The 71339-nt window shown below is 44.9% G+C and overlaps 6 protein-coding genes and 1 pseudogene across 6 annotated transcripts in view; 3 read left to right on the forward strand and 4 right to left on the reverse strand.

Annotated features, from left to right (window-relative positions):
- The window catches only part of LOC127332477 (uncharacterized), a 4740-nt gene extending 1152 nt beyond the window's left edge, over positions 1–3588 (reverse strand). Inside the window, exons 1-9 of the mRNA XM_051358782.1 lie at positions 3367–3588; positions 2775–2834; positions 2564–2671; positions 2403–2477; positions 2134–2196; positions 1534–1930; positions 743–855; positions 609–639; positions 1–375 (exon numbers count right to left, since the gene is read on the reverse strand). The exon at positions 1–375 is cut by the window's left edge and continues 1152 nt beyond it. Of these exons, the coding sequence (XP_051214742.1) occupies positions 1–375; positions 609–639; positions 743–855; positions 1534–1930; positions 2134–2196; positions 2403–2477; positions 2564–2671; positions 2775–2834; positions 3367–3573 (1429 nt within the window). The 5' untranslated portion in view covers positions 3574–3588. The remainder of the gene's footprint in view (positions 376–608; positions 640–742; positions 856–1533; positions 1931–2133; positions 2197–2402; positions 2478–2563; positions 2672–2774; positions 2835–3366) is intronic.
- A 21751-nt stretch (positions 3589–25339) lies between these two features.
- LOC127332476 (glucose-6-phosphate 1-dehydrogenase, chloroplastic) lies at positions 25340–28306 on the reverse strand. The gene is made up of 8 exons (XM_051358781.2): positions 27995–28306; positions 27744–27901; positions 27539–27633; positions 27111–27225; positions 26750–26955; positions 26520–26669; positions 26307–26427; positions 25340–26215 (listed from the first exon to the last, which is right to left on the reverse strand). The coding sequence occupies exons 1-8, from the start codon at positions 28179–28181 to the stop codon at positions 25529–25531; spliced, it is 1719 nt and encodes a 572-aa protein (XP_051214741.1). The 5' UTR covers positions 28182–28306; the 3' UTR covers positions 25340–25528.
- Positions 28307–32447: 4141 nt separating this feature from the next.
- Positions 32448–33445, forward strand: LOC127332475 (uncharacterized). Its single transcript, XM_051358780.2, has one exon. The coding sequence runs from the start codon at positions 32572–32574 to the stop codon at positions 33343–33345; it is 774 nt and encodes a 257-aa protein (XP_051214740.1). The 5' UTR covers positions 32448–32571; the 3' UTR covers positions 33346–33445.
- Positions 33446–44256: 10811 nt separating this feature from the next.
- On the reverse strand, positions 44257–51078 carry LOC127332474 (F-box protein At5g07610-like; annotated as a pseudogene).
- Positions 51079–61045: 9967 nt separating this feature from the next.
- LOC127332473 (putative ripening-related protein 5) lies at positions 61046–61674 on the forward strand. Its single transcript, XM_051358779.2, has one exon. It carries the CDS (start codon positions 61056–61058, stop codon positions 61623–61625), a length of 570 nt encoding a protein of 189 aa, XP_051214739.2. The 5' UTR covers positions 61046–61055; the 3' UTR covers positions 61626–61674.
- Positions 61675–65991: 4317 nt separating this feature from the next.
- LOC139830617 (putative ripening-related protein 5) lies at positions 65992–66633 on the forward strand. Its single transcript, XM_071819109.1, has one exon. The coding sequence runs from the start codon at positions 66031–66033 to the stop codon at positions 66598–66600; it is 570 nt and encodes a 189-aa protein (XP_071675210.1). The 5' UTR covers positions 65992–66030; the 3' UTR covers positions 66601–66633.
- A 2576-nt stretch (positions 66634–69209) lies between these two features.
- LOC127332472 (uncharacterized) overlaps positions 69210–71339 on the reverse strand; it is a 2258-nt gene continuing 128 nt past the window's right edge. The window contains exons 1-3 of the mRNA XM_051358778.2: positions 71311–71339; positions 70462–70543; positions 69210–70358 (exon numbers count right to left, since the gene is read on the reverse strand). The exon at positions 71311–71339 is cut by the window's right edge and continues 128 nt beyond it. Coding sequence (XP_051214738.1) covers positions 69448–70358; positions 70462–70543 — 993 coding nt within the window. The 5' untranslated portion in view covers positions 71311–71339 and the 3' untranslated portion in view covers positions 69210–69447. The remainder of the gene's footprint in view (positions 70359–70461; positions 70544–71310) is intronic.

The raw sequence follows: 71339 nt of genomic DNA on the forward strand, positions 1-71339 counted from the left end.
CTGTCTCAACTTCACCTTTGCCATCTTGTGAACTTTCAGCAGCATCATCGCTACTTCTGTTATCGACAGCCTTCACAGAAGTCCCATTTCCAGCGCCTTTTTCAATATTGTTATCGCTTCTGTAACTCTTTTCAGCATACTTAGATTTACCATTTTGACCAGCTTGAAGTCCATTTTCCTTTACTATATCTGATCCCACTCTTACATCTTTTATGCTCGCCTTGGCAGCTTGTTCAGCTCTAGCCTTTGTTCCCATTGCTTCCTCCTCTTCCAGTTCCTTCTTCTCAGCCTCCTCTGCTAGCCTAAAGAGCTCCTCCTCTATCAAGGCCCTTATCAGTGGCTTTCTCTCGAATAAATCCTTGCCGAAGTATTTGTCTAAGGATATGGAATCCAATCAGAAAGCATTTGCAGGTAGTTGTAACAATAATATTCAGGCTTCAGACATGCATATAATTACAAAATAGTACTTCCTCCGTCCCATGATATAAGATGTTATTACAACCAATATAAGAGTATGTTGGTTGTAATAGCATCTTATATTATGGGAACGAGTGAGTACCAAACACATCTCGAAGAAGACATTAAAAGGGGAGAAAGCAAATACTTACCAACTGCTTTTACAACTTCTCCAAAAGTCATCTGAAATGGGTAAAAACAAACGGAACAGATCAAGGTTAACTGATGCTCAAGACTTGATGGTTAAAGAATCTGTTAAAGATCAATGATTTATAATGTAACTCACCGTGGCAAAATTCGCAGTATCCAAGATGCAGAAGACTGCTTGTCTCAGCTCATCCTTAGTTGGTCTCACTGCCTGTTTTCGAGGTTTCACATCTCCTCTAGACGAATTGTTATCTTAAATATGAAAGAAAGGAAGGTTTGTGAATATATTAGGGACTAGAGTCACAGTTCAAGGTGTTTCTCTTGCATAGTAACATGAAAAATACAATTTATTAATCCCAATCTAAAGTTAAATACTGAAGATGCACAAACATAAGAAAGAGAGTAATGCAGGTTGTGGCACATGAACTCGGAACAACGAAAATTCATGCAATGCTTGTAACAAACATGAGTAGAAGCTTTGTGCATCTCATGTATCAATCAAGTAGAAGCACACATGTCGAACCAATTGCTGGTGAAGCTCGACAATAAATTTAGAAAGAACTACTACCACCTCTTGTGATTAATTTTTGTGGCTAGCAAACACTCCAGCCAATGATCTATCAAAACACATCAGCGTACAATATGGAACTTGTCCTAGTTACTTTTTTTAGTTAAATTAACATTACATGTCAGAGTAGTAGTCCATTGTCCATTGCACCACCCAAATGCAAAACTATGTACAGCCAGGAAGATCTTTTCCAGCAAAAAAAAAAATTATAAATGAAAATTCTAGCAAATAATAATAATAATGCATTTCTGAATGTGTAAGCAATCTTCTTTATATGCTTACTCAACATACATACGTGCACACAATATAACCCACACACAAGCACATGTGCGCAAGTGAAAGAAAAGCATCCAGAATCATACCACAAAATTTCTCGTTGCGATCTGTCATATGGGTTGCCTTTTTCTTGGAAACGGAAATAGTTTTCTTTGTTGAAGCCTTCATGTCCATGCTATTATTCTCAACATTACTAACAAACTTTGCACATGGTGTTGTAACTAGTATTTGTTCATGTGTATGGATTGGCAGTCCTGGGAGAGGAACCACAGCTAATTTCTCCATCATGGAGCCATTTACCCCTTCAAACTGGTCAGGTTTGGCTTTTCCCTTCGAAAACTGTCCTGTCTTGTTATCAGTACATACATTTCTGTTACCCCTCAAGTGAAAATCGGAACAGTTTGCTCTATCCTTCACACACTTTTTCCCAGCTGCTTCCTCTTCACCATGAGTTTCCAGTACAGTTCCATCAGGTTTCCTTTTCTGCAGTAGTTTGGAACAAGGAAAACTAAGTGGAGGCAGAATAGATGAAAATGGTGAAAGAACTCCTAGTAATACAGCGCACAAGAAATCTTATGATTTCAAGAAATATTAGATAAATATGTAGCTTTAGTGGCACTAAACAAAACCAAACATAAATGCATAAACATTACTAGAGAAGGAATTAAGATGCATATATGTTATACTTTTGAAGGGTCGCCACCAGATAGATCCGCACCATCCCTGTTGCGCTTTCTTTTCCTAAGCTTCTGCAAATGAATAAAACATAATGTCAAGAAAAATCAGTGTGCCAATGACAATACCAGCTGAACTGGCTTAATCTAACATGCAGAGGTATACATAGGCAGATAGGCTAAGGGTTATGATGGACATGGGAAAACATCTGTTCTCATCAGTAGAGGAAATGCTGTAACAACTGATATGACCAAATCGGTTGGCAGGCAAAAACTTGAACCTTATCCGGCTCTGCGCAGTCAATACGAGAACCGTGTTCCATCAAAAACTCCATCAGTATTGTCACTATATCGTCCTGCAAAACAGAAAAGGAAAGGTTTTTCTTTGTGAAATTGAGTGCAGCAGATAAACGAAACTTTTTAAATATTTAGCTGGACCAACCTTCCTAGTGGATGTTGATCCACGGATATCAAAATAACGACACAGTTCAATTAGCCCAATCTTGTTACATCCTTTGAGCTTCTCCAGTAGCTCTATCCGTGATTTTTCCTATCATGGGTGACACAAAACCATGGATAGTATCAAAGAAGCTGCTATTAAAGAACAGGCACGTGCTGAATTTCAACCAAGCTATTACTAAATGACGACATACCTCGTCTTCATGGCAAGCAATCCCAGCAAGTTTGACAATTTGTTCTCTGAACTCACTTTCCTGATATAAAGATTGCCAAATCAGGTTACTTATAAAGATTGATTAGAAATTCAATAGCTAATGCCACGGGCATCCATACGAGGAGCGGGCTTTAATCCTCCCCTTGAGATTTGAGTCTACCCTTATTTTCTTTATCCTTTTATATAGGGCATGCAATCATTTAACAGCATTAGATGTAAATCATATGACATCTAAAAGTGAGATTCCAATTGAGGGAAACCGGTATCAGTGAGTGAGTGGCGCCTAAAAGCAGTTATATTGGATAACTGACGAAATTAGTAACGGCCTTGAACCGGAATCTACCGTCCTACACCGATTATGTCTCTATCTAAGCAGGCAACAGTAGTCAACGGATCACCATCAGCTCTTCAGACTGTGCAAAGCTCGCCCATCCAACACACAAGGGGAGCAAATCACACATCCGGATTTAAGAGGGTTGAGGGACTGCCGGAAGGCCTGCTTAGCTCAGACATGAACGCGAAATGGGGAGAAAGGAATCGGAGCTGGGGATGTGAATGTGGGTCTCGCTCACCTTCGGTCGATTCCCTTCGGCGCTGGCGCCGGCGCCGGCGTCGGCGGTGGTCCAGTTTGCGCATTCCATCGACGCCGCCACACTTGTTCCTGGCTGGGGAACTAGGGCGAGCTCACCAAGGGAACACATGGCCAAAGGAGGTTCAGTGCGGTGGCTCTGGGCTGGCTTTACCGAAGTGTTGAGCGGTGAGCCATGGGTCATGCTCATGGGTGATGCTTTTTTCTTTTCCGTTTTCCTTTTCTCAGAACTTCTGGATACGCAGCAAGAACGATGCAGTTCTTTTTTCTTCTTCAGGAGCAATAACGATGCAGCTTAGAGCAACTGACAAGTGACAACCTACAATCGGTGTTCATCCATCTAGACCGTTCGACCATTATTACAAGTTTACAACATGAAACATCCGCCCACAACTTTTATTCTGAACGTTTTTGTAATTTTTCTTCTTACGGTATGACAAAGCAATGTAAAATAAATCACCATAACATTTCGGAGCATATATATTGTCCTGGTGTACGTAGCAAATCTCCATTTGTTATTGCAAATAGCTGAGAAAATCATCAAACTCATGTAATGCAGAAAAAAAAACTTGAAACTTGCCAGAATGAAACCTCAAACCAACGACCTTCATCTTTAGAGCATGTACCTTATCGCCTCACACTCGTTGGAGCGATGTAGAAGCTAGATCATGCGATTTGGACCCGTTGTTGTGGTGTTCCATCTTTTCGAGCTTTGAACCACAATCAAACCTTGAGTTCGAGTCATGGCCGTGACTTTCCAACTAGGTGGCGGGAGGAGGAGGGACGTGGAAGGCAAATGGTGGAGGAAAAAAAATGGAGCAGCAAAATTGTGATGAAATAGTCACATCATAAGCCGAAAGCGAAGAGGGAGCGACGCTTCCTGGGCATTTTGCTGATCTAGACGCCTTTGACAAACGCAATAGGCGAGCCTCGCGGTTTCAAGTGAGTTCTAGCTCTCGATCGATTAAAAGTTAGGTTCTTGAGAGCCCCGCAAAATGCATTAAATAAGATAAGTGGGATTGTAAATTATAGAGAGGACCCCATGAAAAAGGAAATTAGATCATAGACCTCTTCTTTTCAAAAGGACCCTTAGCATAAGATGAAGATTAAAATTGGGTCCTTCTCCACTAACCCTGGGTTGAGGCTTCCGAGCACGACAACCGGCTTCATCTTGGAAAGTTTTCCACTTGTACGGGACTTTCATGGGGCTACTGAAGTCAGCAATCCTCCCTTTGGGCACGCTAGCGGAAGGAAGAGAGTACTATGAGGCAAAGTGGAGAGGGTCGACATCCAGCACTAGAGCTCAAAGCGGACGTCCAATCGATAAAAGTATGTAGTGGATTGACAGTGAAGGCTATCTCAATGCCACTTGGATGGAGCTCCAAGGAAAAAAAAAATGTCGTAGCTTCAGCATCCTTCCCTTGGAGCTCTAGATCCAGGCTAGTCATCCTCTCTTCCACCATCGTGACAGCAGGAAGATACAAAGCATGCGATGAATCGGAATCCCTCAATACTCGTAGCATAATGTAAGGTTGTTACTCATACCACGACCCTCGTCACGATCATAGAGTCGGCAGTAGATTAATTATCAAACCATTGAAGCCACTAATTTTCATTTTTGAAAAGGACTTACGATGTCTAAGGATGGGTTATTTAATAAAGAAACATTCATTCTTGGAAATGGTTCCAGCACAAACTTTTAGGCGGACACATATGGATAGGCGATAACCCACAACATGTTATCAATATCCAATGCCATATAACATTTTTCAGCGGAAAACATATCTTAGTAGCGGATGTCATGGTGCTTACGTTGAGTATAGATTTCCAGCTATGCTAACTGTTGACAAGTGGAGGCAATGACTTCATATAACTCAGCGTTCAATGTAGGCCATGCATCTAACACATGAGTTGGATGTGTTCCGATGTAAACTTCACATGTATAAGAATTGTTCGGTCAAATTTATGTATGTATACATGATTAATGTGAATAGAAAAAAAAACCATTTTGAAACTCAAAGTCTCATTAATAAAGATTATGATATGTATGTGGTATCTCTATCGAGATGTTGCTTTTGTGATGAGTATGAAACAATCCCAAATACTTGTTCCCCTCATGTCACTTTGCATGACTACCATGGCTAACAGTGCTCATTTGTTTTTTCGGCATTTTTCATAATAAGTTCATATGCACATATGAACCAAACATCACATCCTCATTCATATAATTTACCACCTCCAATCAGTATTCACAATATGTTTGGAAATAAACAACTTAATAATCAAATATGGATAGAGCCATAGAGGTATGAACTTTATGTTTGGTTATTTGAAACTACCAGAAATGTTCCCAGTTCTTGAAGGTGTTATACTGTGGTCCAAATTAGAAGGCTAACGACGGAGCAAAGCGAGGCCCGTCGCCTGTACGGATCATCATCACCACCTATATATACCTCTTGTAAGCCGTCAACTAGGGTTTATCAGATTATAAGATAACCCACTGCGTTTGTAAATACTCTCTGATATGGTGAAGTTTTGTTGGCTGGCGCCCATGGTTTTCCCCCTCTGTGTTGGACGGGTTTTCCACGTTAAAATCTTGCATATCTCGCTGTGATTTCCTTTTTGTTCTTTGTTATTGCTTTTCGTGTTTATAACAAGTGGTATCAGAGCATGTGTTTTCAGTCTAGGGTTTGCGACATGTCTTACTTGAAGGTAGATCTGCCGCAGTTGGACTACACCACAAGATTTTCCTTGTGGCAAGTGAAGATGAGGGCCATTCTCGCCCAAACTTTTGATCTGGATGAAGTGCTCGAATGATTCAGCAAAGTGTCTACAAAGACATGGACCGATGCGGAAAATAGGAAGGACCATAAGGCTTTGTCTTTGATTCAACTCCATTTATCCAATAATATTTTGCAGGAAGTGCTGCAGGAGAAAATTGATGTGGCTCTGTGGCTGAAACTGGAATCAATCTACATGTTCAAAGATCTAACCACTAAGATGCCCGTGAAGATGGAGTTATTCTCGCACAAGTTGCAAGAAGGTGCATAGATGATGAATTACCTATCGATCTTTAGAGAGATCGTTTTTTATTTGTTGTCCATGGAAGTAAAGTATGAAGATGAGGATATCGCTCTTCTACTATTAGTCTCATTGCCTAGTTTATTTATGAATTTCCGAGACACAATATTATTAAGACGTGATGAACTAACCCTTGCCAAAGTTTATGAGGCCCTCCAGCAAGGGAAAAAGATAAAATCTATGGTGCAGACGGAGGGGTCGCCATCTAAGGCAAAAGCACTACACGTTCAGGACAGGGTCGAGTAAAGAAACAAAAACTACAACAACAAAGATAAGAGTAAGACATACAAAGGTCGCTCAAAGTCCAAGGGATGAGACAAGTTTGGTCCGACCTCTGGGTTTGGTCGCCGTGTCGCCAAGACGGCGCACACGTTTTTGGGTACTGGGGGTGAGAGAGGAGAAACGAGATGAGAAGTAGATTTCTTATTGCCTGATTCAAAAGATTACAATCCCTATGTTTATATAGTATTCCTATCTAGCAGGACTCGACTCAAAGACATCTTGGACTCCTAAACACACACGTACTAGCTTCAGACTCTGACTCTTTCCAAACTAACTCTGAATCTGACGTGATATCTTTATACTGCTATGCTTTAGCCACCAGCGGTAGATTTCCTTGTATAAGTGTTTCCCCACATAACATCTTGTAAGAAAACTAATCACAATATTGATGATTGTTGGAAGGTACAGAACAAGGAGAAAATAAACGGCACTTACGAACCGAAAAACAAATTTGATGGTGATGGTAAGGCTGATGTTGTTTCAAGTGATAATTCTAATGGTGACTCCCTATTTGTGTTTGTTGGTTGTGTTTCTGGTAACGATGGGTGGATATTTGATTCTTCATGTTCGTTTCATATTTTTTCTAACAAAGACTAGTTTAGTTCTTATGATTTTTTGTAGAGTGGAGATGTTGTGTGTATGGGAGATAAAAACCCACGTGAGACCGTGTGCATTGGCTCCGTTCAGATCAAGATGCATGATGGCATGCCACGCACACCGACAGAGGTGAGACACATACCTGACATGGCCACAAATTTGATCTCTCTTAGAGCAACTCTAACAGAGCCCCTATTTATCGGAACTGAAAAAAACGAGTTTAGTCTCCCGAAAAACAATTTGGTTGCGGATTTAGTGATGGCGCAGAACAAAAACCGAAAAGGTGAACCGAACTCGATGAAATCAAACGTCGCGGGAAACCAAAATTTGCGATCGCACTCGATTTCATTGAATGAAGCTAAATTCGTTCATAATTTGTACAATACTAGGCAAAATACTGAAGGAGATATGCCCTAGAGGCAATAATAAAGTGGTTATTATATATCTTTATGTTTATGATAAATGTTTATATACCATGCTATAATTGTATTAACCGAAACATTGATACATGTGTGATATGTAAACAACAAAGAGTCCCTAGTATGCCTCTTAACTAGCTTGTTGATTAATGGATGATTAGTTTCATAATCATGAACATTGGATGTTATTAATAACAAGGTTATATCATTGTATGAATGATGTAATGGACACACCCAATTAAGCGTAGCATAAGATCACGTCATTAAGTTATTTGCTATAAGCTTTCAATACATAGTTACCTAGTCCTTATGACCATGAGATCATGTAAATCACTTATACCGGAAAGGTACTTTGATTACATCAAACGCCACTGCGTAAATGGGTGGTTATAAAGGTGGGATTAAGTATCCGGAAAGTATGAGTTGAGGCATATGGATCAACAGTGGGATTTGTCCATCCCGATGACGGATAGATATACTCTGGGCCCTCTCGGTGGAATGTCGTCTAATGTCTTGCAAGCATATGAATGAGTTCATAAGAGACCACATACCACAGTACGAGTAAAGAGTACTTATCAGGAGACGAGGTTGAACAAGGTATAGAGTGATACCGATGATCAAACCTCGGACAAGTAAAATATCGCGTGACAAAGGGAATTGGCATCGTATGTGAATGGTTCATTCGATCACTAAAGTCATCGTTGAATATGTGGGAGCCATTATGGATCTCCAGATCCCGCTATTGGTTATTGGTCGGAGTGAGTACTCAACCATGTCCGCATAGTTCGCGAACCGTAGGGTGACACACTTAAGGTTGGATGTTGAAATGGTAGAACTTAAATATGGAATGGAGTTCGAATATTTGTTCGGAGTCCCGGATGAGACCCCGGACATCACGAGGAGTTCCGGAATGGTCCGGAGAATAAGATTCATATATAGGAAGTCATTTTATAAGATTTAAAATGATCCGGAAGGTTCTATGGAAGGTTCTAGAAAAGTCCGGAAGAAACCACTTTGGAAGGCGGAGTCCCAAAGGGACTCCACCACCATGGCCGGCCAACCCTAAAGGGGGAGGAGTCCCAAGTGGACTCCCCTAAGGGGGCCGGCCACCCCCTCCCAAGGAAGGGTGGGAATCCCACCTCTAGTGGGAGTCCTAGCTTGGGTAGGTTTCATGAGATATGGAAGGTTTTGGTTTGGGGTCTTATTCGTAAACTTGTAGACCAACTCTTGGGTGTTCCAGCTATATAATAAGGGCCAAGGGAGGGGGCCGGCCACCCCAAGAACACAAGGTGGCCGCACCACCTAGATGGCCGGCGCCCCCCTCTCCCAAACCCTAGCGGCCCTCTCTCCTCCACCACTTCCCGCACGCTTAGCGAAGCTCCGCCGGGTTTCTCCACCACCACCGACACCACGCCGTCGTGCTGCCGGATTCAAGAGGAGCTACTACTTCTCCTGCCCGCTGGAACGGGGAGGTGGACGCCGTCTTCATCAACAACCGAACGTGTGACCGAGTACGGAGGTGCTGCCCGTTCGTGGCGCCGTGATCAAGATCTTCTACGCGCTTTTGCAAGCGGCAAGTGAACGTCTACCGCAGCAACAAGAGCCTCATCTTGTAGGCTTTGGAATCTCTTCAAGGGTGAGACTCGATAATCCCCTCGTTGCTACCGTCTTCTAGATTGCATCTTGGCTTGGATTGCGTGTTCGCGGTAGGAAATTTTTTGTTTTCTATGCAACGAATCCCTACAGTGGTATCAGAGCCGTGTCTATGCATAGATGGTTGCACGAGTAGAACACAATTGTTTTGTGGGCGTTGATGCTCTTGTTGTCTTTAGTTTGAGTATTTTGCATCTTTGTGGCATAGTGGGATGAAGCGGCTCGGACTAACTTTACATGACCGCGTTCATGAGACTTGTTCCTCGTTCGACATGCAACTTGTATTGCATAAGAGGCTTTGCGGGTGTCTGTCTCTCCTACTATAGTGAAGATTCAATTTACTCTTCTATTGATAACATTAGTATCACCGTTGTGGTTCATGTTCGTAGGTAGATTAGATCTCTCCCGAAAACCCTAAACCACGTAAAATATGCAAACCAAATTAGAGACGTTTAACTTGTTTTTGCAGGGTTTGGTGATGTGATATAGCCATAATGTGATGATGAATATGTATGAGATGATCATTATTGTATTGTGGCAACCGGCAGGAGCCTTATGGTTGTCTTTAAATTTCATGTTGAGTAGTTTTTCAAAGTAGTTGTAATAGTTGCTACATGAGGTGAACAACCATGAAGACGACGCAATGAACCTTGACGCTACGCCGACGATGATGGAGATCATGCCCGTTGATGATGGAGATCATGTCCGTGCGTTGGAGATGAAAATCGAAGGCGCAAAGACAAAAGGGCCATATCATATCACATATGAATTGCATGTGATGTTAATCCTTTATGCATCTTATTTTACTTAGAACGCGGCGGTAGCATTATAAGATGATCCCTCACATTAATATCAAGATAATAAAGTGTTCTCCCCAGGTATGCACCGTTGCCAAAGTTCGTCGTTTCAAAGCATCTCGTGATGATCGGATGTGATAGATTCAACGTTCATATACAACGGGTGTAAGCCATGTTGCACACGCGGAATACTTGGGTTTGCTTGACGAGCCTAGCATGTACAGACATGGCCTCGGGACAACGGAAACCGAAAGGTTGAACACGAGTCATATGGATGATATGATCAACATGTTGATGTTCACCATTGAAGCTACATCATCTCACGTGATGATCGGTTTTGGTGTAGTGGATTTGGATCGTGTACCACTTAACAACTATGAGGGATGTTGTATTAAGTGGGAGTTCATTAGTAATTAGATTAAAACATGAACTAATTATCATAAACTTAGTCTGAGTAGTATTTTGAATTAATTTTGTAGTATTGGCATCCGTATTCTACCATGCGCTAGTCTTGTAATTGAGATAGAAATACTGTTAAAATCTGACAAGAAACTTTACGGTTTGGTACCGTATTGTTAAAGAATCAAGAATTGATTAAGTCCTATTGCAAACTTTTAGTAAACCTCACATTGTTGATTCAAAGAGCTATGTTTTCAATTAGTACCTAAAGTTATCTTGTCTCCGTTCAAATTTGTTTGAAAAGTAAGGAGCTGAAAAATTAGTTTTCAGAAATAATCAAGGTATGAGATATATGTGATATCTAAGACCTTATTACAAGATGATAGAATATAATTTGGTGAGACTACATAAACTCATAAGTTTTATGGGAATGTATGAAGGTTAAAGATGCCAGGCGTCACAATCCTCCAACTATTGGGGCACTAATAATATTCGCATATCCATGAAGTTATCATCCTTAGTATGCACCGTTGCTAAGACTCGTCGTTTCGAAGCATCACGTGATGATCGGGTGTGATAGATTCTACGTGTGCATACAACGGGTGCAAGCCAGATTTGCACATGCGAATACCAAGGTTAAAACTTTACGAGCCTAGCATGTACAGACATGGTCTCGGAAAGTCGTCATGATATGATGGATAAAATTATGAGTGAAATTGTTCATCATATTACAAAGTTACTAATAGTGAAATCTAAAACACTTGTCATATGATGATCAACTTAAAAGTAAGAACCTCAAGGTTATTGGTATTTGACCAACAAACCTAGAAGTTAATAATGTTAAAGTGTTTTTCTGAATAATGAGGAAAGCTAAAAGAGAAACTGCAAAAGATATTTTGGCAGAAAGAAAAGAAAAGACTAGAAAGTCTAGCTCAGGTGTATATAAATGATATACATGTTATGGTTGTATTCCTAGTTAAGTCACACTATGAAATTCTTGGGTATTAGTACTATATTGGTTGGTATGAAGTGTCATACAAAACAACGCAGTACAAGAATACAATGGCCTAAGTGACTGGCAAGGAATATGATAGGAATACACGTCTGGAACAAAATAAAGTGTTATTATGTTCGTCGTTGGCATTCTATCTAGCCCTTAGAATTTATAATAAAGAACTTAATAATTGTTATTTTGCTCTGGTCAAATGAAAACAATGAGTTGTTCAAATTATGACATTACTCCATGTATGATGGATAAGTTATTATAAATCTTAATGGTGAAACACACATACATAACACTGACGCTAAAATGCCATAAGGCAAATGATTTGAATTCCACTTATTTGTGGAACCGCCATTTAGGTCATGTTAGAAAGGAACGCATGAAGGAACTCCATGCAAATGGATTTTTGGAGTCATTTGATTTTTGAATCGTTTGGCGCTTGCAAATCTTTTCTAAAGAGAATGACTAAAATACCGTTCATAGGCCAAGAGTTGAATGGGTAACTAACTTAGTGAAAACATACATAATGATGTATGTGGCTCACTGGGCATAGTTGTGTACGGGAGATTCTTCTACTTCATGAAAACTTCCAACAATGAATTGAGTATATATATGTGGATATATTCGATCAGGAAGAAGTTTGAAACATTTGAATAGATTCAAATAAATTTCAGCATGAAATGGAAATCATCGTAATAGAAAAGTCAAATATCTATGATCGATTGGATCATGGTGGAAATATTTGAATTACGAGTTTTAGCGAACATCTAAGAGAGTCATGAAATCGTTCTACAACTCACATTTCTTGGAGTATCATAATGATGATATAGTATCCGAGAGATGTATCCAAACCTTGTTGGATTAATGATGAGATAAAATATTATGACGCCATTATATTTTTGTGGATTATGCTTTAGTGACTACCGATTTTACACTGAATAGAGCATCATCATGATCCGTTGAAATGACACCATACGAGTTATGGCATGGGTATGAACCCTGATAATCTTTTCTTAAAATTTTGGTATGCATAGCATAAGTAAATAATTTTACAACCAAAATCGGATAAATGTCTTTGTTGGTTATCCCAGAAATTTGATTGGGAATTCTTCCCACGAGACAAAGACAAAAGTGTTTGTCAATGTTTCTTATTTCCAAGAAATTGTTTTCTAGCGAAGTATTTAAGTGGGAGGACAATAGAACTTGATAAGGTTTATGAACCTGAGCATAATGATCAGAGTAGCGCAGTGATACGTCTCCGACGTATCGATAATTTCTTATGTTCCATGCCACATTATTGATGATATCTACATGTTTTATGCATACTTTATGTCATATTTATGCATTTTCCGGCACTAACCTATTAACGAGATGCCGAAGAGCCAGTTGCTGTTTTCTGCTGTTTTTGGTTTCAGAAATCCTAGTAAGGAAATATTCTCGGAATTGGACTCAAGCGTCTAAGCTTGGGGATGCCCCGGTGGTTCACCCCTGCATATATCAAGAAGACTCAAGCGTCTAAGCTTGGGGATGCCCAAGGCATCCCCTTCTTCATCGACAACATTATCAGGTTCCTCTAGTGAAACTATATTTTTATTCGAGAGTGGATTTGGTGACCGCGTGTATACGTGTGCACGCTCTAGCTGTCGTTGGATCAACGTTGAGATTCATTTTCTGGTCACGGTGACTATACGGCGTTAATCCTTTCTCTCGCACGCTCCCTTAGTACCCGATGTCAGCATACTTTCTGACCAGCACGGCAGCACCTTGTCACCAGGTCCCCACCGTGTCCTGCGTGCTCACTCGCTCCACAGTGTCCTGCGCCTCCTAGGTCGCCGTCACCATCCTTGCAGCAGGTCGCCGCCTCAGAGTGCTCTGCGCCACCAACCACTCACCCCTGACGCCCATCTCCTTCCTCGAGCGGTTGGTACTGGTGTACCCAGACCGCCCCGCCGTCGTGTCCGCCGCTGGCGACGCGCCGCCCCGGACGTGGAGGGAGATCCCGGGCGCGCTGCCTTAGTCTCGCCGCCGCCCTCGCTGACCTCGGCGTCCAGCGCTGCGACGTGCTGAGAATACTCAGACTCGTCCAATTCGGCTACAATTTGTTCCGAACTGTGTGCAGGTCACGGTGCTCGCCCAGAACATCCCGGCGATGTGCGAGCTGCATTTCGCGGTGCCGATGTCCGGCGCCGTCCGTCCTGCTGCGGCACTCGGAGGCCAAGGTCTTCGTCGATGTCGCGCTTCTCGGCGTCGCCCAGGAAGCTCTCGGCCTCGTGTTCGCCGCGGGCGCCAGGGCCCTATGGCCTTCCTCATCACGGAGCTCCTGGAGGACGACGACTCATCACCGTCTTTAGGCGCGAGCACAATCAAGCATGGGTACGAGACGCTGGTGAGCAGGGGCGGGTCGCCGGGGTTCGCGGTGAGCTTGCTGGTTAGAAACAAGGCTGGCCCGACTAAAAAATTGACTCCACGATGTTTGCAATCGATTTTGGGATGCTCGATGGCGTCGACCGGTGCATGAGGAGCCGGAGCCGGGGAGCGCGCGGCGCGGGCCACCCCTCGAGCTCCCATCGACGGAGCGCGCGCAGAGCAGCCGTGCAGGAGGCGGCAGAGGGCAGAACAGGCGGGCGCGCGGTGCGCTGCCGGCCAGGGCGGCACGCGGAGTCGGCAGGATGCCGCAGTCGAGCATAGAGGAGGCCAGCGACGCCGCGCACACGCAGCAGCGAAGATTTGCTCGATGGGCGCGCGAGGAGGCGCCGAGCTGCGAGATGGAGGATCTCGTCCGCATCAGCGCGTGTCGCCGTCTGTCCTCCACGCGCGCAGCGCCACCGCACGGAGCTAGGAGATGGAGCATCTCGTCTGCATCAGGAGGCGCAAGAAGCTTCGCTCGACTCTTTCTTTTTAACCGTGATTGAATCCTTTTTTCACATGCTCTTAGATCGGAAATTGTTCCCAAAAAATTGCTAATTTCTGTAGCGATACTTTCACGGATTGTTTTGTAAGTATTAATTATGATTGATGTGTGACGAATTACTGATTCTTTTGCTGGTTGGTCCAACACCATGGATAAAGTTTCTGCAGCGTTTCACGGGATGCGGATGAAAGTACACGTAGAAGAGGACAGAAGTGGGCCCCCGTGTTAAAGGATTAATGGATGGCGTTAGACACATGTCAAGCAGGCAACGCGTGCTCACGTATACACGTGATCACCAGGCTTCATTCGATTTTTATTCCATCACATCTTATGTGCTTTGCTTGGAGCGTCGGTTTGTTTTTGTTTTTGTTTTGTTTGAATAAAATGGATCCTAGCATTCTTTGTGTGGGAGAGAGACACGCTCCGCTGCTGCATATGGACAAATATGTCCTTAGGCTTTACTCATAGTATTCATGGCGAAAGTTTCTTCTTCGTTAAATTGTTATATGGTTGGAATTGGAAAATGATACATGTAGTAATTACTATAATGTCTTGGATAATGTGATACTTGGCAATTGTTGTGCTCATGTTTAAGCTCTTGCATCATATACTTTGCACCCATTAATGAAGAAATACATAGAGCATGCTAAAATTTGGTTTGCATAATAGGTCTCTCTAAGGTCTAGATAATTTCTAGTATTGAGTTTGAACAACAAGGAAGACGGTGTAGAGTCTTATAATGTTTACAATATGTCTTTTATGTGAGTTTTGCTGCACCGCTTCATCCTTGTGTTTGTTTCAAATAACCTTGCTAGCCTAAACCTTGTATTGAGAGGGAATACTTCTCATGCATCCAAAATCCTTGAGCCAACCACTATGCCATTTGTGTCCACTATACCTACCTACTACATGGTATTTCTCCGCCATTCCAAAGTAAATTGCTTGAGTGCTACCTTTAAAATTTCTATCCTCTACCTTTACAATATATAGCTCATGGGACAAATAGCCTAAAAACTATTGTGGTATTGAATATGTAATTATGCACTTTATCTCTTATTAAGTTGCTTGTTGTGCGATAACCATGTTCCTGGGGACGCCATCAACTACTCTTTGTTGAATATCATGTGAGTTGCTATGCATGTTCGTCTTGTCTGAAGTAAGGGAGATTTACCGCTAGAATGGTTAGAGCATTGCATAATGTTAGAGAAGAACATTGGGCCGCTAACTAAAGCCATGATCCATGGTGGAAGTTTCAGTTTTGGACAAATATCCTCAATCTCATATGAGAAAATTAATTGTTGCTACATGCTTATGCATATAAGAGGAGTCCATTATCTGTTGTCTATGTTGTCCCGGTATGGATGTCTAAGTTGAGAATAATCAATAGCGAGAAATCCGATGCGAGCTTTCTCCTTAGACCTTTGTACAGGCGGCATAGAGGTACCCCTTTGTGACACTTGGTTAAAACATGTGCATTGCGATGATAATCCAGGTAATCCGAGCTAATTAGGACAAGGTGCGGGCACTATTAGTATACTATGCATGAGGCTTGCAACTTGTAAGATATAATTTACATGACACATATGCTTTATTACTACCGTTGACAAAATTGTTTCTTGTTTTCAAAATCAAAGCTCTAGCACAAATATAGCAATCGATGCTTTCCTCTTTGAAGGACCTTTCTTTTACTTTTATGTTGAGTCAGTTCACCTATCTCTCTCCACCTCAAGAAGCAAACACTTGCGTGAACTTTGCATTGATTCTTACATACTCGCATATTGCACTTGTTATATTACTCTATGTTGACAATATCCATGAGATATACATGTTATAAGTTGAAAGCAACCACTGAAACTTAATCTTCCTTTGTGTTGCTTCAATACCTCTACTATGAATTATTGCTTTATGAGTTAACTCTTATGCAAGACTTATTGATGCTTGTCTTGAAGTACTATTCATGAAAAGTCTTTGATATATGATTCATTTGTTTACTCATGTCATTTACCATTGTTTTGATCGCTGCATTTATTACATATGCTTACAATAGTATGACCAAGGTTATGATGGCATGTCACTGCAGAAATTATCTTTGTTATCGTTTACCTGCTCGGGACGAGTAGAAACTAAGCTTGGGGATGCTGATACGTCTCCGACGTATCGATAATTTTTTATGTTCCATGCCACATTATTGATGATATCTACATGTTTTATGCATACTTTATGTCATATTTATGCATTTTCCGGCACTAACCTATTAACGAGATGCCGAAGAGCCGATTCTTTGTTTCTGCTGTTTTTGGTTTCAGAAATCCTAGTAAGGAAATATTCTCGGAATTGGACGAAATCAACGCCCGGGGGCCTATTTTACCACGAAGCTTCCGGAAGACCGAAGAGGAGACGAAGTGGGGCCACGAGGTGGCCGGACACCGTGGCGGCGCGGCCCAAGCCCTGGCCGCGCCGGCACTGTCGTCTGGGCCTCGTGACGCCCCTGACCTGCCCTTCCGCCTACATATAGTCTTCGTCGCGAAACCCCCGATCTGAGAGCCACGATACGGAAAACCTTCCAGAGACGCCACCGCCGCCAATCCCATCTCGGGGGATTCAGGAGATCGCCTCCGACACCCTGCCGGAGAGGGGATTCATCTCCCGGAGGACTCTACACCGCCATGGTCGCCTCCAGAGTGATGAGTGAGTAGTTCACCCCTGTACTATGGGTCCATAGCAGTATCTAGATGGTTGTCTTCTCCTTATGTGCTTCATTGTCGGATCTTGTGAGCTGCCTAACATGATCAAGATCATCTATCTGTAATGCTATATGTTGTGTTTGTTGGGATCCGATGGATAGAGAATACTATGTTATGTTGATTATCAATCTATGTGTTGTTTATGATCATGCATGCTCTCCGTTATTAGTATAGGCTCTGGCCAAGTTTTTACTCTTAACTCCAAGAGGGAGTATTTATGCTCGATAGTGGGTTCATGTCTCCGTGAATCTGGGGGAGTGACAGAAACCCCTAAGGTTATGGATGTGCTGTTGCCACTAGGGATAAAACATTGATGCTATGTCCGAGGATGTAGTTATTGATTACATTACGCACCATACTTAATGCAATTGTCTGTTGTTTGCAACTTAATACTGGAAGGGGTTCGGATGATAACCTGAAGGTGGACTTTTTAGGCATAGATGCATGCTGGATAGCGGTCTATGTACTTTGTCGTAATGCCCAATTAAATCTCACAATACTCATCATATCATGTATGTGCATGGTCATGCCCTCTCTATTTGTCAATTGCCCAACTGTAATTTGTTCACCCAACATGCTATTTATCTTATGGGAGAGACACCACTAGTGAACTGTGGACCCCAGTCCATTCTTTTACATCGAATACAATCTACTGCAATACTTGTTTTACTGTTTTCTGCAAACAATCATCATCCACACTATACATCTAATCCTTTGTTACAGCAAGCCGGTGAGATTGACAACCTCACTGTTTCGTTGGGGCAAAGTACTTTGTTTGTGTTGTGCAGGTTCCACGTTGGCGCCGGAATCCCTGGTGTTGCGCCGCACTACATCTCGCCGCCATCAACCTTCAACGTGCTTCTTGGCTCCTACTGGTTCGATAAACCTTGGTTTCTTACTGAGGGAAAACTTGCCGCTGTACGCATCACACCTTTCTCTTGGGGTTCCCAACGGACGCGTGCTGTACGATCATGGCTCCCATGACTACAAAGTGTTTTAGCCATAGAGATCGAAGTACATATTGAACCTTGTAGGTACGGTTTACTTTGTGATCAAATAAATGATTTGTGGACAAAGGATTGATTTTGAACAATGATAAACCGACTACAAACAAAGAAGTGTGTATTAAAGGTGTATACAAGATACAACCAAGAGTTTTGCTGGTCCGTGGAATACTAGATAGGTATACAAACTTCAATTGGATGAAGTAAGTATCATGGAGTTGGAATCTTCACCAGATGAAATAGTCAAAGAGTTTTTGATTTCATCAGAGACGATGAAGAGACTTGCATTTGCAAGAAATTAAGTGGGAGCGCTGAGACATATTTATAATACTTTATGTAGATGACATATAGTTGGTTATAAATAATGTAATTATATACTTGATTAAAAAGGTTTCATTGAGAAATTAACTTCAATGAAAGGATATGGACTGAAACAAATTTAGTGACAAGATCTATGAAGATAGATTTAAACACATAATAAGTTTAAGTCAAAGTACATAGAATGGATATTGAAGTAGTTCAATATAGAAATATTAAGAAAATATTCTTGTCATGTGAAGTTTTAACAAGACTTGAGTGTATCTGACACTCAATGAGTAAAAACACATGAGTGATTATAGATCACAAATAATATGTACACAATCAGATGTCATGTGCTCTTAAAAATGTTATGAGCATGTACCAGAATGATTCATGTGATGATCATTGAAAAACAGTAAGAATATTCTTGAGTACTTAAGAAAAACCAAGGATATATATATATATAGTTTTGTATGGAGAAATGACAAACAAATCGCTGTAAAGTGTTGCACCGATATTTGTTTTGTCACATATGAAAATAAAATTTCAATCTCAAATTAGACTAAGTGTTGTTTAAAAGGTAGCACAATGAGCTAGAAGTTGTCTATGCTAGATTTAGAAGATTTCTAAATATTGTGACGGGTTCTGCAAAATAAGGTAGAGTATGTCATTGTTTTGACAATGACAAAGGATGTTAAAGTCAAGAGGTTCTTTGAGAACATGGTGTAGTTCCGACAGAGTCAGAACTTTGAAGCTATATTGTGTGTGACAATATTAGTGACATATTTCAGACCGCGGAATTAAGGTTCCACCAAAAGACCAAACATATTTAATGCCGACTCATTTGGAAATGAGTGATGCGTTGAGACGCAAATGAATTACAAAATACATACGTTTCTGAGCGTGTCAGATCCGTTGACTAAAACCTCACTCGTGAGCAATACATGATAAAACACCGGAAGGCCAAGGTGTTATATCTTTACAACTGTAAACTAGATTATTGACTCTAGTGCAAGTGGGAGACTGGAGGAGATATGCCCTAGAGGCAATAATAAAGTGGTTATTATATATCTTTATGTTTATGATAAATGTTTATATACCATGCTATAATTGTATTAACCGAAACATTGATACATGTGTGATATGTAAACAACAAAGAGTCCCTAGTATGCCTCTTAACTAGCTTGTTGATTAATGGATGATTAGTTTCATAATCATGAACATTGGATGTTATTAATAACAAGGTTATATCATTGTATGAATGATGTAATGGACACACCCAATTAAGCGTAGCATAAGATCACGTCATTAAGTTATTTGCTATAAGCTTTCAATACATAGTTACCTAGTCCTTATGACCATGAGATCATGTAAATCACTTATACCGGAAAGGTACTTTGATTACATCAAACGCCACTGCGTAAATGGGTGGTTATAAAGGTGGGATTAAGTATCCGGAAAGTATGAGTTGAGGCATATGGATCAACAGTGGGATTTGTCCATCCCGATGACGGATAGATATACTCTGGGCCCTCTCGGTGGAATGTCGTCTAATGTCTTGCAAGCATATGAATGAGTTCATAAGAGACCACATACCACGGTACGAGTAAAGAGTACTTGTCAGGAGACGAGGTTGAACAAGGTATAGAGTGATACCGATGATCAAACCTCGGACAAGTAAAATATCGCGTGACAAATGGAATTGGTATCGTATGTGAATGGTTCATTCGATCACTAAAGTCATCGTTGAATATGTGGGAGCCATTATGGATCTCCAGATCCCACTATTGGTTATTGGTCGGAGTGAGTACTCAACCATGTCCGCATAGTTCGCGAACCGTAGGGTGACACACTTAAGGTTGGATGTTGAAATGGTAGAACTTGAATATGGAATGGAGTTCGAATATTTGTTCGGAGTCCCGGATGAGATCCCGGACATCACGAGGAGTTCCGGAATGGTCCGGAGAATAAGATTCATATATAGGAAGTCATTTTATAAGATTTAAAATGATTCGAAAGGTTCTATGGAAGGTTCTAGAAGGTTCTAGAAAAGTCCGGAAGAAACCACTTTGGAAGGCGGAGTCCCAAAGGGACTCCACCACCATGGCCGGCCAACCCTAAAGGGGGAGGAGTCCCAAGTGGACTCCCCTAAGGGGGCCGGCCACCCCCTCCCAAGGAAGGGTGGGAATCCCACCTCTAGTGGGAGTCCTAGCTTGGGTAGGTTTCATGAGATATGGAAGGTTTTGGTTTGGGGTCTTATTCGAAGACTTGTAGACCAACTCTTGGGTGTTCCACCTATATAATGAGGGCCAAGGGGAGGGGCCGGCCACCCCAAGAACACAAGGTGGCCGCACCATCTAGATGGCCGGCGCCCCCCTCTCCCAAACCCTAGCGGCCCTCTCTCCTCCACCACTTCCCGCACGCTTAGCGAAGCTCCGCCGGGTTTCTCCACCACCACCGACACCACGCCGTCGTGCTGCCGGATTCAAGAGGAGCTACTACTTCCGCTGCCCGCTGGAACGGGGAGGTGGACGCCGTCTTCATCAACAACCGAACGTGTGACCGAGTACGGAGGTGCTGCCCGTTCGTGGCGCCGTGATCAAGATCTTCTACGCGCTTTTGCAAGCGGCAAGTGAACGTCTACCGCAGCAACAAGAGCCTCATCTTGTAGGCTTTGGAATCTCTTCAAGGGTGAGACTCGATAATCCCCTCGTTGCTACCGTCTTCTAGATTGCATCTTGGCTTGGATTGCGTGTTCGCGGTAGGAAATTTTTTATTTTCTATGCAACGAATCCCTACAAATACATGCATATTACACGTACATTACGATCTAGGCACCTAAATTAAAGTAGAATTAGTCCCCGGAGTGACTATACTGTCACCGGGGAGCTAATGTAGCCGGCGGAGGGTTTTTGCTCGCCGATCTTCCTAGGCGTCGACGACCGCCGCCACTTCGACGACCGCCGCCTCGGAGCAGGTCCCGCACGCTTGAGGCGTCCCACCGGCATCGTTGTCGTCGTCGCCGTGCGGGGGCAGCGCCGGCAGAGGAGGGCTGCACGCCGCAGCAGCGGGGGGCGCCTCGGCTTCTCCTTCCGCCGCCTCCTCCGCGCGCGCAGCGAGGTACGACATCATCTCCGGCCACTTCCGGCCGGCCCTCCTCCACGCGCCGATGTAGCGCCGACGCCTGGCGAGCTCCGGCGACGCCCGTGTACTTGGCGGGCGCCGAGTGCACCTTCCAGCGCCAGATCGGCCACCTCCCCTACCCACGCGTCTAGAACGCGTCATTCCGGACGGAGGGGAGATGGCCGAAGCGGCGGCGCGGCGTCGGAGCGGCCGGAATCGCTCGCCGGAAATGGTCACTGGCGGCGGCGGCGGGAGACGAGCAGCGGAGGGGAGTAGGGTTTGCGAACCGAACTCCCCTCCGTGAACCCTTTTAATACGGGGCGTCCGCTCGATTTCTCGGGCCCCTGAACTTCATTTATGGGACGGCCCATGTATTCGGGCGCTGATCTGCGCGCGTTTCGGCCCGAACCCGTAAATCCGCCGGAAAAGTTCAGTTCCGGCGGGATTTACGGGCTCTGTTAGAGATGCTCTTAGTACCCTTGATGTTGATGGGTACAAAGACTCCGGTTCTCGTGGATTTTTTAAGGTATCAAAAGGTTCTCTCGTTCACATGATTGGTGGTATAAATTCTGCGAAATTATATATTCTTAGAGGTAGCACTTTGTCTGGTATTGTTTCTCCTGTTATTCTTGATGAACCTAGCAAAACTAATATGTGGCATCTGTGTCTTGAACATATGAGTGAATATGTCATGGTAGAATTACACAAGAGATACCTGCAAGATGGCTGCAATTTGAGTAAGCTTGAGTTCTGTGAGCATTACGTTTTGGTAACCATAAAAGTTTTAAATTCAATGCTTGAGTTTATACCACTTAAGGAATTTTAGATTATGTGCATGCTGATGTGTGAGGACCTCCCCGCAAGACTTTTCTTGGTGGTGCAAAAGAAAGACCTTCCAATGTTGGTACACACATATGTTTTTGGGTTGAAGCAACCTCCACCACATGTTACTTGATAAACATGTCACCTTGCATTCCTCTTGATAATAAAAATCTAATTGAGATATGGTCTAGTTCACCTATTAATTATTTACAGTTGAGATTTTTCGGTTGCACTGCTGATACGTGCATTTTACATCATCAATATTGTTACATATATGTTTGGTTTCTATTGATCGATATTTGCTATCATATACCATTATTTATGCATTTTTACTTGATTTTCAAGACTTTCCTACAAAGTCTCCTTTATTGTTATTTAATTCATGGGAGGCAGAAAATCTCCTTTTTCGTATTTTATTGTTTCATGGACCTTCCAGACACCTAAAAATCAAAGGAAAAATACATGATCATTTTTCCATCCGAAGAAGCGCCGTGGACCAAAGAAGCATGTGAGAGGGGCCACGAGGTCCAAAAGAGACCAGGTGGCGTGCCACCATGGCTCGTTTGGCCCTCGGGTATCCTCTCGGGTTCCCCTTTTAACCGACCCCTCCGTTTTGCCCAAAAACATAAGCCATATTTTTCTCCATAATTATTGAGGCGACGACGGAGGCGAAAGTCCTCTCATACTCCAGGAGAGGGCAAATCCTGCTGCACCGGTGCCTCTGGTGAAGGGGAAATCAATGTCATCGTCATCACCACTTCTCCTTAACATAGGGGGATGCAGCTCCATCGGCACCATCATCACCACCAACACCATCTACGAGATCGACTTCATCCCCCTCATAGTTTGTGTTTGATTGAACCTCGAATATTGTTTTAAGTGCTAGTTGCATGTTTGTGATTGGTACTTTGTCATCATTTGGTGGAGATATTATACGATATCATTTTTGACACTTGTGAGTTGTTTCCCATGTTCCCGAGGGCATAGAATGATATGGCTATGATTATATATGATGTGCATGAGTATTTGGTCAAGTTTTTATCTTTTATGTTGTTTTATGATGATTTTATGTGAATATCGACTGCATATTACTTCACCTATATGGGCTCATAGGACTACACTTCAATGTAATGAATGAGTGTTGGAAAGGACGGAATGACAAGAACCATTTTCCAGTATTTTGAGTTGCATCAGAGGGGTTTATGTTGGGGATCAATGATCTTATTGCTATGCTGAGGCATTTATGTCTTAATGATTCCTATACCTGCACATGAAAATGGCTCTAGGATCCATCATAAGGGGTGTGTTTGCTCACATCTATGGTTGCACCTAATTTAGGCTTCGGTCCTAAGGGAATGAAACATGACAAAATATTTACATGTTGTGTAGAACTACAATGCTAGTAAATTCATACCGTCCTCGGGAACACTTGTCTCATATAAGCGCACACACACACTTGAGCTTGTCCTCTTGCTGCATGGAGGATTGGAATTTCTCTCATTGAGAGCATTTACACATTGTTATTTACTTTATGCACTTTATTTTATTGCAAACTATATACTCAAAACACCAAAAATACTGCATTATTATTATTGTTTGCTTTTCAAATCCGTTAACCAATACCTTCAGCTCCTCGTGGGGTCGACAATCTTTCTTATTGAGAAGTACTACAATTAATCTCCTACACTTGGGAGCCATCAAAACACTTTTCTGGCGCCATTGTCGGAGAGCGTAGCGCTATTGGTAAAGTGGTTTGGTAAGGAAGCTTTTACTGAAGGTTTTCTTGTGCTCGGAGAAGAGGATTTTGTTTGCAAGGTAAAGAGGTACCTTTATGGTCTGAAACAATCTCCAAGATAGTGGTACAAAAGGTTTGATTCATTTATGTTTGCACATGATTTTAAGAGATCTCAGTATGATAGTTTTGTTTACATCAATTTTGTTAATGGATCACGTATATACTGTTTGTTATATGTTGATGATATGTTGATTCCTACCAAGAGCAAGAAAGATATCACTACTTTGAAAGCACAATAAAGTAGTGAGTTTGAGATGAAGGATCTTGGTGCTGCTAAGAAAATACGAGATATGAAAACTACAAGCGACAAAAAATCTAGTGTGTTATTTCTTAATCAACAAAATTAAATTAAGAAAGTATTTCAACATTTTAATATGCATGAAGTAGTACTCTTATTGCTCCGCATTTCAAGTTATTAGCATTGCAATGTCCACTAGTGATGGAGATATTGAGTACATGTCAAGAGTTCCATATTTTAGTGTTGTTGGTTCGATCTCCTAGATCTGACGCCGCATGCAGACAAAGAGGCCAACACACCGCGCCATCAGCTTGCCGCAATCCCGCCGCCCGCACGATCGGGGATGTTGGCCAACACTCACGCCCGCCGCAAAGCCGACATCGGCAACACCACCCGAAGCCGCTGATCCGACGTCCAAAAGCCCCCACCTTGGGTTCCACCTGCAACACCTTCGCTGCCAGAGGCCGCATCCCACCGTCATCCCCGGAGCCGCCCGCCGCCACAAGAGGAAGGGGCAGCCATTGGGTTCTGGCCTGGGGAGAAACACTGAGGAGCACGAAGAAGCCACCGAGCAGCGCCGTCAGGCATGGCGAGCTCAGCGTGGCAGCCACCCTCCATATGACCGCGCTAAGGAGCCAAGGACCGAGGATCATGAGCCTAGGGTCAAATCCCCACTGCCCTCTTCAGCGGCGTCCAGGGAAGACAGTGGGCTAGGGTTCGCCCCCTCGGTCGCGGAGACGGAGCCAAGGGTGCAGTCCCGTTTTCTTTCCCGATGCCTCACCACAACATGTAAAACATTTTATTTTCTGAGAAATTTGTTCCCTCGGAACAAATCAACAAATGATAAATTGTTGAGGATGGGTGACTGCGTGCATCGGTTGTCTGTACACGTTCCTCCTTTTCAGAAAGAAACCAATGTGACAGAAGAAAACAATTACGGCATGGACTTGGTGTGTTCGTCAGACAGTTTGAACTAGCTAGAAGGATCCGTCGCTGCTGATGTCCCCCCACCTGACATTGTAGTTGGCGGCGAGGTAGTGCGCGCCGACAGGGCCCCGGCTGCCGTACGGGTACAGCTCGGGCGCCACCCTCTTTTCCTCCAGCTCCCTGAGCACCGGCGTGAAGATGGCCCAGGCCGCGTCGAGCTCGTCGCTCCGGATGAAGAGCCGACGCTCCCCTTCAATGGCGTCCAGCAGCAGGCGCTCGTAGGCGTCCGGTATCTCCCGCTGGTACTCCTCGGAGTAGAAGAGGTTGAGGTTGCTGCTGTCGAGCCTCATCCCGAGCCCCGGCACCTTGTTGTTGATCTTGAGGTAGATGGCCTCGTCGGGCTGCACCCGGAGCACCAGCTCGTTGGTGGCCATGTCCAGGTCCGTGCCGACGTTTCCCCGGTAGAGGTTCCCGGGGACGCGCCTGAACTGCACCCTGATCTCCGCGCGCCGGGTGTGCAGCGCCTTGCCGGCCTTCATCAGGAACGGGACGCCGTCCCACCGCGCGTTGTCAATGAAGAGCGCCGCCGCCGCGAAGGTCGGGGTCACGCTGCCGTTCGGCACCGTCGGGTCGTCCACGTACGCCGGGAACGACTTACCGCCGCGCGTGTGGCCCTTGTACTGACCCACCACCACGTCCTCCAGCTTCAGCTTCCTCATCGATCGCAGCACTTTCACCTGAATGAACACAACACCAGAGGCTCAGAGCAAGCTAAGCCAGCCACGTTACTGTAGCTTAACATTCAAGTTGCCTGTTGTTCATCACAACCTTCTCGTTGCGGATGTCCTCGGCGGCGAGGCTGACAGGGGTTTCCATGGCAAACAGGGCCAGTATCTGCAGCAAGTGGTTCTGCATGATGTCCCGGATGATCCCGTAGTTGTCGAAGTAGCTGCAATATAAAACCAACAAACCAAAACTGTTATCTCCTGAATCAGTAAGCAAATTAAATTTGTTACTGGATGAATCGAAGGTAGCGCAGACCCGCCTCGACCCTCGGTGCCGAAGTCTTCGGAAAATATGAGCTGCACATTCCGAATGTAGTCCCTCGACCACAGTGGCTGGAAGACAAGGTTGGAGAAACGGAGGACCGACAGATTTTCAACCAGCTCCTTGCCCAGATAATGGTCAATCCTGGCACAGAAAATTGTAGTAAATCTTAAGAATGGGACAGAGTCTCTGAAACTGTTGATCGTTGCACATTTAGTATATACCTGAAGATTTGCTCCTCCTCTAAGTACATCTTCAGGGATCGGGTGAGCTCCCCTGAGGACTCGTAATCACGTCCGAATGGCTTCTCCACTATGAATCTAGTCCAGCCAGCCCGAGATGAAGCAGTGCGGCTAGCAGATCTCACCACATCCACAAATATGTTTGGTGGAATCGACAGGTAAAATAACCTGTTTGGTTGCTTCCCAGCCTAATGACAAACATTTGCCATGAATTCTTTTTCTATGCAACATTTTCCATGAATTCAATTCAATTTTAGGGAATATTTTCCACGAGTTCTGCAGTGCTACTAATCTATATCTCATAGTAAGTATTAAACAACGTGCATTAGGTATTTAGTATTACCTCTTTTTGTGTAAGTTTTCTATCTAATTCGCAAAATCCTTCCTCTGAGTTGTACTGTCCAGACTGATAGAAGCATCTCTTCAGAAATTGCTCCATCTTATCACTACAGTTCTCCCTATTTCATCATTCCAATATAACGTGTTACATTAGGAAAATACCACTAGAGATTGTGAGTGACTGCGAAACAGTGTATGAAAATGGAAAAAATAAACTGGATACTGCTGATCAAAGTTAGCCCATTATGAAAGGCAAATTTTGGTAATGAAATGCAAAATCAAACAAATAAACGAGACTACAAGTAAGGCCAACACAACTACAACTAATTGACACCCAGGGCAAGGTGCAAAATCAGATAGTCTTCTACAAGTAAGGCCAACACAGACAACTCACATGGCAAGGGACCAAGTATGAAAATATTTAAGCGGTACCTCTGATCAATCCGGCAAGTCAGGGTCATGCTTATCATGTTCCTGAGCTCTTCATCGCTCATCTTGCTACGAGCATAGCCAAAAACTGTAAAATGCTGCATTAACAGAAGTTAACTAAAAGAAAGAACTAGCATACTCCAAAGCAAAAATTGGAGAACAGTACTGTAATTAACTGAATTAAGAGAGGTAAACCGCAGTTGGAAACCTTGGGGAGCCAGTCCTCGTAGAACAAGGCGAAAAGCGCCGGGAAGATCTTCTTCTTGGCAAGGTCGCCGGAGGCTCCAACGACCGTGATACTGACGGTGTTCTCTTCCTGCTCCGGCACGACGGCTCCAGCTCCAGAGGACTGACCATCTAGCACCCCTGCAACAACCACTTGTCGGTAGAGTGTTCTTGTATGCAATCGGCAGCGAGTTCAGAACTTCAGACAGCCGTGCTAGTTGCAGGTCCGAGTACCATCACTGAAGGAGGCACCGATCTGTGGGCGGCCATTTGAGGACTTCGCTCTAAGAAGGCACCTTCTTCCGGCAGCATGGGTCCTCTGAGGTGGGCAATGGCGGTGCTGTTGGTTGCTTGCGTTGGACGGCTGAGCCGAGAAAGTAGCGGCGGGATGGAGATGGCAGCCTAAGGCGATGCTTGCCATTGGCGCAGGAAAGAAACAAGAAAAGTTGGAGTAGCAAGCTATCAATCCATCTGAATCTGCCGTCGACAGATAGATTTGGAAGCTTGGGTTTTTTTTTTTTTTTGAACTCCGGAAGCTTGGGTTGGACGAATGGGGATCGATGTTGTTGATAATGTCTTCCTGACAGCTGGGCTGGGGATTGTCGGTAGTGGTCCAACGACTCGTGGTCATCAATAAATCATCCAACTCCTTCAAGAAAAATATTAATTGCTCCAAGATATTTTTCTTCTTATTATTTATTATTTTCTTCCTCTTTGGTTTAGGAATATTAGATGACCCACTCCGCCACCTCTTCCTCCTCCGACCCACCAACTCCTCCTACTCGCCGCCAGGCGCCAACAACACCTCGGCATATTTGGGCCCGGGCCAGGCTTTGTGCCGAACAAAGCCCGGTGCAGAAAACCCAAGCCTAGGCCTGGCATGACACGACGGTCGTGCTATAAAATAAGGCCCAGCCCTAGCCTAACTGGTGGAAATCCCAACGGAACTCAGTTTACGGTCCAGGCCATAGTGTTATCCCGCATATCTGTGAGGCCGAGACCTGGCCCATCCTGACCATCATGTCGGGGCAATGACATCGCAACAGGCATTCGCTTGAGTGGATGCGTGGCGGCCGCGGGTGGCTCGGTGGTGCGCGGTCCAGATCTGGCACAAATAATGAAAGAGACTAAGTCCCATAAATCAACTAAAAAGGCATAAATAATGATAAATCATGACAAATATCTTTCAAAACAGATCATATAGGTCACTATATTGATGATGTAAAATGCACGTATTAACCCCCGAGGCTTTCTCGAGGAGAGGGCTGCAGAAACACCAAAACACCAAAATAGAGTCAGAACCAGCGAAAATTGGAGGGGGAAACTCTGTCGGAGCCGCCGCTAGAGACTCTACCTTCTCCAACGTCTCCATCATCATCAAACATTATGTCAAATTACCTAAGGCTATACTAATACGAAACCTTGTGCTTGACCAACACATGGTGGAGTTGGGGACACAAGAAAAAAAAACTTTGCTTTGCAGGTTGCTAGAAGACGAGAAGAAGAAACAACCCGGAGTTCCGCATAAATTTTCGAGTCACCCTTGTGGGGGAAAATAAGCTTGCTACAACACTTTGCGTTTGGATGTCCCAACGAGTTGGTACACGCAGTGTTGTTGCCATCACCATGATAGCAAGTGAAAGTGCAATGTATATATTGTCATACTTTTGTCTTTCGAATCATGTATATTTTTATATTTGTGGACACTTGAAGAAGTAGAACGTAAGCAGGGATTAAACATGTACACGTGATATTTAGCTTCCAAAACACTACCTCTTAAGTTTATGCTTAACCATAGTACATCACCGTTCCATTGCACCCCATTTCTTTGCACTCTTATTTTTGGACACCTTTTGCTTCTTTCCACTCAACACACATTTGTTATGACTGGATACATTTGTACCTATAAATTTTATAAATTTGCTGGCACACTCACCCTCTTACCTTTTGAATCATTTTCGAAGGCCTTTTGCCTTCATCTTTTGTGGATGCACCCTTTCTCAAAGGGTTTTTCCCCTTATCTTTCGGGTGTACATTTTTTTATTCTACTACAAGGTTGCTTGTACCTATGAGTTTGTGATCATCCCACAACCAACTTCTCTATGACAAACACAACCATAAGCAATACCATTTGTAAGCTAAATAAAACCAACACACAATAAATATACTTGGAATAACATTTTTCTATATATGTAGATATGGTGCCCACTACTGATATACCTTGATTTAAGGGATCATGGATGCATAATTCTTTGCTTGATTTTATTATTTTGCTAGCAAGAGGGGGATAGTTGACCATATACAAGCATGCAAAAGTGTCCATAGTACTAATCATTTCTTAATAGGCAAGATCAACCTAAAGGTAAACATATATGCTATAAATAAGATGTACCACTAAATAAGACGTTTCCAACCTGTCACTCGCTCAAATAAATGAACCAAATAACAAAGTGTGACAACATGCACAACAGGTAATGTAACTTTTATTCCCCTTCCCCTTTCTCTATTAGCAATTAAGCATCCAACTTAAACTTTAATTTTATTCTGGTAGCTCATTCATATTCATTAAATACATCTTCATATTGTGGTATCTTTATTCCAAATATATAAATTGCAAAGAAAAACATAAAAACTAGATACATACGCTCCAAGCTTATGTAAAATCAGATTGATGCACGAAAAACAATGTTGAAAGGTGTGCAAACCGAGAGTTTGATTGGTCTAGTGGGGTGTTATGGGCATCCCCAAGATGATGGATTTAAAATATCTTGAATGCGTCCTTGTTTGTTGGTCCTTCCTTCCATGTGGAAAAACTATACGACACAACGCTTTTCCATTTCTTTTATGTGGGGATGACATTAGTGGTCATAAAGATAAAATGCAGGTCGCTATAAATCCTCCAAATAAAATTTGGTTTGAAGTGTCAAGAGAGTAAGTTGCAAAATTCACAAAATATCAACAAAATTAAAAAAGTCAAGTTGAAACTCAAAAGAATGGATTAAGCAACAAAAGATAGAATTTGTCCATAAAACAGCAACAACAAAAAGTAATTATTTAGCCCACATAGGGATGTCAGGATTTTTTGCTGATTTTTGTGCATACATAGGATGACAATTCGCAACTTCAATATAAATTTCAGCTCAATCAAAGTTACGAAAAAAATCAGAAAATACATTTCGTGAACAACAACCATGTAGGAATATGCAACTCCAAATAGTTTTGTCAACTTTAAAACATTCAAATAGGTAAAACTTGGTACTTTATTGAAAACTCCTGAAAGAAACCAAAAGAAAACTCTCCTGCAACAGCAAGAGTGTAAAAATAAAAACCAAAAGAAAAATGAGTGGGTTGCCTCCCGTAAAGCGGCTATAGCTAGGTTTACTTACCTTGAAGATCATGTGGACACTTGTACCTCTGTGCCACCTTCTTTTTCCCTAGAAATTGCTCCGTGCTCTTCTTGTGAGAAAACTGAAACTTTACATTTCCTTCTTTTGAGTCAATGGCAGCCCACGTGGTTCTCAAAAAAAGGTCTTAGAATATAGGTCTGAAGGTTTTACTCCTCATATGCATGCCAATAAAATCAACAATAAAAAATGTCATATGTAATTCAACCATAATATCATTTACTCTACCTAAAAATATGTTTAGTATAATCATTAGGAAGTACAAGATCTATAGTGCATTTTCCATAATTTTAAGTTCAAGCAAGTCATATAATTTTTTTTTTGATAAACCAGAAACACTAGATCGTCGATCTAATATAGCATGTCGAGTTTCTATGCCAATAGTAATTAATATCTTGGGGATCCAAGCATCCTGAGCTTAGATGGTATCATAGATCTATTATTATAGCTTTCAATCTTTTTAAAATATATAGTTAGTTGTGTATGATCCAAATCCTGCTTGATGGACCTAAACGAGATGACCTACTGGATGCACCTACTGGATGGACAATCCTAAGCTATGTTGTCTAGACTTGTTTGGCACCCCTAGCCTGCCCCGAAGGTTGGGAGCTGACAAGGAATGTTAGGAAGTTATTTGTTGGTCGCAACAAATATAATGTCACGCACATGATATATGATGTTGCCAGACTCAATCGTATTTGGTCGCAACTAGGAATTTCTGAATTGTCACGCCAAGTTTCGCTTCTATCGAAAAATGTCTAGTTCCTCATAGGCACGGTTTCAAAAAAAATAATTTAAATCTAGGTCCACCTAGACCCAGGTTCCACTAGATATTTTCGTTGCCAGACTAGATGAAAGTAAGAAATCAGCCGCACCGCATGCATGGCCGTTGATTGACCTGGGAAAGGGAGGGCGTGTCTCCTTCTTCCGGACGCTGAAACAATTGAATTGCCTGCTGGGCAGGGCAACGCGTCTCTCCGTGAGCCACGGCCACCGTACCGCAGGCAGCGTACGCGTCGACTCCTCGCGACGGACACCCTGCGCCGAGCCGTGGTGGACTTGATCCGGTCTCCATCGCTGTCAGTCCTAGGTCACTCAGGTCAGGTGTGAAAATATTCCGAATTCACATGGGCCCCATCCCAACCCGACCTAAAGAGTAGACCGACTCGGAGTCCTACTGGCCAGACCGCTTTGCTGGACGTATTAAACCCAGACGTGGACGCGGTCATCCCGTCGCTCCCCATGTTCTCTACGCCCTTTGGAAATTTCCCACCCGTTCAGGTCGTTGCAGTCGTCGCGTCTCCCTCTCAGTCCGCCCGTCCTACACTCCTACTCCTATATAGGAGTGCACACCAATCAGCGGCTTCATCCATCGCCCATCACATCACCAGCAACCGCGTGATCGCCATGGCGGGGAGAATGGAGGCCAGGATCACCGCGCTGCTCTCGCTCCTCGCCGTCACCCTCCTCGCCCACGCGCTCCTCATCCAGCCGCCGCGCGCCGCAGCCGTCTTCGCCGACCGCTTCCTCTCCGCGCTCCGGTTCGACGCCCGCCAGCTCGTCGGGCTCGTCAACCGGAGGAACATGATCCTCCTCTGCCACGCCATCCTCCTCCTCATCCTCAGGGACGCCGGCCTCCTCGCCGCTCCCGCTCGACGACGCAGCACCGCTACCACCACCGCGGTCGGTGGCGACAGTACCAGCTCCGAGGCTCAGCCCAAGCCAAAGAGCATCGTCGAGATGACGCGGACAAGTACTGCGACTGCTGCCGCGTCTTCAGACGTCAAGAACCAGACCGTCGCCGACGACAGTCGTCTCAAGCTTGTACGTCGACGAAGCCCTGGGCGGGACAAGACGGCGGCGCGATTACGGCGCGGGAAGCCATCTCCCATGGCCAGAGAGATCATCGCTCCTGCGGTCGACAAACAGAGCTCTGAACGCCGCTTCTTCGATCACAGTGGTGTTGGCACTGAGATTGTTGCAGTGCAGGACAGGATCTCCTGCCTGCACTCTGAAGAACCGGTCGCTGGTGACCAGACAAGCAGAGGAGAGATGACGCGTCAGGAAACAGAGCCCGAGTGCGCTGACGACGTGGACGAGATGAACAGGAAGTTCGAAGAGTTCATCGCCACTACGAGGAGGAAGATGCAGCTCGAGAGCCTGCAGCTGGTCACGGTGTAGAACAGAATGCAGAGCAAGAAATGATGCATACGTAGAGTGAATATGTCAAGCTGATGGAAACGATCGTGCTAGCTTTAGTACTTCATGTGAAGTTCATGTCTTTCTTCGTGTTGTCCCGCTTTTCTTCCGCGACATTTCACTGAACCACCTTGGCAATTCGGGCTAAAGAAGGCTCGACAAGCACAACAACGAAATCACAACTCCTAAGTTCGATCTACTTGAATGATGACAGGTTTAGCGCCGTTCTTTCGTTCGTGTGCAACATAATGGTAGCCACATATGACGAGATAATAAGGCGATAATACGACCACAGTAAGGGTCGTTGTGCGTACGACCCAAGCTAGCAGCTACTTGAATGATGACCGTGTTTGCTTCGTTCCTTTGTGTGGAACCTGATTGTCGCCAGATATGACGAGATAAGGGCGATAGTAAGACCAGCTAGGGTCGTTGCGCGTATGACCCAGGCTAGCAGCTACTTGATTCCCAAGTCGTGCTTGGACTACTTCGTTCCCTTCTTTTTTTTCTAACTGAGGAAGGCCCCGAAGGGGTTGGGACTTGGGATACTCTGCATGAAATCATCAACGCGTGCGGTACAATTTACAATGAGGATCCCGGAGAGTTCAAAAATTAGGAAACAATCCTCAACTTTTACAGTGGATTAGCACGATTTGAGAGGAAATCTGTTATCACCAGAATTTGACCGAGTCAGAGGTGGGCCGCGATCAAGATGGATTTGAAGAATATACATGGAAGAAATACGTGAATCGGCCTGTTATGCAAAGTTTGGGCTAGTTGGCCCGTGTATCTGTAATATAGTAGGATACGTGTCGGTTAGGTAGAGTTTTACCCGTGCACGGTTAGGTGCACGCCTAAATTAGAAAGTCCCCTGGACTATAAATATGTATCTAGGGTTTATGAAATAAACAACAACCAACGTTCACCACAAATCAATCTCGGCGCATCGCCAACTCCTTCGTCTCGAGGGTTTCTACCGGTAAGCATCATGCTGCCTAGATCGCATCTTGCGATCTAGGCAGCACAAGCTTAATCTCGTTGTTCATGCGTTGCTCGTACTGAAGCCTTTTTGATGGCGAGCAACGTAGTTATCTTAGATGTGTTAGGGTTAGCATTGTTCTTCGTATCATATGCCGTCGTAGTGCAACCCTTATACATCTAGCCGCCCTTACACCTATCTTAGGTGTAGGGGCGGCACCTCGCTTGGTCATTATTTAGTCGATCCGATCCGTTATGGTTGCTCCTTGTTCTTCAAGGATTAGTTTAATATCTGCAATAGTTAGGCCTTACAAAGGGTTGGAGGATCCAGCGACGCGTAGGGTGTCGTTTGCTAGCCCTAGACAGGATGTTCCGAGGATCAACCTCGTGTTGGTTTTTAGGCCTTGTCTAGGACCGGCTTACGATCACCGTACGTGACCGCGAGGCCCAATCGTGAGTAGGACGATCCGATTATGCGGTGAAAACCCTAAATCGTCGTAGATCGCTTTAGCTTTATCTTGATCAAGCAGGACCACCATGTATTCGTGCACCTCGTACGAATCATGGGTGGATCGACTCCTTGAGCCGATTCACAGGATAACCTGAGAGCCGATCGAGGCTCGTATTTAATGTTTACGTGTATGCCATGCAGGAAACTAAGCGAGGCATCTCCATCACCTTCCTGACCAGGTATAGGTCAGGTGGCACGCCCTTGCACCAGCATCGGCCGTGCGGACCAGAGGCTTTGCGCGCCGTCGCTCGGACGGACCAGGGCCAGCCGCAGCCCTAAGTTGTTCCCGGCTCTACTGTGTTGCCCGTCGCTACTCGCCAGTGGGTTTCTGACCGCAACACATTCTGGCACGCCCGGTGGGACAAGCTTCGACATCAACCACATCGCCATCTACATCTGAGATGGCGGACGGCACTCCCGTCACGTACGAGGATCTGACCGACGAGCTCAAGAAGAAGTATGACGAGGTCAAAGCAATCCTCGAAGCCGACCTCATCGGCTCTTTTCACAGAACCCGTTCACATGGCATCAGGTGGAAGGGGTTCTCGCCTGATGGTGCGCTCGATGGGATAGACCTGCCGCCCCGTCGAAGAACGCACCAGGTCCCTACGTCGGAGATCAACTACATGGTGGCTCACTCGCCGCACCGCCACTCGAGAACCTGGTGAACACTTTGGAGCGTGTCGCTCTCCGGGTGATCCAGAGATCATGAGGCACTAGTACTCTCCGTCGGGACCAGCTCTCGGGACACACCAAGGAGAGATGACACTACAGTCCCGTCGACCGCTGGCATTTGCGTTGGCAGCACGAGAGGTGCCTAATTCACCGGCATTCGTCGTCGACAAGATCGGTGTTGACCCTAGTGACCGCGTTCTTGCATGAGGCGCCTAAGGAGATCCCTCACGGGTACATGTGCACATACGTGCCATCATGCGGTAATCGGGCGCTCACAAACCAGGCCGCGACAGCGAGGACTTCGGGAAAGCGGGAGGAACGTCGGCGACGGATCTTGAGAAGCGTACGTGGCTAGCTAAATATGCCACCCCGACGAACCTCCGAGCTCAGCTCCTGCGGTTGGCTCGTAGCTGGAAAAGCAAGCATGGCTGGCTAAGTACGCCACCCGGCGAATCTTCGTAGTTCGACTCCTACGGCCAAGACCGTGGATCGGATCGCACGATCCCGAGGGACCGATTCGGCATGGTGCCGAAAAGGAGGACAATCGGCTATTCCAAGCCGTACCCCGATGAATACGAGTTGGTCCCGCTACCACCCAAGTATCGGCTCACGACTTCTCCAAGTTCGATGGATCGGATGGTTCCGACTCCATCGAGCATGTGAGCCGATATTTGGCACAGCTAGGAACGGCCTCGGCGTCGGATCCACTACGCGTGAGGTTCTTCGCACGATCCCTCACGGGATCGGCTTTCGGGTGGTACACTTCGTTGCCACCGGACTCGATCCGGACTTGGAAGCGATTGGAAGAACAGTTCCACATGCGGTTTCACTCGAAGCTTCGAAGCCGGCATTGCCGATTTAGCTCAAATACGTCAGAAGCGTGGAGAAACCGTGGCAGAATATATCCAGCGCTTCAGAAATCTGAGGAACCGATGTTATTCGGCTCGTGTGACTGAAAAAGAAGCAGTCGAGTTGGCAGTGGTGGGCCGTGCCTCACAAATCAAGGATATGGCTTCCCAAGCAGACTACCCTTCACTGGCGTGCATGGTTCAGAAACTGTCAGCATATGAACAGCGCCATCCAGACTTGTACCAGGACAAATTCAAGCGTGCGGTAGTCCTGGTTGAGGCAGATGAAGACGAAGGCTCTGCGGGAGATCAAGAGGTAGCAGTGGCCGAATGGACTCGGGGGGCAACCCCCGTGTCCTGAAAATGGGTAAAGACACAAGGTCCGCCCAGAGGGTTCGATTTTGACGTGACCAAAACTGAGCAAATCTTCGACCTCTTACTCAAGGAGAAGCAGTTGAAGATACCCGAAGGCCTCAAATTCCCCACGGCACAGGAGCTGAACGGAAAGCCATACTGCAAATGGCATAACTCGCTCTCCCATGCCACCAACGACTGCAGGGTGTGGCGTCAGCAGATCCAAATGGCGATAGAACAAGGACGTCTGATTTTCAACCAGTACGCCATGAAGGTCGACACTCACCCCTTCCCCGCCGTTAACATGGTGGAGTGCACTTACCCTGAAGGTTGCCAGCCAGGATCCTCGTTCAGCATCAACATGGTAGGACCTGGACACCACTCTGGCAAGGATGGAGACGAGGGCAGCGGCTCTCGTAGCAAGGACACAGAGGAGGCCGCTCCACGCGATCGGCTCCGTCACGATGGCAAGCGCTACGTCACAGAGGGAGAAGTGAAGAACATAAGATATCAGCGACCCCTCTCTGATCACCTCCTCAATAAGTATGTGAGTCAATATAGCCAACGCCGACGATCCAGCGACGATGATGATAGAGACCGTCTGGCTAGGGACGCCAGGAGACATCGTCGGCGTGATCGCGATGAGGAGGAGTACGAGCGCCGTGCCAAAGAAAAATCAAGGGAGCAAGACGACGAAGATAGGCACTGGGACTGCCCCTTCTTCAGATACTGCTGGGATTCAGGAATGAGCCGATTGCCTACAATCGGCAATTGCTCAGAATGTAACCAGAAAAAGAAGGAGGCAGCCAACGTGTCCGTGTTCCAACGCTTAGGGCCTCTCCCGCCTCGAAGCAAACACGCTGAGTCCCCTCGGATGGAAGATCTCGAGGATTTGGAAGACGAGGGAGAAGAAGAAGAACACAGGTACCACCGGCCAAGGTGGTGCCCTGATGGGCTCAGCCGTTCCCAAAAGCGTAGGGTTCAGCGATTGCGCGGCTTGGAGGAAGCCGAAAGGTTATACCTGCACACGCTAAGAAAGGCGCGGCCTGATCTGGCCGCGAAAATTCAGCGAACCCTGGATGAAGAGGGTCGACCACGGAAAATGGAGTGGCGCCCCAAGCAAAGGAAAGCCGATGATGAAACATCGGCTGGCACAAACATGGTGTTCATCCTTCCTTCGGAGTTCAGTGCTCCAGGATTAGACGAGGCACCTGTGGCACAACTTGACTGCGGCCCACGACCGGTTATCTTTGAGAAGCCACGAGAAAGAAGCTACAGACATCTGAAGGCCTTGTACTTGCGAGGTTATATCGATGGGAGGCCTGTCAATAAGATGCTGGTGGACACCGGAGCGGCAGTCAACATTATGCCATACTCTATGCTACGTCGGTTGGGACGCTCTAGCTCAGATCTGATCAAGACCAACGTGACATTGAGCGATTTCAACGGCCAAGCGTCTGACACACAAGGTGTGCTGAACGTGGATCTGACCATAGGAAGGAAAACTATCCCTACGACGTTCTTCATCGTCGATAGCAAGAGCACCTATGCTGTTCTGCTAGGAAGAGATTGGATCCACGCCAACTGTTGCATTCCCTCCACGATGCACCAATGCGTAATACAGTGGGATGGAGATGAGGTAGAGGTCGTCCAGGCCGATGACTCAGCCGAAATTTCAACGGCTGGCATGAACGCTTGGGAAGCAGCAGGCCAAGAGCCACTCTCAGGTATCAATTTGGACGACTGCGAGCGCATCGACGTGACGAAGGGCAGGGTTAGGCTGGTCTTATCCACTGGCCTGACCGTGTAGCAAGAACCAACCGATGAGCAAACGTGGCGAGGCCGATCCTTGGGATCGGCCCCCAAAGATCTATGAAGGAACATTACAAAACCTTCATTGAACGCTTCGATCAATATGGAGGCCGATTCCAGCAATCGGCCAAAATTATCCTCACCACATGTTCTGCTTGTATGCAACGTCGATCTACTGGGCAGCAGTTTACGTCGGCTGGTGAGTCAGGGAAAATCAACATTGGTCCTACCGAAGCCGACGTGCAAATACGGTGCCTTGGCTAAACTACAGAGCCGATGTCTGCAGTTACCTGACAGATTCGGCTCGGGGGGCACCTAATCAGATGAACATGTGCAGATGAACATGTGTGCAGTGAAACATTGGGGGCCGATTAGAAAAAATCGGCCAGTAAAAAAAATATGTATCAGCATCACGATATACAGCCGATGCAAGGACATCGACTTTAGAACTAAGAGACAAAGCCGATGCACAGCCATCGACTCTAGTACAATTACACAAGACCTACCGGCTATATGCTCAAGGCCCAGATTTTCGCCAAGATGGTTTTCAGTTCGGCTTCAAGAGCTTCCGTTTCCTTGAAGGGAATGTACAATGAGAGCAGCCTCGGCTGCAATGAGCCGACAACCCTTTGCGCCGAGTTCAGCAGTAACATCAGTTCGGCATGCAAGGCAGCCTCTTTCTCATTAAGCTGGTGGTGTTTCATCTACAACATCGGCGTTCAGTGGAAGAAAGCTGGTCAATGGGGGCAAGTTTGGCTGACGGCTAGTCTGGAGCAGAGGGATGAAGAGGTGAACTGTTCGATGCTGTAAATAAAAGGGGATGGAATAGAGATTTATTGCTCGAGCAGTTTCTGAGGAGGTGGAGCCAAAATTGTCAAATCGTGCAGAGAAGTTGAGAAGGCAAGTCATCATGATGAAGAATACTGCGACGGTTCTGCTCAGCCACGACATGACCCGACAAAGGAAAAGCAGAGTGATTTTGGAATTATCAATTCCAAAACCAGGGGGGCATGTGTTATCACCAGAATTTGACCGAGTCAGAGGTGGGCCGCGATCAAGATGGATTTGAAGAATATACATGGAAGAAATACGTGAATCGGCCTGTTATGCAAAGTTTGGGCTAGTTGGCCCGTGTATCTGTAATATAGTAGGATACGTGTCGGTTAGGTAGAGTTTTACCCGTGCACGGTTAGGTGCACGCCTAAATTAGAAAGTCCCCTGGACTATAAATATGTATCTAGGGTTTATGAAATAAACAACAACCAACGTTCACCACAAATCAATCTCGGCGCATCGCCAACTCCTTCGTCTCGAGGGTTTCTACCGGTAAGCATCATGCTGCCTAGATCGCATCTTGCGATCTAGGCAGCACAAGCTTAATCTCGTTGTTCATGCGTTGCTCGTACTGAAGCCTTTTTGATGGCGAGCAACGTAGTTATCTTAGATGTGTTAGGGTTAGCATTGTTCTTCGTATCATATGCCGTCGTAGTGCAACCCTTATACATCTAGCCGCCCTTACACCTATCTTAGGTGTAGGGGCGGCACCTCGCTTGATCATTATTTAGTCGATCCGATCCGTTATGGTTGCTCCTTGTTCTTCAAGGATTAGTTTAATATCTGCAATAGTTAGGCCTTACAAAGGGTTGGAGGATCCAGCGACGCGTAGGGTGTCGTTTGCTAGCCCTAGACAGGATGTTCCGAGGATCAACCTCGTGTTGATTTTTAGGCCTTGTCTAGGACCGGCTTACGATCACCGTACGTGACCGCGAGGCCCAATCGTGAGTAGGACGATCCGATTATGCGGTGAAAACCCTAAATCGTCGTAGATCGCTTTAGCTTTATCTTGATCAAGCAGGACCACCATGTATTCGTGCACCTCGTACGAATCATGGGTGGATCGGCTCCTTGAGCCGATTCACAGGATAACCTGAGAGCCGATCGAGGCTCGTATTTAATGTTTACGTGTATGCCATGCAGGAAACTAAGCGAGGCATCTCCATCACCTTCCTGACCAGGTATAGGTCAGGTGGCACGCCCTTGCACCAGCATCGGACGTGCGTACCAGAGGCTTTGCGGGCCGTCGCTCGGAGGGACCAGGGCCAGCCGCAGCCCTAAGTTGTTCCCGGCTCTACTGTGTTGCCCGTCGCTACTCGTCAGTGGGTTTCTGACCGCAACAAAATCAGATGAGAAATCAGAGAGAACAGAGGTGAGGAATAGGAGATAATTGCATATTGCTACCACAATTGAGGCTAGGGCTTCAAAAAACTACCACTTTTCCGGTGAGTTGCAAAAAAACTACCACTTTTGCGTCTAATTGCTTCAGAAAACTACCAATTGTGTGTAACACTCGGTTTGGTCCAATTTGATCATGTTTCTGACAGAGATGGCCCACCATTTGATCAAGTTTTCTATCTGAATGACATGGTGGGCCATCTCTGTCAAAAACTTGATCAAATGGGCCAAATCGAGTGTTACACAGAAATGGTACTTTTCTGAAACCATTAAACGCAAAAGTGGTAGTTTTTGCAGTTGACCTGAAAAGTGGTAGTTTTCTGAAGCCCTAGCCGCAATTGTGGTAGCAATATGCAATTTTCTCTGAGGAACAGAGAACGAGGATGAGAGGTCCAGACTTCAATTCATTTTCAACAAAACTCATACTTATACTACTAGTACCCCACGCAGACAACGGTGGCCCGTGACCCATGTCGTACCCGAGGCCCAGGTTACAAACCGTACAGGGACAACCCATATAAGGGGTGTTACAGTCTCCCTCCCTTGAAATTCGGCTTGCCCTCAAGCCGGCGAATAATCTTGAATCAGTAACGCCTTTAATCTTGTATAGCCAAAGAGCAAGCCCAACTTGATCATATGGTAGTAGCAGGTTTGTGTAGATGATCTTACTGTTAATCGCAAGCTGGTGAAAGAAATGGCAATCCTCCTCATATATGTGCTTGGTAGTGTTTAGTATTCCTAAATCAACGCAAATCCTTTGGGTGTATACCAACGGCCAAGGTCTAAAATAGCATGCTAAATAAAATAGCGACAGCCTCCTTCAAACATCGTGGATGTTATATCGTGCTAATAGCGTGGTATATTTCAAATTGCATTTTCAAAATAATAGTAAATATAATCTAAAAATAAATAATTTCACTAGAACGAATGGATATATAGTCCAAAAGTGACTGAATCATATATACATAACCACATATAAAAATAGTTCTCAAATATTTTAGAAGACTAACATCAGGATTTCACAAGGCAACAACATAGTATAAATTATTTATTAAAAATTATTAGCATTAGCGATATTATCTTCTGATTTAGAAGTGGAACCAAACATATTGCAGTTCATCATCACCACGAAAAAGTGAAAGCAACTTGCCTGAAAAAAATAGCGCGCTAACGCTATAAAGTTTTAGCGCGATATAGCATGCTATTTCGCAAATAGCGCCACAGCTAGCAAAATTACTAAAATTTAGAGTGGATCCTTAGATATGGTATAGCGCGTTATTAGCGGAGAAATAACGTGCTATTTTAAACCTTGTTGATAACTGAGCAGCTGTGCTACAGACCATATCATTGTTGTAAGAAAGATAACAATAAACATCAAACGCCAAAGAGTACAACACGCAAGCTCAGAAATGTCCGAGTTATCCATCCAAAGTGTAACCTCCAGGATCCACCAATTTCTGCAACAAATAAATTGCAGGACATCGATATAGAAGGACATGGCACTAGTTCCATCCTGATGCTAGGAAAAAAGATACACCATTGTAACTCCACAGATTTTCTGGCACTACAAGCACTGGCGGAGCTTAGTGGGGGCAAAACCGGGCCATGGCCCGCCCAGCCCAGGTGAGAAAAGAAATTATATGCCTATCCATCTCTTTGTAAAGCCCACGAAGGCGTTAACTTGGCCTAGTGCAAGGGAGAAAAGTTTATCTGTTTCCGATTCAGTTATCCTTGTCGCATCATTTTCCTGCTCGACTCCTCACCAGCGGCATCCATGGCGCTAGGCCGCTAGCTAGGGCAGCTGTCGACCTGCCGTAAGCTGGTGACTGAGCGGTGGAGGTGGTATGTGGGCTACCGGAGAGACTCGATCCGGCAACTATCCAGCAGCAAGTAGCGCGTGCTGTCGCCCGCCGCCCAGCCGCCCAGGCCCGTCCCCAAAAACGCAACTCCACACACAGGACGGCAAAGCGACCAGAAAACTTGCAGCAGCCGTGATTCGGAGACCCAGTACATAAGCTCCCATTTCCTCTAGTCCTCGTATCTTCTCCGATTTTTCTACTGTACCTCGGCAGCTGCTCCAATCGGAAATGCTAAATCTACGGACACTTCTGTTACGGATTAAAGATACGGACGGAAGTGGAATCACGGGATTGGTTCAGTTTTCTCTGGGCGCCGTGATTATCGGGCTGTGATCCCCTCACTTCTCTCCACGTAATCCCGTACTGGTTTTCCGTAAGCGTGAGTCCGTAGATGTAGCATTTCCGTAAGCGTGCTCCAATTCTCCCAGGCGCATGCCACAAGTGACAACTCTCTTTCCCCAAATCACTTCACGGCAATATAATTGCAGCTTGATTCTCTCCACAGAAATTTCCCTATCGGCTGTAGCAATGAAATTATTTGTTAACAATTTGGTAGGATGAATAATTTATCTATTGTTGTTTAGAGTTCCATAGTAAGGATAGTCAGAGAAGAATTGATTTAGTTTTGGAGCAAATTTTTGTGCTCTAGTTTGGCCCGCCCAAGATTTTCTTCCAAGCTCCGCCACTGACTACAAGTAAACTTCTCACCATGCCCTTGATCAGAACTCAACCTGAATTCCCACCTCAGCATACATGTGACACAACACTTGTCCATCAGTTCATTCCTTGAACAGATCCAATGCACAATCTCAGGCATATGTTTCAAACTATCTGCCATCCATTTCTTGTGATTGCAGAAAAATTCTGGCACCGATGGTGGATAAGGTGGTCGCAGCAATCGGACTCTTGAGAAACTATTGAAATCTGCATGAACATCTCCCATAAACCACTCTCTTGCCTGAAGTTCCGGCACTGAAGCATTGATAATGACTTGCAAAGAAGTTCTAGTAGTATATTATTCACACAAAACTGCAGGAGCATGATAATGACTTGCAAACAAGTTCTGTATTTTGAGACTGCATCTTTCAGCTTTGACATTGCGGATAACACAAATTTCCCGGCGATACATGGCATATGACATTACATATTATCATGCATGAAAAACTGACGGGTCACCGAATTTTGTAGTTAACTTATTCTGATGTCTTCTTACTTCTGGATTTTTTCACAGAGAAGTAAATGAAATGTAAGATTTGGTATTTTTAGTTTGCTCACTGTTTCTATAATATGTATCATTGTGGTTTACAAAATTCCTAGTGAGTACCATTTGATGCAATATCCACAAGTGAACATGTTTCATAACTTTGCACATTAGTAGAATGTGCTATGAAATGGACAATATGAATGCATGTTTGCAATGTGACATAACAGGCCGTAGCAATCAGTAACCCAATCAGTACTTAGGAACCTTAAAAGTTAAAAGTGCAGCTACTAAGTGTCAGCATACATAATTAGTCATACCCAAATGAAATTGACTGAATCATTTATTTCAATAAAGTCAAATTACATGATGACTTAAATTTGTTACAAAACAAAAGCAGACATGCATGAGAAGCACAAGAAAAAATAAAAAAAAAGATTAACCTAATCTGCTGCTCTATTGTTTAATCTGGTCACAACTCACAAGTCACAACCCAAGAGTCCTATTGCAAAGACACCAGTATGCATGATTTCTGTGGTCTTTACTCTGCGAGTAGCATAACTATTGATGATAAGTCAATGACTCTGTCTATGTGAACAAGGGAACATATGGAAGATATGGATTGTATCGCTCATCAAAAGGATCTTTGAGATTATGGATAACACGAACTTTCCCACGATCCATGTCATATGACAGTAGCAAATTCTCACCGTTCGAAATAACGAAAATCAGGTTGCAGTCCGGATGAATTGCAATCAAACTATAGTCACTTGTGCTCCGGTGCTTTCTGAAATTTTTATTTGCACAACTTTCAAAGCAAGATCAAAGGCTGTGGTTAGGAGGAGTGGGTCTTGGGAAGTGGGCAGTTATACGCTGCGGTGATCACAGCCATCCATCTGCTTTGGGAAACGTGCAAAAAAAAGTATTGGAAAGCACAGGAGCACTTAGTTTCGTGAAAGCCTGAATCCCTTATGTCCGAAAAGCTTGGAAGTGCTTATATTGTACTTGAAGATCCATTTACCGCTGTGATAGCTGTCTAGGATCCAGACTGATAGTGTGGAGGCATCTCTGTCCCTAGCATTCACATAATGCAAGCGGCCCTGAGATTGGCCAATTAGAGCTTCATTTGAGACAAGAGAGATCTCAACAGCCATAGTTTCCAGCAAAGGAATGGTCTTCCATGTCTTCCCCTCCTTGTCCACGGTAACTACCGCCGAATCATAGGATTTGAAATACAGCATGCCATTGAGAAAGACGCTTCTGTCGTACAACATAATTTCTTGGGACCAACCATTCTCCTTGTGACTCCACTCACCTGCTTCCGACGAGTATATCGCCACGTCAGTAATGCAATCATCCACATCCTCTAGAATGGAGAAGACATGGAAGCGGGATGAGATGGCCGGATCGAAGCACAAACGTCTTGCAAAGACCTCGTTGTGGCGGCCGGAATCAGGCAAGATTAGCCATTTCTCTGTAGCTGGGTTGCACACTACGTAATTGCGTTCATTGCTGGTGCTATCCTTGGAACAGAGGCATAGGAGGAGGCCATTGCAGCAGTCTACGGGCCTAACAGTCCTATAGCCGGGCAAGAAGGACAATGATGGGTCAGAAACATGCCGCTCCTGTCCTCCCAAGATACTGTCGGAACGGGGGCCGTCGCCCTGGCTAATGTGGCGGCTGAAGAAGCCGGAGAGAGTCTGTGGGAGCTTCTTGCGGTGGGCGCGGTGGCTGATGAGGCCGTGCCAGTACCGAGCAAGGAAAAAAATACCGCACTATAACAAAATAGCGTCGACCGAAAAATACGCTATTAGTGTGCTATAGCGCGCTAATAGCGTGCTATAGCACGCTATAGCGCCAGAATGATGTAGCGTGAGCTGTCTAGAAACGCTATAGCATGCTATTAGCGTCGAAATAGCGCGCTATTTTTTTCCATGGTACCGAGAGACGCACTTGGAACGGCAGACGGATTTGACCGGGAGACGGGAGAAAATCTCCACGAGGAGGTCGTCGGTGAGGTCGGCAAGGGAGCTGCCCATCTTGTTGGAGTGATCCATCCGTGGAGGCTGGCCAATCTGAGGAATACATGACAGATATTACAGATCCGTGGAGGGAAAAAGGAACTGGAAGATAATCAGGGAAATAAAGGCATCAAGCGTACCACTTGTGGGCTCTCTGGTGGCCGCAGAAGGCTCAATGTGGCTGGGCAATCGCCGGCGCCGGCAATGGAACTACGCCATGTAGTGGAGTAGTGGGACTATCGTGGAGGAGTCGGGGGAGACAGGAGACGACGGATTATCAGTGGCGGCTCCCGTTGGCGTGAGGCGTTGCCCAAAAAGTGGATCCTGATTTGACCGAGTCTCGGCAAAAATCTCTACTACTTAAAAAGGAGGAGAGTGTTCCGTGATCAGGCGGTCCGACGTTCGCTTCGTCAAGCTTCATCCGCTCTTCCCGATCGCCCGACCAGGCCTAAGTGGGCCAAGCCCACGGTCAAACAACCCTCAGTTAACGCTTAGGTATGCTAAAATAAAAATCAGTTAACATTCAGTTATCGCCACCATTGACAGTTTCTTTCACCATCAATCGATGACCATTAATTACGCCAGAATATAAGACACCATCCTAACAGCATATTCTCCCAATTTTTGTGCATCCCGACCTGCCCCATAGTACTCTCGAGTTGACCTTCACAAGTTTTGTTGTTGTCAGCAGTCAACACAACCTTCCCCTGCTCAATCATGTGCCTGGAAGATAAAACAGGAGCAGCATGTAAAAATAGACTTTCGTTGATATTGATATGTACACACTTTATTAAGCTATCCAATTCTCCCAATTTTTGTGCATCCCGGCCTGCCCCATAGTACTCTCGAGTTGACCTCCACAAGTTTTGTTGTTGTCAGCAGTCAACACAACCTTCCCCTGCTCAATCATGTGCCTGGAAGATAAAACATGAGCAGCATGTAAAAATAAACTTTCGTTGATATTGATATGTACACACTTTATTAAGCTATCCAATTCGGGTAAAGCCAAAAAATTATTGCTGTATTTGTTTACAAGAAAGCTTCAGTTAACAATGTTTCATCATTTCTAATGCCCTCCTGATAACCGATAATTGAGCTACATGTCAACATACCAAATTCAATCACCAGTCAATTGAAATCCCCTTCTACTACGCCCTAACATTAATTTGGTATTAGCACCAATCAAATAACGATGAATCACAGTAATTCATGCCCCCTTTTTTCAGCCTACCATTAGTTACACCATGATTTACGCCCAACCTCTTTCCATAGTATATATATACCTTCCTACCCGTCCTAATCCCCTTCTACTACGCCCTAACATTAATTTGGTATTAGCACCAATCAAATAACGATGAATCACAGTAATTCATGCCCCATTTTTTCAGCCTACCATTAGTTACACCATGATTTACGCCCAACCTCTTTCCATAGTATATATATACCTTCCTACCCGTCCTAAACCCACCAAGAGTGAACTACGTTTCATCCCAGGACAGCCTCTCCCGCACCATATTCCATACTTCCATAGTGACCACCTTCCCAACTCAAATCCCCCACTCAAACATTTGATCAAGATTCTTCACAGGCGGGACACCAACAAGTTGTCCCCGTTAAGTAGGGTTGCAACGCAGGATCCGATGCAAGACGGATTTTCTTCTGCCGTACCCAGCCACTGTGTATTTCCTCGGCCAAAACTAGCGCTAGATGCTGACTTAATTACGTTTTTGCTAGACTAAGCGGGCGCCACCCTGCAACCCTACAGTTAAGGTATGTAATATCATCGTCATGTTTTCAGCAGCAAGCATATAGCACTGCATGGGGAATATGTAAGCATAGGAACGTTGCAGTCTTCGACAATGCGCGTCCCTCGGTGGCTTCCCTGTTCGAGGACATCAGGGCCAAGGCGCGGTAGTGGGCGGACGCGGGGGCCCGAGGTCTTCGCCAACTACTCCCTTAGATTATCTTTCTTGGGTTGAGTTGTATGGCGTGGTGTTGGTCCTTTCTTGGACTTGTACATATAACCTTCTTTTCTATCAATGCATTGAAATGTAAGGCTTTTTTTTCGCGAAAAAAGCATATAGTAAGATCTTGTCGATTAGGGTCTTCCCAAATAGATTGATTCCTAGACAGACTGAATATGAACATAAGTGATTAATTGTAAACTTTGGTTTTTGGTCCGAAAATGCAGACTCGCAAATAGAATGATTTCTTTTATGTTTTCAGCAGCAAGCATATAAGTAAGATCTTGTACATGAGGGTCAAAATAGATTGCTTCCCAAACGTACTGAATATTAACATACGTGATTAATTTTGAGCTGTTGTTTTTGGTCAAAATAGAATGCTTTCTTCTATGTTTTCAGCAGCAAGCATATAGTAAGAATCTTGTAGTTGTAGATGAGGGTCTTCCCAAATAGATTGCTTCCCAAACAGATTGAATATTAACAAATTAACATAAGTGACTAATTGTCTACTGTGGTTTTTGGTCCAAAAATGCAGACTCGCAAATAGAGTGCTTTCTTTCATAACAGAGGTCGTGTAATTCGATTACATACAACTTTGGGTGTACTGAAGGATATATTGTTTCAAGGACTACCTGCCAGGCTGCCAATATAAAACCCTGCTGTATATCATGAATTTTGTACAACATCAGGTAATTTCATCGTAATCTTGGTGCATGCCTACAGTTGCGTTGTTCAAACCATGTTGATGTAGCTTATTAGCATGTTACGATATATGAAAACTTGTCAAAATTCTGGTGAGACAACAAAAATATATGCAGTATAAAACTTATGAGCATATTATGTAACTTAATCAACTCTTTGTGAATTCAGAACAACAACAAATAAATGTAGGGGGACTACAAACATTCCAAGTGCTTGCTCCAACTCTTTGTGAAATCAGAACTTATTAGCATGTTCTTAGCATGTTATGTAACTCAGCAGAGATATCAAGGGTAGCTGAAGTTCGTAGCAATGTCCAGGTGTTGGCAGTTCATTACCTTGAACATGTGTTGCCTGGCTTTAAGATCGGGCAGGTGAATAATTGATAGATGTTCTATATCTGTTCGAGAGCATATGGAGTGTTTGTAGCAGCAAGAACAAGGACCTTGTCATCATTATGGCTAGCACCCTGTAAATAAGGTCAAAAAATAAACCAATAGTATTGGGATCTGTTCACTTCCTGCATAGTCACTTTTAAAATGTATTATATCGTGTCGTAACTTACTCGATGAAGCTCTTGAGGTAATGTATGAAGTTGTGTCACAGTGGCATTAAATTAAATGCACCGAATTAGGGTCCTTGCAGACAAATAGGTGCTGTTAAAGACAAGTTTTGGTGAGATATTCATGTACACCTTCTGAAATGTATGTAAAGAGATGAATAAGCAAGTTTTGCAGGGCTAGACCATGGATGAGATGTAGTAGATGATACATGAAGGTAGCAACATAACATGTAATAAACTTGTGGTTACAATGAGGAAACTAAAGCCAACGTACAACATAAAAAAAACTCAGGTGCAACTTCATTCGGATTTACCATGATGATTTGTATCGAACTTATGAGTCAATTCACAACAGTTGCATGAAGCTACTAAAATCTATGGACAGATCAAAAACTGGAGTGTGCGTAAAACCACGGATTTACCATGATGATGTGTATTTAAAGAAGGCCACCATATTACCATATTTAAAATTGGGTATGCTTCCAGCGAAAAAGTCACGATAAGAAATAGTACTCATCACAATAAGATTTATTTTAAGTGGACTCCTGGGATTAACAAATCAACCGGCTGGATAACTGAAGTACCATGTCAAATAACAATCTATGCACTTCAGATGTACAGTGGCTACTGCTCATGAGTACACCACAACCTAGAAAACATAAGAAAAACTAAAATGTGAAACAACATGTTTCCACCAAGAGGATGAGTTCAGACCTGTAATATACTTAATTTAAGGGTATGATTTCATCATCTCCAAGTCCACAAGACATGTAAAGTGAAGGGACTCCAGTAAAGTCTGCAGCACCAGCCACGGTTGCAACTAAAAATGGAGCATATCACTTCAGTGCATTAAAAAATGTTCCAGGTGAAGCGAACTTCTCGAGATCACTCATTTATAAGAAACGTAATTATAAGACCATTCCGTCTCTGAACATACCAGAAAATTACATAATCGGTCTCACTTTGCAAATTTAAAGAAGGTATATGCATGAAAGGTTGGTTTCCTCAGCCCCTATATTCTACTTAACAAAAAACAACACTCAGTACGCTATCTGTCTGGTAATAATTAAGATGAGAGATCATCTTCCTTAAAAAATGACAAAATATTTTCCAGGTAACCTTTTAAAAACAGATTTTGTCATAACAAATTGTAAATATCACGCGCCCACGATTTTCTTTCCAACCAAATAGCATACGGAGATTTATTTACGCCATTGATTTAGTGGACAACTACGTCATTGATTTAGCGGACAACCAATCAGTCCGCACCATCCTCCCTTGCCCAAATATCGCTCTACGCCTCCTAGCCAATCAGCAAGGCGAGCACACGACGATCTATGCAAACAGCTACAGTGGCAAAAATTGTTGGAGCGAGTCGACATATCGGTTTGATGAAGCATTAATGCTTACCATCTAATTAGCTTCTGATAAGGGACAGCCGGATTGTGAGAGTGGAAATCACACCGAGCCGGCTATAGCACTTCAGGGTGACGACACCTCCTCGCTTGTGCAGTGCAGGGAGGAGAAGATGACATCGACCCCACGGCAGGGAGAGGACGTGTCGGACGATGCGTCGTGTGGAAAGGAAGCGGAAAGGAGAAGCCGTGGCGGGGAAAGGGGGTGGCGGCGACGCATTGGCGGGAAGAGTTGGCCGCGGGGAGAACCGAGGGAGGGGCGGCTACGTGCTGCCGGCCCGCAGCGGCTTCGCGTTTAACTCCGAGCAGCAAGGAAGAGGAGGAGAGGAGGGGCCGTCGCCGCACCTGGTGGAATCTGAGGGATGTGCAGTCGCTCTTGACCACGGCCGCCCCGCCGCGCCTGGCTTTGCAGAGGAGGGGGGCGGTCGCTCCGGGGAGCTGGCGCTTGGGCTGTGCTAAACCATCGGAAGAGCGGTGGCGATGGGATTTGGTATCTTCGTCGGAACAGAGAGAGACTGATAGTAGCGGGATAAGAACAGAGATGGTGAGATTGGGGCTACTGTTCCCTGCTTTGGCGTTTGGCTCGATACGGGCCTACGGGTTGTACATCATTTCCTTCCTGAATACCTATAAACGCGCATGAATGCTGAACATCTGATCTGTACGCTGCTGTTTTTTTAGGGTAAGCTACGCTGCTGTTATTTCTAAATTATAAGAAGATAGGGCCGAGTTCTAAATAATAGACGTTGATTGGCTACGTTGCCCTAAGAAAATCTAGCTACACTTGCTAAGAAAAGCTAGCTCTTCTTAAACTCTAGGTCTTCTACAGTAGTACTTTTTTTTATAAAGCTAAGAAATCAAGTGCAAATGCATAACATATAAAGGTATTTGTAAGAAGTTCTTTCATACCACTAAACAATTGTTAAAATACATCACGAGACCATTTTTCTTGTTTGCTCACTAACTACACATATATTAATCGCCAGTACTTGCACGTTTCATGAATGTTCAATTATATTCATTCGTCAATTTTATATGTATGCTGGATTTAAAATCAGTCGATTCAGTTTTTATGTTGCTTATGGAGTTGCACTTTTAATCTACGCCGTTTGCACTTTTACAAGTGTACAACTGCTGATTTTATCATGTGAAATATATCATTTATTTTTAAACTATGAAATCGGTGGTTTTTGTTATTCAATTAAGTGGTAGGATTTAATAAACCAATTGACTTGTGAAAGTGGGACCTTTAAAATGTATGTTCTTGAGCCGTGTGAAATTATTACTACTCTGGTATGATTAAATTGACACCAAAGTTGTGAAGATCGCAGGTCACATCGCCGATTAAAACGGATCAAAGGGGTGTACATGATTTCATTTACATGTTAATTTTGATGTGTTTAATGATTGTTGATGTTTAATGTTTCTATCTTAATCAATTTTATTTTTACATGTTTTGTGAACATAAAATTAATTTCTATAAAATTTTGTTTACTTGTACTACCTCTGTACGGATTTAATCGACGCATGGATATGAAGCAAATGAACTAGCTGCGGTTGTAATTAAAGTCAATTAAATAAGAACGGAGGGAGTATTTGTTACTATGGTATGTATTCATGCAAATTTGCATTAAAAAATCTCCGATAAAAGAACAAGTTCAGTGCTCTAAATAAGCAATGAATATGGCACTTAATTAGTGTAAGGGACCTCCTAGAGGAGATGTTCATGTGTGGACGGTTTGTATGCCGGAGGCGCGAAGAAACCTATGTGGGTCCCCCTTTGGATTACCGTTCTCTCCGATCAGCGAAAGTAAGTCTTGTATTCTTGGTTATTAAAATCAATATTTCCGTCTGGGGTTGGTGGAGTTGGTAGAAAGCACGGTTGGCGATAAGCTGGTACTAGTTTCATTCTTTCTATTCCAAAATCCAATACCCTGAACTGGTAAATCAAACAAGGGAAATGCTTACTTTCGGGTGACCGATCCATGTGCCAGCGATCGGTCCCTGCTCACCCGCCCGCGCGCTGGCCTAGTAGCTGGCTTTGGCCCGCTCCTGGCCGGTTGGCCCATTAGCTAGCTTTATTTGGTTCACCGCTCCCGGCCGGTCGGCCCATTAGCTAGCTTAATTTGGTCCATGCAAGCACGTCTACCGTGGCTTTTAGCCCTTGCACGCAAAGCTGGTCAGAGCGTAGTACACTACCACTGTCACGCTAGAGATGTTGTATACGTCTATTAATTTTGTAACAATTGCGTATTTTTATAACGAAAGCATGCCAGAGATGTTGTAATCTTTAATTGGCATTTGTCTAGTTTGTGATTTTTGTTGTAATCTTCTATATGTTTCTATTAGAATGGTTAGTGATTTTTATTGTAAATTAATATGTAGCAAATTTATTATTTCTTAACCAAATTTTCAAAGCCACAAACACAAGTATTTTTTGTTGTAATTTTTGTTGGCGATTTTTGTTGTAATTCATTTTATAGCAAATTAATTATTGCTTGACCACTTTTGATTCTTTTGCAAACATATGATTTTTTGTTGTAATTATTTGCAACATTTGTAAAAATAGTTGCTGATTTTTGTTGTAATTCAATTTATAGCAAATTAATTATTTCTTAACCACTTTTGCATTTTTTATAAACGTATAGATTTTTATTGTAATTGTCTACGGCTTTTGTGCATAGTGTTTGCAAGTTTTGTTGTAAATCGATATGCAGAAAAAATTGTTGGTTTAATCACTTTATTGTAACATTATTTTTTGTAGAAATGCCGGGACATTTTGTTGTGATAGAATTTTTTTTGTATACACGGGTGAATTTTATTGTTGTAATAAGGTAGCATATTTGTTGTAAATATTGAGATGACGGAGTCAAAGTTACACATCATTTTGATTTAAGAGGAGAAACGTAGGACTGCGGGTTGATTTTGCAAGAACTGAGGGGGTTAAATTGCAAGATACCATTTGGTTTTATATGGAGAGATTGGGACTGCGGGTTGAGTTTCAGATAATTGAGGGGCAAAATGCAAAACATGCACCGCAGTCGATTCTGAGCGTCCGATCACGAACGTACGGCGCGGAGGACGACCGATTATTGAGCTCCCATCCGCCGACCGACCGCTAGCGTCTCCCATCAAACAATGTAGGCACACGTTGGTTTTCCTTTTTAGCGCATATCACAATATTTGTGTTTTCTCCATAATAGTTGCAGACGACCAAGGAAAACATGTATGAGTCTATTTCTTTCATACTTTTAAACATTCATTGAACTATCTTCCAAATGCATGAGCATATGCTCTCGAGAGCCGAGTTGGATTTCTGGTTTGCCATCTCTTTTCACCCACACAAGCGCAAGCCAAGCATACCATTATACCACAATGCATTTAACCTTTTGAAACTGAATATCCTTTCTGAACTTATACACACTCCATAAAGCAGCAGATGTAACCATTTTAAATACAACCATTTAACAATCATGATCACCTTGCAATTGTTAGAAGTATATGTAGGGGTGTATATGTAAGACTAGAAGTCATCATCTTGTACTACAAATCTATCTCCTCCCCTTATACCTCTGTATATACCCCACGAGAATCCTGTTAGATGTATATATCTGTATATTGTATTTTCCCCGTATGTTAGGGGGCTTTCTGCATATGTGCACCTGTACATGTACTATATATTGTGGCATTTGGTCCCCTGGTAATACAACACGCATATTGCCCTAACATGGTATCAGAGCCGAAATTGATTCTCTAAATTTCCCAGCCGTCGTTGCCGTTGGTCTGCTTCTCTCCCGTCCACTTCTCGTCTTCGATCGGAGATCGATCTCCGTCCCGATCTGCCGCTCCTCCGCCAGGCCGTGCTCTCCCGATCTGCCGCGCCGTCCCGCCCGCTGCTCTCCCGCGCCTGCTCTCCCGCCCGTTGCTCTCCCGCCCGCTGCTCTCCCGACTTCGCCCCAGGTCTCGATCTCCACCGGCCCCCGTCCGACTTCGCCCCAGGTCTCGATCTCCACCGGCCCCGTCCGACTTCGCCCCAGGTCCTGCTCCGCCGGCCCACCACTCTACGCAGCGCGATCCGATCTCCTGCTGTGCTCTGCTCTCCTCCGCCCGACGCTCTCCGACTGCTCTGCTTTCGCCCGATCCGGTTTCTCTCTCCGCGTCGGTTGACTTCGATCTGAAAAAAAGGAAAAAAAAGAGTTATGTCTTCCTCGGGCTATGTTGCGATCCATCGCTGCCCGGTGATCTTTGATGGTGCGAATTACCCTGATTTCGCTGCCTTCATGCGCGTTCATATGCGCGGTCTTCGTCTTTGGGGTGTGCTTTCTGGCGAGGTCTCCTGTCCGTCGCGCCCCGTTGCCCCTACGGTGCCTGTTGCACCACCACCTGTTGCCCTTGCCCCTGATGCTACTCAGGCGGATAAGGATGCAGCCAAGAGTGCTGATGACACTGCTCTGGCTGATTATGACCAGAAGGTCCAGGACCACTCTACTGCCGTTGCGACTTACCGGCTGGATCTGACCGAGTACACTCAGTGGATAGATGAGGATGCCCGTGCTGCTGCTGTTCTCACCTCCAGTGTTCTACCTTAGTATGCTGCTGAGTTTATGGGTCTTCCCACCGCTGCTGCTCAGTGGGCTTTTCTTCGTCATCGCTATCAGCCGTCTGGGGATGCTCTCTACCTATCTGTGGTCCGCCAAGAGCATGCCCTTCAGCAGGGTGATTCTACTATTGATGAGTTCTACACTCAGAGTGCTGCTATTTGGCGTCAGCTTAATTCTCTCCGTACAGCTGTGTGTGCCACATGTCCCTGTTGTCTGACTGTGCGCGCGGATCTGGAGTTTCAGCGCGTTTTTGAGTTCTTGTCGCGACTCCGTAAGGAGTTTGAGCCGCGCCGGGCCCAACTGCTTGCCCGTGGTCGTGTTCCGCTCTCTGAGGTATTTGCTGAGCTTCGTGCTGAGGAGACTCGTCTTCGTGGTGCTGGTCTTTTTGAGGTTCCCTCTGTTCTTGCTGCTCATGGCCCTCCTGTGCCGTCTGCTCGTGGACCTCCTATGCCGCCGGCTTCGTTGCGGCCTCCGGCACAGCCGATACTTCCTACTCCTCCATTCCAGGGTCAGCGTCAGCCCCAGCAGCCTCGTGGTTCGACGTCACCTCCTTGCACCTACTGTGGCAGGCCTGGCCACACTATCTCTACTTGCTGGCAGAGGGATCCCAGCTTACGCCCGCCGCATCTTACTCGTCGTCAGGCTGGTTCTTCATGATCTTCTACTGTTGCGCTATCTGATCAGGACATTATCCGTGGTCTTCGTGGTCTGCTCGCTGGTACAAGCTCTTCCTCGACGGGTACTGCTGGTTCTGTGCCTGGCTCTTCTGGCACCGTGCGACCACCACCTTCCACACAGTCAGGTACGTCATCCCCGTGGTATCTGGATTCTGGAGCTTCTTTTCATATGACCTCTGCGTCTTCTATTCTTTCTGCTCTTCGCTCTCTTGTTCCGCCTGTTCGTGTTATCACGGCTGATGGTACCTCTCTCCCTGTTTCCAGTCGAGGCACCCTTTCTACTACCTCTTTCTCTGTTCCTGATGTTTCTCATGTTCCTAGTCTTAAGATGAACCTGTTTTCCGCTAGTCAGCTCACTGATTCTGGTTGTCGCGTCATTCTTGACGCTGATTCTTGTGCTGTTCAGGGCCGCCGTACATAGGCCCTGGTTCGAGCTGGCCCTCGCAGCCTTGAGTCCCCGGGGCTCTGGGAGTTAGACTGGCTTCGTGTTCCTTCTACTACCACTTCATCTGCCAGTTCTCCTGCGGTTGCTGCTTCTGTCACTGGATCTTTTCAGCAGTGGCATCATCGGCTGGGTCACCTCTGTGGCTCCCGTTTATCGTCATTAGTTCGTAGTGGTCTTCTGGGGTCTGTCTCAGGAGATGTGTCTTTGCATTAGTGTCAGGGTTGTAGGTTAGGAAAACAGATTCAGCTTCCCTATCCTACTAGTGCGTCTGTATCTCAGCGACCTTTTGATTTAGTTCATTCGGATGTTTGGGGTCTGGCTCCCTTTCCTTCGAAAGGGGGTCATCGATACTATATTTTGTTTATTGATGTTTTTTCACGGTACACCTGGTTGTTTCTTATGCACTCTCGCAGTGAGGTGCTTTCTATTTATCAGCGTTTTGCAGCCATGGTTCGTACTCAGTATTCCACGCCTATTCGTGTGTTTCGTGCTGATTCTGCCGGAGAGTATATCTCCCAGCACCTGCGTGGTGTTCTTGCTGATCAGGGCACTCTTGCCCAGTTCTCGTGTCCCGGCGCCCATGCTCAAAATGGTGTCGCCGAGCGTAAGCATCGTCATATTCTTGAGACTACCCGTGCTATGATGATTGCTTCCTCTCTTCCGCCCCATTTCTGGGCTGAGGCTGTCGCTACGTCGACTTACTTCATTAACATTCAGCCTTCTGCTGCCCTTCAAGGTGGCATTCCTCTCGAGCGTCTTTCTGGTAGCTCTCCAGATTACTCGACTCTTCGCTTATTTGGTTGTGTTTGCTATGTTCTTCTTCCTACTCGCGAACGCACCAAACTGACCGCTCAGTCTGTTGAGTGTGTTTTTCTCGGATACAGTGATGAGCATAAGGGCTATCGCTGTTGGGACCCTGTTGGTCGTCGGATGCGCATCTCTCGTGACGTCACGTTTGATGAGACGCGTCCCTTCTATCCTTGCCCCACCTCGGGTACTTACCCGGTGGATGATATCTCTTTTCTTCTTTTTCCGGATGCACCCCTGCTGTCCCTCCTCCCCCCTCCTACTTCTGATGCGCCCCCTTCGGCGCCATCCTCTCGTTCGTATAGTCCACCTAGTACTCCTTGTTCTCCGGCTTCGGATCCTTCCGATGTTGTCCCTTCTTCCTCTTTTTCTGCTGACTTGTCTTCTGCAGATGAGCTTCCCCCTTCACGGCCTGTTCGTCAGCGTCGTGCTCCAGTTCGTTACTCTCATAGTCAGTATGGTCTCTCTGTCGTTTCCGAGCCGACTTCTTATCGGGATGCCGAGCATCATCCTGAATGGCAGCTTGCCATGGCTGATGAGATCGCTGCGCTTGAGCGCACTGGCACTTGGGATCTTGTTTCTCCCCCTTCTGGTGTTCATCCCATCACGTGTAAGTGGGGTTATAAAATTAAGACTCGCTCTGATGGATCTCTTGAGCGCTATAAAGCGCGTCTTGTGGCTCGTGGTTTTCAGCAGGAGCACGGTCGTGACTATGATGAGACTTTTGCCCCTGTGGCTCATATGACTACTATGCGTACCCTTCTTGTTGTTGCTTCTGTTCATCCATGGTCTGTCTCCCAGCTTGATGTTCAGAATGCTTTTCTTAATGGCGAGTTGAGTGAGGAGGTTTACATGCAGCCTCCTCCTGGGTATTCTGTTCCCGATGGGATGGTTTGTCGTCTTCGACGTTCTCTCTATGGTCTCAAACAGGCCCCTCGTGCCTGGTTTGAGCGCTTCGCCTCTGTGGTGACTGCTGCTGGTTTCTCTCCTAGTCTTCATGATCCAGCACGTTTTGTTCACACTTCTCCTCGTGGACGTACTCTTCTTCTTCTCTATGTTGATGATATGATCATTACTGGTGATGATCCTGAGTATATTGCCTTCGTCAAGGCTCGTCTTCGCGATCAGTTTCTTATGACTGATCTTGGTCCTCTTCGCTATTTTCTTGGCATTGAGGTTTCCTCCACTTCTGATGGCTTTTCTATCTCTCAGGAAAAGTACATTCAGGATCTTCTTGCTCGTGCTGCTCTTGGGGATGAGCGCACGGTTGATACTCCTATGGAGCTTAATGTTAAGCTTCGTCCTACTGATGGTGATCCTCTTCCTGATCCCACTCGTTATCGCCATCTTGTTGGGAGTCTTGTTTATCTTGCTGTCAATCGTCCTGATATTTCTTATCCTGTTCATATTCTGAGTCAGTTTGTTTCAGCTCCTACCACTGTTCACTATAGTCATCTCCTCCGTGTTCTTCGTTACCTTCGTGGCACGATCACTCGTCGCCTTTTCTTTCCCCGTTTCAGCTCTCTCCAGCTCCAGTGCTACTCGGATGCTACGTGGGCGAGTGATCCTACGGATCGTCGTTCACTTTTCTGCTTACTGTGTGTTTCTTGGTGGTTCGCTTGTTGCTTGGAAGACGAAGAAACAGGTAGCAGTTTCTCGTTCGAGTGTTGAGGCTGAGTTGCGGGCTATGGCTTTGTTGATTGCTGAGGTGACCTGGTTACGGTGGTTGCTTGCAGATTTTGGGGTCTCTGTTACGACACCCACTCCACTTTTGTCTGACAGTACAGGTGCTATCAGTATTGCACGTGATCCGGTCAAGCATGAGCTGACCAAGCATATTGGTGTTGATGCTTTTTACACACGTGCTCAGGTGCAGGATGATGTTGTTACGGTTCATTATGTGCCTTCAGATTTGCAGTTGGCGGATTTCTTTACGAAGGCACAGACTCGAGCGCAGCATGATTTCTTACTCTCCAAACTCAGTGTTGTGGATCCACCATGAGTTTGAGGGGGGGGGGGGTGTTAGATGTATATATCTATATATTGTATTTTCCCCATATGTTAGGGGGCTTTCTACATATGTGCACCTGTACATGTACTATATATTGTGGCCTTTGGCCCCCCTGGTAATATAACACGCATATTGCCCTAACAAATCCAAGCAATAAACACATAATTCTAGGGTTCTACAATTTTAATATGGTATCAAAGCGGTTAGCCTCGCGGCACCGATCCTAGGTCCTTCCACCACTTCCGCATCGCGCCGTCCGAGGGAGATCTCTCCTCGGGGGCGCGGCACCCGATCTCGATCTAAGATCGGATCGGTTCTTTAGTTTAGATCTTAGATCAAATTCGAGTTCCTAGATTAGATCCAAATTTTGAATTCCCAAATTCCATAGATTAGATCCCATTAGCCAAATAAAATCCCTAAATTCTCCGTGAAAATCAGTGCCGAACCGTCACGAGGCGGCGCACGGCAGGGCCATCATCACCACGCACGGAGGAGGCAAGATCCGATCTGCAACGTTTTCGCGTGGCAGGTTCGGTGCGGCGGATCGCACGAGCTGACTACGGCCCCGGCCAACAGCTTCGTGTGATCCGCCGCACAGAACCTAAAACCCCATGGAAAAAACACGCAACTTTTTTGCGTCTTCGGCGAATACGGCTACACCATATACAACGACTACGATGTTGACCACACCTATGTCACGATCGGCTACCTCGACATCGACATCGACATCAAGAACATGTCTACGGCAACTCAAGAACTCCAGTCAACAGCGTTCGTATCGTCACTTGCGCCCATGACACTCCGGCCGTGACTGCGGGAGGGAAGATAAGGAACCAGAAGGGGACGGGATGCCCATGATGATAAGGAACCAGAAGACTTCAAATCCAGTCGCAAGCGTCCACTTCACTCCCGCTACGACCGAGGGGGGATGTTAGAAGTATAATATTTAGGGGTGTATACGTAAGATTAGGAATCATCATCTTGTACTGCAAATCTATCTCCTCCTCTTGTACCTCTATATATACCCGAGGGTCCAAGCAATAAACACACAATTCTAGGATTCTACAATTTCAATAGGAAATGCAGCCACTACTTCCTTCCCATTAATCTCTATTGGTGGAAAATCCCTTTGTTCCGGCCACTTATTTCTTCCTTTAGTTTCATACTTATTATTTCATCCATTCTACTCTCTCCATCCTATAAAGGTTGTCTAAAATTTATTAAAATTTGAATGTATCTAGACACTAAATAGCATCTAGATACGTCTAAATTTTGACTAATCTCAGACAACCTTAATGGAATAAAGAGAGTAGAAAGGATGTTTTAATTTAGTCTAAAGTTAATTGTATATACACTGATTACATACATTCAAATTTTGAAAAATCTAAAATATATTTTCTCGGATGGATGGAGTATTATATTATATTTTCATTTGGCCACACTATCCTAAAGGTTTTCACATTGCCTGTTCTGGACTCTGCCTTTTTTCCCCTTTCCTTCTGGAGCCGCAAAGAATGTAGTACTTCAATAATAGAGAAATCTAGCCGTACAAAGGCGTAGATTAAAGTTCTAATTCTAGTAACATGTTGAACATATAGTGATGGAGATTTTGTGTGTAAAAAGTGCATTTCTGTGTTTGAGATCAAAGACTGTACAAACAAATATATGCAATTGTTGACGTATCAGATGATCTACATTGTGGCAGGCCAGTTGATAGACAAGATAACCAAATTAAAAAGTAAACGTGTTTGGCCCGTCTAGCAGGTTATATAACAATATAACCATTTGGAACAGTAACCACAATCCCATTTGGACCGCACGGTACGTTAACACGTCCACAATTCACTAGTCAATCTGACGAACTGCCGTACGAAACAACCTAACAATACAATATTCATACCTAGCACGGCAAGGCTACTACAAAAACGATGTGCACACAATAATTCCAAAGGCAGGCAAGCAACAAAGCCAAACTCATCAGGAGTCAGTAACAGAGTGAGAAGCTAATCTAAGGGAAGCTAAAATGGCCACCATCAGAGCTCTAGCCACCATGGCCGTTTTCTTCCTGGTCGCGCTCTCCATGTCTCACATCGCCTCCTCCCTTCGTCCCGGTCTCGGCGTCTGCCGCGCCAGCGGCTATCTCCCAGGCAAGTCCGGCCACTGTGAGAGGAGTAATGACCCAGACTGCTGTGAGGACGGTAAGAGATACCCACAGTACCACTGCTCGCCGCCGGTCACCTCGACTACCAAGGCCGTCCTGACACTCAACAGCTTTGAGAAGGGCAAGGATGGTGGTGGTCCATCGGAGTGTGACAAATCCTACCACAGTAACAAGGAGCTGGTCGTCGCACTCTCCACCGGCTGGTTCAAGAACATGGCACGCTGCGGCCACCGCATCAAGATCACCGCCAACGGCAACTCCGTGTACGCTAAGGTGGTGGACGAGTGCGACTCTGTCTATGGCTGTGACGATGAGCACAACTACGAGCCGCCGTGCGCCAACAACATCGTCGACGCCTCGCCAGCTGTGTGGAACGCCCTGGGGCTCGACCAGAACGTCGGTATGGAGGATATCACTTGGTCAGAGGATTAACCAGGAGAGCTGCAGAGCAGGCAAACAAGAGCAGTCAGCACGAGATATAAAAGCATGTACAGAGTTACTGCAGGAAGATACATTGTCCATGTAAATATGATGTCGCTTTAATATATAATTCCATTAAATAACTTAGAGGGACTTCTAGTACGTTATCAGAAAAGAGGGATTGCACATACATGTCTTGCTGATTTTGGGAAGTACGTTCACCAGATAATCTATTGAACTACTTTGCAATGCATACCTTTATCTTAAAATGAAATTAGTGACTCTACGCAGGGTGTAAAAAATCAAGACATCTTGTGACAAGGTGCAATCACGGAAATCTTTTCATAGACAGCAACAATTAAAGAAGTTTTGAAGACCAATGCACGTGATGCTCTTTTGACTACTCCAGCTTCTATGTATGTGGCACTGGCAGTATAGATATCAAGTAACATGTTCTAAAAGTTGAAGTGACTCAAACACCTCGAACTATAACAGCACAAGGAAATTATTTGGAACAAAAGAAAGATATGCTAAGAGAACTGAAAGATCTGGGAGGAAAACAAAAGAAGCAGGTCTTGTATAAATCCAGAAACATGCACCAGGAAATCTCAAACAGTCAGATAATCGGATCACTTTTTCAGTATAACTGTTACAGTCTCCCACTACATCTTGTGCTAAAATACTTGATAGCATCTAATACGTGAACGAACTAACGGAAAGCAGGACACACAATTTGCATTTCATGGGCCAAAATATTTTCCTCTGTAATGCACTCAAATTTCCATTTATTTTATTTTTCTTCTATTAGTCTCTCTGTTAAAATGGCCAGCCTTCTCAGTTCCATCAAAATTTTCTCCTTTTTTTAGAGTAGAATTGTAGAACAACACAAAATTACAAAAAAAAAAACATAAGGCGCTAGTTTCAATTGGTAAAATGAGCTACTCGCAATTTGTCAAATATCAATCTATTCAAAATAATACTTATTAATACCAAAGCTAGTAGTGATTAATATTGTGATTCACATTATTTCAATTTTCACCATTCACAGGGTAACATGTGATCACGATAAAGCAACTACACATCAATTTTCTTGGTCAGAAACTAACATTGGAGTTGACAAACCAGGAAAAAGAGACAGTATGTTATGTGCCCATTAAACCAGTGGTATAGTTCAGTGTCAAACACACACAGTGGCACAGGAATCACTGAATTGTTTTGCTCAGAGTTCTATATGATCACTTGGTCTGATGTGTGAGTGGCACCATGACATGTCGTGCTATTCTACACTTAGTGGTATACAAAAGGGAACTGTATGTTCCTTACTTATATAAAGCATATGGTGTGTGTGATGCTACTGTCAATGATGGAGCAGCTGCTCCTCACTTGTGCGTGCGGTGCTTGTGCTGCTACTCTTGGCCATATTTTCTATTTGAAAAAAAATAATATATTTGTAATTTCCGTAAACTATGGGTGTTACTGTATTTTCATTAAATTGCACCTTAACATAATGCACCAGTATGTGTGATGCTACTCTTAGTGATGAGGCAGCTGCTAACAACTCGTTATTTTCCCAAAGCTATGAGTAATACTATAATGCCATTAAGTTACTCCTTAATTAAAACCAGTATTTTGTATGTAAGTTGGTGATGCAGAAATATTTTGTATGTTAGCAAGTTGGTAATGTAATTGATCTTGTGCCGTGAAAGCTCATTTAATTTTCAGATATTTGAACAATTTGGCTATTTGAAACAAAAGTTTGAAGGAGAACCACGCAACGTCAGGTCAAATTTCGGGTATTACAAAAACTTTTACCGATACAAGATACTGTAAAAGTAACTTAAGAGATGCTCCCTCCATTTTGGTATTACAATGCCCTGAGTATATTGAGTGTAAGGTTGAACATCAATTCGACTATTAAAATATGAGTTGTATGCTATAAGAAAATATATCACTGATTCACATTTCAAAGAAGTTTCCAAATTCAATTGTGTATAATTTTTTATGGCATTTAACTTGCATTTGTTTGTTCACCTTGATGGTCAAAGTTCGTATCAAAATATGAGGGGACATGGTATAAGGAAATGAAGCGAGTACATCCTTGGACACCTGTCCAAACTTGTTCTTAGTCTAACAAGCATCAGAGTATCCAATCGCCTATACCATTCTCTGCACTAGTTACAACTAGTAGCTGAAACTGACGAAAGACTATCAATATGCATCTGGACGCTACAGGTATCACGAGTTAGCATACTAGAAATCTAATCGGTTATAGTTATACCATTAATTTTTGCTGCCCCACCTAGCATGTCAAACGACCAGACAACTATTTGGCCTGGCATCAGAAGTCATAACTCATTTGAAACCCTACGAACACATCAAGATCATCTACTTAATCTGAACATCGCAGTGCTAGCCTCAATTTTTTCCTTCTATTAAGAACAGGTAGTTTCCTATAGGATCAATTTTTCTGTTTGTTTCCTTTCAAATGAGGGTAAGGCTTGCCACTAACACCTTCCCCAGACCCCGCACAGTGCGGGAGCTCTCAGCACTGGGTACGTCCTTTTTTTTCCTTTCAAATGAAATTCCATGAAGATTAGCTTAGCATCTGCATCTTCTATATTCTATTAAAGAAGCAACAGAATACCCTAAAATTAAGTCTTTTGCTGCAGCACATTCCAGTTCTTTTTCGAACAAACGCCTTCAAAGTGTGGGTTTTACTAGAAAGCCAAATAGGAAAGAAAAATACAAGTACATTCCGGTTTACGGGAGGATTTTTATCCACTGCTCAAATAGCAGCCCATGCTATTCATCTGGTTCTGTTGATAAATCTGATAATCCAGTTCTTAAGTACTGATATTTAGATAAAACAATGCATCTGTGGAAGAGAATAAATATATATTTCCTTCAAAAATGCCCCTTATAGTGAAGATTATACTGTAGGATCCTTCATTACTTATCTAACCATCTAGGAGACTCATCAGCCATGCATGGACAACGCTAACTTTTGACACCTCTATCTGATAATGGCATTAGTAGTGAAACCAAATAGAACATATCAAAAGCAAGATAGCTGCCAACAATTCACCACTTCAAAATTGATATGTATAGATCATGCAAATTAAAGAGTTTTTAAAAATCACTGCGTGTTTTTGCAGTGGAACAGCACAAACTTAGCAAACCCATAAGGAGTTCGGTTTTGGTAAGTAAAATAAAGTACTCGTCATTTTCCAACTATTATTCTACTTGAAATATCGCTAATATAAAAAGCTAGTAGTGGTCAGCATTGGAATCCAAATCACAAGAAAATATTGCAACCTCCATTATTCCGTCTCTGACGGATACAAGAAAAATGTGTGATGGCAACGGAACACCATCTCTACGCAAGTAGACATAAAATTTCATGCTAACAAACAAATATTTGGGCTGAAGAACCAAGAGAATGGACACCATGTAACATGTAAAGTTAAACATGTGGTATAGATCTTGAAAAATCCAGTGGCACTGGAGTTGCTGAAATAGCCTTCCTATAGCTCTATAAGACGCCATGCCAAATATGTGGCCAGAACTTGTAGCCAATTAAAGAAACATCTATCACCACCAGTACTAGTAGTCCTTTACTCAAACAAATTAGCAGCGTGCTTAGCAATAGTACTGATGCCGACTGGTACTGCAAAAATGTGAACTAACTCGGTGCAGGCAATTCCTGCCCGCATCAGTGCGAGATAAACCGTGCTATCGTTTGGGCACACAGGGATAGTCGCAAATGTTCAGTAGCATTTGAATGGGCAATCGAACACCTACCACATAAATAAATCTAGCGCTGGAGGGTAAACAACACACAGAATGCGAACTCACCGACGGCCGGCTAGGCCGGAGCCCGGCAGGAAAAATCCGATGATGCAGAAGAAGCATCAGTAGGACGGCGACGCCACGGCGGCGGTAGCCTGCGGCTTAGGTCTCCGGCCTCCCTGCTCCGGCCGCGAGGGGAGCGACGGGAAGCCTTTTTTTTCAGAATCTGGTGTGGCCTTCTGGAAAATGGAAAATGAGATAAGACAAGAGTATGGGCCGGAAGAGAAATGGCCGAGGCGGGTAATGGACACGGCCTAACAGGCTTAGACTATTAATGAAGGGCTCTAACGGCGATTCGGCCCATGTAAATAATTTATTATTCAACGAGATAACCGTCCTTAACGGCACGACAAATCGCCAGCCAAGTCCGTGCAGTCTCATCTCTCATCTGAACGTACCAACGGATTGCCGTGGCAGACACCAAATCCATGTTCACACTTCACACCTAGTGGCAACTGGCAACACAGCTATCCTATAAAAGCACATACATGGCGAGAACCCAACAATCAAGCCAAAGCAAAACAAAGATTTCAAGAATAGTGTGAGAAGGAGTCTAAGGCAAGCAAAGATGGCTACTACTTCAACCGCAGCTACCGTGGCACTCTTCTTCCTGGTTACCCTCTCGGCTTCCCATGTTGCATCGTCCCTTCGGCCCAGCCTCGGCGTATGTCACGCCAGTGGTTATCTCCCAGGAAAGGCTGGCAAATGCGAAAGGAGCAATGACCCGGACTGTTGCGAGGATGGCAAAAGGTACCCACAGTACCACTGCTCGCCACCGGTTACCGCAGCCACGAAGGCCGTCCTCACACTCAATAGTTTCGAGAAGGGCAAGGATGGTGGTGGCCCGTCGGAGTGCGATAAGGCCTACCACAGCGACAAGGAAATGGTTGTCGCGCTCTCCACGGGTTGGTTCAACAAGATGGCTCGTTGTGGCCACAAAATCAAGATCACCGCCAATGGCAAGTCAGTGTACGCTAAGGTGGTGGATGAGTGTGATTCCGTGTACGGTTGCGACAGTGAGCATAACTACGAGCCCCCTTGTGACAACAACATCGTTGATGCTTCACCAGCTGTGTGGAACGCTCTCGGTCTGGATCAGAATGTTGGTATGGAGGATATCACGTGGTCGGAACAGTAAATATCGATGTCATTGTGTATTACCGTTTGATCACATGCAGTTCATATGTGTACCCGAGTAGTGTAACATGTATATTTTGTATGTGTGCCATACTGCCATTAGAATGTGGTGTTGTATGTGTGCCATTAGAATGTGGTATACATGACATTTGGTACTATTTTATGGCAACACAACTATGAGAATATGGATCTAGACAACGAAGAAATATAGTAAGTGCATGTGTCTATTGTGTGACTGGTGCTTAAGAGGGAACTTGCTTTGTAAAAAAATGTTATCATGGGTACTAAGATTTGGTTAGCTGGTCTTATCAAAGAATAGGTTGTCACATTGTGCTATGAGGTCCTTAGGATGCACTTTGCATGTGTTCCTCCCACCTCACATTACCAAGGTCCCTTAGATTTTGTTAGATTCTAAACATACAAGAATAGAGAAAATGTACAACTGTAACATGCCTAATTTATCCTACATGATTAAGCTTACACTAATAGTTATTTTCATAAAGTTTGTGTCAACGAAAAGAAAAATGTATGGGTAAACTTAGAGCGGAAGAAGCTGAGACTCTATGGGATCCAATCCTAGAATCAAACATCCCACGTAGAAAGGCTTAATATGAATTTTTGTCTTTGGAAATCCCCATAAGACATGTTTGTTAAAATAGGCCATAGCATTTATACAACCACACACAATAACATAACTACAAAACAATCTTAAATTTAGAAGAAGATTAAAAATATGATGACCAAAAACAGAAGCGTAGAAGCCACCTCACCAACATCATGTGGAATATTTAAAGAAGAAAGGGGATGCCACGCCACATCTTCAATAGCACAACAATGACATCAAGGTGGCTCTGGAGTCGTCATCTCGGGGACAAGACTCTCTCTGCATCTGAGCGCTCCCACCTGCCCCCGTTGAGAGTCGCCGGAGTTCTCCCGGCTCTTGTCCCTCTCACATCCGGCGGCCCGGCCGACCGGTGTGGTGATGGATTAGGAGGCCGGCTCCCTGTACAGAGTAGAGTTAGGGCTATGTCTAGGTTTGGTTTTCCCTGTGTGGGGTCTGGCGTCATGCCGTCTTCAAGCTCTTCTCCGGCACCTGCGAGCGGCGGCCGGAGGAAGCCATGTCCACCGCCGTGTTGCTTTCCATGGTGGAAAGTGATGCTGCTGGTCGGATTTGGTGCAAGCTCCTTCAATAAGCTCGCTCTCTATGCTCTAGATCGTGATCTGGAGGCAGATGGTGGTGGAGTTCGTCGATCTGCTCGATCCGTTCGTCCGCGTCGCCGTGGTGGTGGAAGGAGGGGCGATCTGGTGCAGTCTGCTGCTCCACGGGGATTTCTCGAAGCTGCATCGAGCGGAGTTCAAAAACGGCGGCGATCTTGCGCTGTCGTTATCCTTGGCCGGCGTGGCCGCTCCGTGCTGTGGTGCTGCGGGCGCCACAGAATATTCAACCTCCAGGCCGGCGAGCCAACTCGGAGGCCCTTCAGCGGCTCTGCTGCAGCGTCCTACGTCGCGCCATCTCCAAGTGGTGCCGTCCCCGGCGATGGTGCCGACGGCTGCAGTGTTGAGCTGACCATTCTCGGTGGAGAAGGACAGGATTGCTTTTTCCAAGTTTTATATGAGGTCCTTTCTGTAAAAGTGGAGGACTGTGTTGTACTTCTTTTTATTTTTCAGGTCCTCTTTGTAATTTATCCCACCGAATAAAGCAGCTCTGGACCCTTCGGGTCCTATCCCTTGTTCAAAAAAAAAAAAAAAAATCAAGGTGGCTCACTCTCCTTTGAGGACATCATCATAGGCCATAGGGGCATATGCCATTATTCCATCCGAACCCCAAAGTCTCGTGCAAATACAAAAGTGGAGGGTGTGTGTATTGTATAGGAGTTTTTGGCATGTCCTTTGAAAACATAACTACCTTTTTTCATATTCACTATTCTTCGTAATGAAAGAGAAAAAAGCTTGTTGGTCACTCTAAAAAAGCTTAAATATCTATGACATTTTTTCGCGGTCCTTAAATGTGCCTTTGCCTCTTTGTTTTCCTACCACAACACAATTATTGTAGGGTACCATAGACCTTTCTGTTCATGGTTTAAAGTTTTTTTTTCCTTTTGTAAGTTTCCCCTCATGTATCTTTCGGTACCCCCACCCTATTACCTCTCCTGCAATTGGCATTGCCCTATCAAAACACTACTTCGCTCCGCTCACGCCTTGAGCCCTTGATGCCATCGTCGACCCCTCCCACACACCCCGTAGCCGCGCTATTTGCTCGGTTACCGTGCTCTCTGAGGTCTTGCACATCGCGAACTTGTTGGCCTCGTGGTGTCGCCGTCCAGTTTTGGATGTGAACCTCACATGGAAATCTGAGTTTTCTTATGTGAAGTGGTGAATGGCTAGTACAAGAATCGGTTCACAAATACTCACATAGTGATCCACATAATTCCATTTTACATACTGTATTTCTACATCCACAAATCAGATCAAAGCACAGTAAAAGAAGAGCGCATACAGTACAGAGGAGATAGTTAGAGCCAAGTACTACCCAACATTCTCATATAGTCATATGTTTGCTTAACTTTACATCGGAGGATCGAACAAACTATCCTGGTAACATGTCACATCTATACACGAAAGAACACATACGCTACAAACTGGCAACGGCCAGCGACACGATGAAGCTGTGCGCACGATCATATTCACACACCCTGACACCAAGCACCCACCCAAGAAAAGAAGAAGAAAACCAAGGTAACGTAATACTAGTCGCAGACTAAGTATAGATGGTTTTTCATGTGTGCTCTGCTCTGCTCACCAAAGCATGGTTGGTCATCTGATTCTGATCCGTGTTGAGTTCATCACATCACATGACGCTGCACCCGGCGCTGGGCTCCTCCTCGTAGCAGTACTGCGGCTGGTACGGATTCCTACCGTACGCACCGCCGCCGTACGCGCCGTACCCACCGTGGTCGTACACGGGCCCGCCGTAGTACCCTCCGGCCGGTGGGCCCCCTCCATACCCGTACGCCGGCGCGCCGTACCCGTACGACGGTGCAGGCGGCGGCACCGGCCAGATGGACGGCGTGGACAAAGCCTGCGGCATCATCGTCATGCTCGGCCCCATCGGCGCCGGCATCCGCATCGGCGCCATCGCCGCCATCGACGCTCCCTGCTGGGGGCGCGGGGCCTCGTTCCGTGCCATAGCAGTGTTGGTGGTGAACACCCTCGGCTTCTCCCCGGCGTGCCCGTGTCCGTGACCGTGACCCTTACTGCCGTGGTCGTTGCCGTGACCCTTGCCGTGGTGGGCGGGCAGGTCGAATTCGTCGTCGTCGCCGTCGTCGTCCATGTCGAACTTGACGTGCTTGGTCTTGTCCGGCTTCCCGCCGCCGCCACCGTGGCCGCCGCCCTGGCCATGACCCTGCTGGCCACCGCCGCCACCGTGGCCGCCTCCGTGGGCTTGAACCTGCTGGCCACCGCCGTAGCCCTGGCCCTGCTGGCCGCCGTGGCCTTGGCCTTGGCCATGGCCCTGCTGGCCACCTTGGACATGGCCGTGTCCTTCCTTCTTGCCGTGGCTGTCCTTCCCGGGATTCTTGGGCGCCGCCTTGCCTGCGCCGGGCATCATCATCTGGTTCCCTCTGGCGACCTGTATGTCGGTGATGACCTTCCCGGCGCTGGAGCAGAGCCTGTCAGAGACCTCCTCGGCGTCGAACGACCCGGCCACCGTCACCACGTTGTTCTTCTCGTCGTACGAGATCATCTTGATGTTCTCTCGGTCTGATCATCAACACATACATAAAGTTATTACATAAGCGAGTACTCCACGGATCTTTCGGTTACAGTCTGCTATGCGCCTATGCTAGCATGTAAGGCAACTGACCTTGGAGCTTGCAGAGGACCTTTCTGATCTTCTTGTAGCACTTGTCGCACTCAAGGTCGACTCTCATGACGATGGTCGACATCTGACAAGAGAACATCCAAGTGAAAAAGACTCGTGAGTCCAAATCTCAATTTGTGTTGTTTCATTCCCTAATGAACTTGTTGGTTCTAATTTATTCAGTAGTAAAAAATGACATCAGGGACAAGGACTTGACAGAATCTCGTATGGAATTCTTTGTTTTTTTTTTCTCAGAGAAGCGGAGGATGATGAGTGAACTAGAATCCTAATTTCTGCTCTTGGGATATTAGCTACTTTTCCGACATATCTCCGAATCAACGACTATAGAGCTAGGTAGTTGGTCAATTTATAGTTTAATAAAGAGAAAACGAAGGAATATCTTGTTGCCTTGATCTCTACTTAACGTCTCCTACTTTGAAGGACAGAGTAGGAAGCGTAGTCGGCACTCGGCACACCATGTGAACAAACTTGCTAGTAAGGGAAAGTGAGAAGTGCAAACAACAGGGTGAAAGAATCGTAGAAGAGGAACGCATATACTTTTCGCAGTAGCGGAATGTAAGAGCTGCAAATTAACTGATACAGATACCCTGCTTATGACCAAGATTTTGAAACTGATCTAAGTTTTCGTCCGTGGTTTACCCCGTCGCCTTCAGTGTATTGTTTGTTGGACAACGAAGCAGGATGGAGAAGTGAAGTGTACTACTAGTAGTTAGCAGAGAAAGAGCAATCAAGCCATAGACGTCTGGCAACCAGGAAGAACTAGAAAAAATGATCTTGATGAGAAACGAACAGGGAGAGACGAAGGAGGAAGAGAGTCGGCCGTCGTCTTACCTTTCTCTGCCCTTGGTGTTCCAAGGTTT

The sequence above is a fragment of the Lolium perenne genome, chromosome 4 (genome assembly GCF_019359855.2).
Source record: "Lolium perenne isolate Kyuss_39 chromosome 4, Kyuss_2.0, whole genome shotgun sequence".
NCBI lineage: Eukaryota > Viridiplantae > Streptophyta > Magnoliopsida > Poales > Poaceae > Lolium > Lolium perenne.

Excerpts from the sequence above, each read along its gene's own strand:
- LOC127332476 (XM_051358781.2), bottom strand. The coding sequence starts at position 28,181 with ATGGCAAGCATCGCCTTAGGCTGCCATCTCCATCCCGCCGCTACTTTC. Across the intron at positions 26,956-27,110 it reads GAAAACTTACACAAAAAGAG|GCTGGGAAGCAACCAAACAG; the intron begins GTAATACTAAAT and ends GTTTGTCATTAG. Across the intron at positions 26,428-26,519 it reads GGCACCGAGGGTCGAGGCGG|CTACTTCGACAACTACGGGA; the intron begins GTCTGCGCTACC and ends TTTATATTGCAG.
- LOC127332475 (XM_051358780.2), top strand. The coding sequence starts at position 32,572 with ATGGCGGGGAGAATGGAGGCCAGGATCACCGCGCTGCTCTCGCTCCTC.
- LOC127332473 (XM_051358779.2), top strand. The coding sequence starts at position 61,056 with ATGGCCACCATCAGAGCTCTAGCCACCATGGCCGTTTTCTTCCTGGTC.
- LOC139830617 (XM_071819109.1), top strand. The coding sequence starts at position 66,031 with ATGGCTACTACTTCAACCGCAGCTACCGTGGCACTCTTCTTCCTGGTT.